At 40.3% G+C, this 72,089-nt stretch overlaps 2 protein-coding genes across 2 annotated transcripts; one reads left to right on the plus strand and one right to left on the minus strand.

Annotated features, from left to right (window-relative positions):
- Positions 1-15,253: 15,253 nt before the first annotated feature.
- LOC140021239 (uncharacterized) lies at positions 15,254-16,281 on the plus strand. The gene is made up of 3 exons (XM_072072005.1): positions 15,254-15,453; positions 15,738-15,906; positions 16,072-16,281. The coding sequence occupies exons 1-3, from the start codon at positions 15,254-15,256 to the stop codon at positions 16,279-16,281; spliced, it is 579 nt and encodes a 192-aa protein (XP_071928106.1).
- A 25,249-nt stretch (positions 16,282-41,530) lies between these two features.
- LOC140021240 (uncharacterized) lies at positions 41,531-43,138 on the minus strand. Its single transcript, XM_072072006.1, has 2 exons — positions 42,690-43,138; positions 41,531-42,152 (listed from the first exon to the last, which is right to left on the minus strand). The coding sequence occupies exons 1-2, from the start codon at positions 43,136-43,138 to the stop codon at positions 41,531-41,533; spliced, it is 1,071 nt and encodes a 356-aa protein (XP_071928107.1).
- Between the last annotated feature and the right edge of the window lie 28,951 nt (positions 43,139-72,089).

Consider the following 72,089-nt stretch of genomic DNA (forward strand, 5'->3'; position numbering starts at 1 on the left):
GAAATATCTGAACACTTGATTTACAACAGTTTGAGCCAAACCTTGTTTTGATAAAAATTGAGGCGAACGTGTACTTTATCGCACTCGACCTCCCTTATTTCCACTGAGGCTCTGTATACTGCTATTATGAGATGTGATTTCTATACCTGTGACTATGTTTAAGTTGTTTGGGCGATACCCCATCAACTACTGCTACTGTTTGGCTACCCAACCTTATAGGTGAGTCGGTTGTATCGAGCCAACAAGGGCTTGGTCGAGAAGGTCGATAAACCTTGGGGACTGTTTACTGAACACTGAAAACTGGTATACTTGAGTATTATCTAACTAATGTTTATGGAGTGCGGGCCCGGTAGGGGGTTGACTGGTGGACGGAGATTGGAGGAAGTGGTGTTCAACGAACTTTACATTCTTTAAATGCAAACGTTGACGGAGAGTCAACGGACCCCGGTATGATCAAGCTCAAGGGGATTTGGCTTTTAAAAGCTACCCGTATCCTTGAATTGAACTATGATTAAATTGTTATTGTACTATACAGTGTTTACTTGGTTGTATTGTGCACTTATTTGGCTATGTGCTTACTTGTTTTACTTGGAACCTCACTGAGTTTTAGCTCACCATTTTCCCTTTATTTTCCTTAACAGATCGGGGATGGACTTGTGGTCAGGAGCTTTCTTAGCTTTATTTTGCTTGAACTTGTAACCTTTTGCTTAGTTGACTTTATTTTTGACTCTTGTAAGTTTGAATTCATAAGTTCGACTTCTGTTATGTAATGGTAGTATGGAGTGGTAAGTGTGATTTTTAGCTTGACATTTTAAGTTTGGAAAGTTGGCTTGACGATTATATGCCATTAGGGTTTGTACATTTTAATTTGAAGTTATTCCACCGGTTATCTTGAGTTGCTGGTTCTTTGATCGACCGAGCCCCGGCGAGAGCTGGGCAGGCAGTCCGCTGATACCCTAGGGTTCGCTCTAGGGAGAGGTGGGGCTGTCACAGGTGGTATCAGAGCCTAGGTTTGAATTGCCCTGGGCGTGTTAGAAATTTTTTACTTGAGGATTATATTTGATTATTTCCCCTTAAGAGTACTTAAGTTTCTCTACACTTTGTGTAGGAAGGATGGACATAGTGGCCCTAGTCATAGTTTAGTTGGTGAGCCACCCCGTGAAGTACTCCCGATGATTAAGTATCAGATCCGGCCAAGAGGAGCCACTATACGTTAGAGTCCAACCAATCGTTTTCGGCGTTGCGAGTGCCGCCATACTTATGCCTACCCCAATACAGTAGTTTTGGCCGTGGTAGAGGAAAGGAAGGAGTTAGCGAAGGACAATGCTAGGCTTGAAGCCGAGATGAATCAACTAAAGAAAACTAATAAAATGCAAGCCGAGCGGATTAAGGAGCTCGACTATGATATGGTCGAAGGCCAAGAGAGGATTGATGATCTTTGCGCGCAGCTGGAGGAAGCTCAGGAGCGCATGGTTACTAGAGTTATGAAGGTGAGGACTAGAGTCGAGTCGATCTTGAATGTTTGCGATGACCTACTGGGAGACGTGAGCGATGAGGCTTCCCACGTCAAAGGCGAGGCAGGAGCTGAACCTGCCCAGGATGGGGGATCAGCTAGTCCCGCAGCGGATTAGGTCTTCGCTTCAAGGTTAGGATTGTGGATGATTTTGATCTTTGTACATAGAAAGGTTAGGGGATGTGGTGACTCGGTGGTTGTACAGCTTTCTTTTGACTATTTACAGTAGGTTTTTGCTTGATATGACTGTGCGACTGTATCTGTACTTTTGAGGCTCGTACTTGCTACTTCTAGCCTTGTTAGCTTGTAAATGACTGCTATGAGCCTTTGAATGCATAATACTTTGACTTTGACTATTTTGACCTTTGACCTTGACTTTGACTTGACTTTATTTCGAATTGGCGTTTAACTGCTTTGTGTTTTCCCTTGCTTATCGTGATTTCTACTTCCTTTCTTTGACTTTTGGCTTGAATAAGTGTGACAGCCCCACCTTCCCCTAAGGCGAACCAGAGGGGTTAGCGGACTGCCTGCCCAGCTCTCGCCAGGACTACGGGCAGTTACACGCGATCTAGAACGTTTCGGAAAAGTAAAAGCGCGCTAGGACAAGCCACAAGTAACAAAAGAACAAAATATAAAAAAAAACGAAACGTCGAATAGAAGCCTGGACAGCAGAATCCGGCCGGAATCTGGCCGGATTAGCGGCCGGATTCTTGGCCGGATACTGTCCAGTGAGCAAGTTCACGGATTCAAAAATTTCCCAAGCAATCCGGCCGACAATCCGGCCAGTTTCTGGCCGGATTCCTGGCCGGATTCGGTCCAGTGCCTTTCCGTCAAAATTTTTTCTTTTGCCGTTTGCAAGCCGAATCGTTCCGAAGTTCATCCAAACATCAATTTAACATATACACATTGAAATCCAACATTGTCAAGCCAAAATGGCATACCAAAATAGCTATTTAGTTCATACATTTCATCAGAAGACACCAACTTCAAAATCCAAACCAAATCCAGTCAAAACAGGCAATTACTATCGCAGTTCGGACATTCTGTTCACCAAAAACAGCAACAGTAAAAACGGTATAACTCTCTCTATACTACTCCAAATTCCCTGAAAGTTTGCAGGCATATCAATCTCATCAATACCTACAACTTTCATGTTTTAAGAAAAGTCCAATTCGGCCTTTATCTATGACCTAAAATTTCGGACAGATTAGGGGTTCATGAACCCTAACTTCTCACATTTCATTCCAAATCCAAAATTGATTGCATTTCACAACAATTCACACCTACTAGAGCCAAAGCCCCTTATTACCAACCATCATACTAGTCCACAACATAAAAATCATATGAAACCAGAAAATTCCTCATAAAATGGAAAACTTCACCAAATCAAGCCAAACCAAGAAATAAATCATATATTCCAACACTCAAGCCACTTCTAAGCATCATATAACCATCATTAGGTGTAGTAGAGGTTCAAGCATCACTTACCAAGTATCAAGAGATGTAGAGAGGTGTTGGCCACCTTAGAGCTTCAAACAAACTTCACTAATACACTTACTATCACTAGAAGGAAAGATTGTATGGAGTAAAAACTAAGTTAAACACTTGATTTGGTGGATTGGACAAGTTGGAAGCTTGAAATGTTGAAGAACTTTCTTCCTCCTTGCAAGAGAGAGGTTCGGCCACAATGAGAAGAAAAATGGTGAATTTTGTGAAATTTTTGGAGATATTAACTAATTTGGGTCAAAAGTCAAAAATGTGAATAGTGTTTCTTAAAGTCCAACCAATGAGAAGATGACACTTGTCACCTCATTAAATGCATTCTTATCATTCTTTTCTCTCTCACATCAATCACTTCACACACACTACTTATCTCTTAACACCCGATAAATTTTTCACAGTATCCGAAACTTAACCTTATTGGCGAATTTTCCCGAACTTATCGCACTCGTGGGTCCCACGTCCAATATATATTCTTAATTTTCTAAAAATTCCCCAATACTCGAAAAATCATCTAAAAACTATAATTGCTCATAAAATCCACTAAGAAAATATGTCTAAGCCAGAAAATGCAGAAAACATGCATTTAAGGGAAAATAAACCCTAGGAAAATAATTAGGGTTTTACGGGTTCTCACACTCTCTCCCCCTTAAAAGAATTTCGTCCTCGAAATTTCTCACCTTAACTCCCGAAAAGGTTTGGGTATTTCATTTGCATTTCATCTTCCACTTCCCAGGTACCTTCCTCAACTCCGTGGTTTCTCCATAGCACTTTCACTAGCGGAATCCTCTTGCTTCGGAGCTCTTTGACTTTTCGATCGAGTACTTGGACCGGTTTCTCTTCATAGGCCAGTGATTCGTCCACTTCTATCTCCTCCGGTTGCAATATACGGGATGGGTCTGGATGATACTTCTTTAGCATCGAGACGTGAAATACATCATGGATTCGAGATAGACTGGATGGCAGTTCCAATCGATACGCGACCGCTCCAACCCTCTGAAGGATCTTGTAGGGTCCGACGTACCGCGGTTGAAGTTTCTTTCCTTTACCCGTTGTAAGACTTCGTAAGGGTGTGATTTTGAGAAATACATGATCTCCAACTTCAAATTCCAAATCATTTCTTCGGTTATCTGCGTAGCTCTTTTGTCGACTCTGAGCTGTTTGAAGTTGTTGCCTTATCAACTTGACCTTCTCTTGAGCCTCTTCCATCCATGGAATAGTTGCCGGGTCCAGTGCTTTCTTTTCACCTACTTCATCCCAGTAAATCGGTGAGCGGCACTTGCGTCCGTATAGGGCTTCATACGGAGCCATTTGGATCGACGAATGGAAGCTATTGTTGTACGCAAACTCTACCAAGGTCATGTGTTGACCCCAGTTGCCTCCGAAATCCAGAATGCAAGTTCGTAGCATGTCCTCAAGAGTTTGAATCGTCCGCTCTGACTGTCCATCCGTCTGAGGATGATAGGTCGTGCTCAAATTCAGTTTAGTCCCCAAGGTTTCTTGAAACTTCTGCCAAAACCGAGATACAAATCATGGATCCCGGTCGGAGACGATGCTTACCGGCACACCATGTAGCCTTACTATCTCGTCCATGTACAGTCGGGCCAACTTGTCCATTGAATACTTCATGTTCACCGGCAAGAAATGAGCCGACTTGGTTAACCGATCAACGATCACCCAAACGGCATCGTGTCCTCTTTGCGTCCTCGGTAAACCTGAAACGAAGTCCATCGTGATGTTTTCCCACTTCCACTCGGGTATCTCCAAGGGTTGTAATAAACCCGATGGTTTCTGATGTTCCGCTTTCACTTGTTGACAAATGAGACACTTTTGTACGTATTGAGCAATTTCCCTCTTCATGTTGTCCCACCAATAAGTCCCTTTCAGGTCCTGATACATCTTGCTGCTACCCGGATGAATTGTATACTTGGACCGATGAGCTTCCTCCAGAATCTCTGCTTTCAACGACTCATTCTTTGGTACCACTAGTCGGTTTCGATACTTCAAAATGTCTTCAGGACTCAAATTGAAGTCCGAAGTTTCTCCCTTTTCCACTTTCTCTCTCCACTTCTTTACCATCACATCTTCTTTTTGTGCCTCTTTAATACATTCCAGTAGAGTGGAGGTAACCCTAACATTGCCAAATATCACCTTATGGCACTCTAGACAGGGTTTCCACTCGCACACGGATTCAAGCAAATCCCACTCCTTAATCATTAGCCCTACTACTTGCACCTTACGACTCAAGGCATCTGCTACCACATTTGCCTTCCCCGGATGGTAATTGATTGTACAGTCGTAATCTTCCAGAAATTCCATCCACCTTCGTTGCCTCATGTTTAATTCCTTCTGGGAAAAGAGGTATCTAAGACTTTTGTGATCCGAATACACTTCGAAAGTCACCCCATATAGGTAATGCCTCCACTTTTTCAGTGCAAAGACAACTGCGGCTAATTCCAGATCGTGAGTCGGGTAGTTCTGCTCGTGAAGCTTCAATTTTCTAGAGGCGAAAGCAATCACATTCCGGTTCTGCATCAAAACACACCCCAGGCCTTCTCGCGACGCATCTGCGTACACCGCGAACCCATCCACGCCGTTTGGCAAGACCAGTACCGGAGCCATGGTCAATCTTTTCTTTAATTCCTGAAAACTTGTTTCGCATCGGCCGTTCCAGATAAACTGGCCATGCTTCTTTGTCAAGTCAGTTAAAGGTCCTGCCAGTTTGGAAAAATCCTTAATAAACCGTCGGTAGTACCCAGCTAGCCCTAAAAGCTACGAATTTCCGTGGGGGTTTCTGGCCTCTTCCAATTTGTCACGGCCTCAACCTTCGCCGAGTCCACCGAAATACCTTCGTGGGAGATCACGTGACCCAAAAATGCTACTTTCTCCAACCAGAACTCGCATTTACTAAACTTGGCGTACAGTTGATGTTCCCTCAATGTCTGCAATACCATTCTCAAATGCTCCTCATGCTCCTCACGTGTCTTAGAGTAGACCAAAATGTCGTCAATGAACACCACGACAAATCGGTCTAGATAGGGTTTGAAAACCCTATGCATTAGGTCCATGAAGGCGGCGGGAGCATTGGTCAGTCCAAAGGGCATAACGGCGAACTCGTAATGCCCGTATCTCGAATTGAAGGCAGTTTTCGGAATATCCTCCTTCTTAATCAACAATTGATAGTATCCCTGCCGGAGGTCCAACTTGGAGAAGACCACTGCTCCTTGCAGCTGGTCGAACAACTCATCAATGTGGGGCAGTGGATATTTATTCTTAATCGTAACGTTGTTCAGCCCCCTATAGTCAATACACATCCTCAACGTTCCATCTTTTTTCTTCACAAACAGAACAGGAGCTCCCCAAGGAGACTCACTCTCGTGAATGAATCCCCGCTCCAAAAGGTCTTGCAATTGCAACTTAAGCTCCTTAAGTTCCGCAGGCGCCATCCGGTAAGGGGTTTTTGAGATAGGTGCGGTTCCAGGTAAAACATCTATTCGGAATTCTATCTCCCTTTCCGGAGGTAAGGCTACTAACTCATCAGGAAATACATCCGGAAATTCCCTCACTACAACCACGTCCTCCACTTTCAACTTATCCATAGGGGTGTTAATCAAAAAGGCCAAAAATCCTTGCGCCCCACGACTTATCAATTTCCTAGCTCGAATGCCCGAAATTAGAGCAGATGAGGCTAACCTACCCTTTATATCCAACCTTAGGGTTGCCTCGCCAGGAATGCGAAATTCTACTATTTTCGATTTACAATCCAGTTGGGCGTTATATTTGGCTAACCAGTCCATGCCCAGAATCACATCGTACCCCTTAATAGACAAACTAATCAGGTCTCCTAAAAATCTCCTCTCTCCTACCCATACCTCGCAATCCTTATACACCATACTAGTCACCAACCGTTGATTCCCCGTAGGTGTATTAACTTCTAAGTCATATGGTAAGCTAGCAGGTTTTATATCGATGCCACACATGAAATCAGGGTTAACAAACGAATGAGTGGCACCAGGATCAATTAAAACTTTGGCAAAGCGGTGGAAAATAGGGATCGTACCTTCCACCACCTCAGAAGACTCTGGGACCTGATGAGGCTCTAAGGAGTAAACCCTAGCTGAAACTTTCGGTTTGGACCCATCTCCCTTGGCGGGTCCTGTATTGGTCCTCGGCAGTGGTTGGCTTCCTTTTCCATCTTGTTTCAGGACCGGGCAAGTAGCCAGTTGGTGGTCCGCGCTTCCACACCGCAGACACTTACCCTGCTTCCTCCAGCAGTTATCCTCGGTGTGGTTTGCTTTCCCACAGTGCCCACAGGGACCACGAGGTGCCGAAACCGAGCCACTCTGAACATTGCCCCTTTGTCCACGCCCAGCTTGACTACCCCTAAATGGAGTCCCTCTGCCTGAACTAGAGTGTCGGCCGCCACCCGATCCTAGTCCAAACTTAGAAGGAGTGCTCTTCTCACCTTGTCCAGACGTACTCCCAGGAAAACCACGCTTCTTAGCCTGGAAGTTTCGGACCTGCAGCCGTGCACTCTCAACTCGCTGGGCTTTTTCCATTGCCTCGCTAAACGTGGTAATTTGAGCCGCTGCGAGGTCTTTCTGGATCTCAACGTTCAAACCCTGAATGAAGCGCCTAACCCATCGTTGCTCAGTTATGATTAGCTCTGGCGCGAATTTAGACAGGCGGGTGAACTGACTCTCGTACTCTGCCACAGTCTGAGCCCCTTGCCGGAGCCGGATAAACTCGTCCTCCTTCCTCTCCTGGACTAGAGGAGGGAAAAACTTTGCATTAAATTCGCGGATGAAGTTCACCCAAGTCCTAGGTGTCTGCTCCCGTTCCCATTTCTGTCTAATTACGTTCCACCAGGAACGGGCAGCCCCTTCAAGTTGAAACACGGCAAAAGTCACCTGTCGTTCATCTGGGTAATGTAAAGCTGCAAAAATGTCTACCATTTTCTCAAGCCATTTCTCAGCAACGTCTGGATCGGGTCCCCCAACAAATTTCGGCGGAGCGAACTTTTGGAAACGTTCGAGAGCTCTATCCTCGCTCTTGACATGATGGCCAGGGTTTCCGGGGTTTCCAGGGTTAGGGTTTGGGTTCTGGCCCTGCTGTTGTACTACTTGTGCTAGTAAATTGGTCATTTACTGCATAGCAGCAGCTATCTGGGCATTAGGGTCAGCTTGGGGTTCAGGATCAGGTCCAGTCGAGGTTTCCCCCGCACCCCTAACCGGTGTAGGTTGTCTAGCACCGCGCCCACGTCCCCGACCACTCCGAGTACCTTCCATAAGTTTCACTCGGTCTAGGCAAAAGTACTAAACCAAAGTCATAAGACGGCATCGTAAGTAACATGTAAATTTTGCACAATAACACATTTAGACAGTCCAAACATAAGCACAAACACACATATATACAAGCCAAACACATATATATACAATCAGTCAGTCAAGTACGGCCAAGGCACGTACGTACACAAACGATCCACCGGAGGATAGGCCTATCAAAAGAAATTTACACGTAGCTAATCTAACGACCCAAAATGATTAGCTAAGGCGCTATCCCTATCCCTATGAACATACAAAAACCACCACTAACCAAAAGATGCCTAAAGATCAAGGCCTAGTCAGTCGCCGGGGTCTGGGATCCGGGCGATGGGGTAGACTCCTCCCCAGGGTCGGCCTCCGCACACGACGCCTCGTCGCTACACTCTTCTAGGCCATCGTCACACAAGTTAAGGATCGCCTCAGCGCGACCGCTGACCTTGCGAGCTCGCTTAAGCTCTCGCTCTCGGGCTTCCCTTAATTGTGCGCAAAGATCATCTACTCGATCCTCGGCCTCAAGCACATCATATTCTAGCTCCTTAATACGCGCAGCTTGCTTATCGCTGGTCGCCCTATCCTGGATCGCATCGACCTCAAGTCGAGCATTCTCCCTAGCCAACACTTTGCGCTCTTTATCCAGCGCGAACACGAGGGTGTTCGGGTAGGCATACCTCTCCTTACACGCGCACCGTCGAAGACGGTTCGACGGGCTCCAGCGAATGACGGCCCCTCCCGGCCGTATCTGATATGGGATCACGGGGAGTACTTTGCGAGGTCTAGCCCCCGAAGGACTAGCACTAGGGTCACCCTGTCCGGCCATCCTATATCACAAGAACATGTAATCGTAAATATAAGCTTAAAGGCCAAAAACAACACTCCTCACGTCAAACAGTCCTATAACACCCAGGCTAATTCAAACCTAGGCTCTGATACCACCTGTGACAGCCCCACCTTCCCCTAAGGCGAACCAGAGGGGTTAGCGGACTGCCTGCCCAGCTCTCGCCAGGACTACGGGCAGTTACACGCGATCTAGAACGTTTCGGGAAAGTAAAAGCGCGCTCGGACAAGCCACAAGTAACAAAAGAACAAAATATAAAAAAAAAAACGAAACGTCGAATAGAAGCCTGGACAGCAGAATCCGGCCGGAATCTGGCCGGATTAGCGGCCGGATTCTTGGCCGGATACTGTCCAGTGAGCAAGTTCACGGATTCAAAAATTTCCCAAGCAATCCGGCCGACAATCCGGCCAGTTTCTGGCCGGATTCCTGGCCGGATTCGGTCCAGTGCCTTTCCGTCAAAATTTTTTCTTTTGCCGTTTGCAAGCCGAATCGTTCCGAAGTTCATCCAAACATCAATTTAACATATACACATTGAAATCCAACATTGTCAAGCCAAAATGGCATACCAAAATAGCTATTTAGTTCATACATAAACAAGTAGCCATTTACACACCAAACATTGGTGAATCAAAACACTTAGGGTTTTCACCCTCAAGGAGCTAAGCAAAATACATATACATGAGCTCAACTTGTCATAACCGTTTCCAATTCCTGTAAGGAAAACAAATAACACGGAATGAGCTAAAGCCCAGTGGTACACTACTACATAAGCAACCAAAGTCACATAAGGATGAACTTTTATTTAAAGTGCACAAATAAGCAGTAAAGCAAAACGGTAAAAGGATACGGTCGGCTCTCAAGAGCCCAATTCCACGCTTGCCATCTTGATCCAATCTCATTGACCCTCCGTCAATGTTAAGAGTACCAAACCGTAGACCTCACTATACTTCCATTCCTTCCACCCAACATACCCCAACCGGGCCCGCACTCCAATTCAGTAGTTTTTGGTAATACTCGAGTTTACCGGAACCAAGGGTCTCATTACCACAAGGTTCCCCAGTACAGTCCCCGTGGCAATTCAATCGTCACGACCAAGCTCTCGCCGGCTCGATTCAATTGACTACTGAACGGGATTGAGCTCAGTAATACAGTAAAGCAGTCGGACAATCGTCCAAACTACACCAATTCAGTTTCCATAAAATGGAATTCACCAACCAATATATCAAGTTCAGTAATGCAGTAAAACGGTAGCCAATCAGTGACAATATCAAAAGAGGTGAGGGCGGTCAAGTACACCCTCACCTTAATCAATTTCAATATCCAAGTAAGCCTTCAAGGCATCACTACACATAGCACAAAGCCACATTATAACAAGTAAGTGAGTAGTATACTCACCAAGCAAGAAAGTGGTGTTTCATACACCGTGGTCACCAAGACGTCGTGAGCTACCGTCACGTCCTAACACAGGTAACACATTCAATGAGACTCGATACCGAGCCATATAGCAATGCCAATCATAACCCTAACAGGGTTTTACAACCATATACAAGCATGATAGCAAACCAGAAATTAAGAAAGGCTTTAATGTAAGCCTTGATAAGAAAACCGGTTTTGACGTCATAATGCGGTAATGGCACAACTCTCACTACAATTATCGGTTGGCGGTAAAACCCGTTTCGAAGCTATGAAACAGGGCTACAACAATGTAGAAGGCCACTCAGTCCAGATCCTAGCACAACTAGGTCAAATACGCCAAATACTAAACCAGCATTACCAAAACAGGTTTGCAAAACACACAAAACTGTAATGAACACAACTCAGGCTATACATGTCCAAATGCCGAAATTCCAAAGGCATAAGTTAGCTAAGATATCCAGCTACATTTCATCAGAAGACACCAACTTCAAAATCCAAACCAAATCCAGTCAAAACAGGCAATTACTATCGCAGTTCGGACATTCTGTTCACCAAAAACAGCAAAAGTAAAAACGGTATAACTCTCTCTATACTACTCCAAATTCCCTGAAAGTTTGCAGGCATATCAATCTCATCAATACCTACAACTTTCATGTTTTAAGCAAAGTCCAATTCGGCCTCTATCTGTGACCTAAAATTTCGGACAGATTAGGGGTTCATGAACCCTAACTTCTCACATTTCATTCCAAATCCAAAATTGATTGCATTTCACAACAATTCACACCTACTAGAGCCAAAGCCCCTTATTACCAACCATCATACTAGTCCACAACATAAAAATCATATGAAACCAGAAAATTCCTCATAAAATGGAAAACTTCACCAAATCAAGCCAAACCAAGAAATAAATCATATATTCCAACACTCAAGCCACTTCTAAGCATCATATAACCATCATTAGGTGTAGTAGAGGTTCAAGCATCACTTACCAAGTATCAAGAGATGTAGAGAGGTGTTGGCCACCTTAGAGCTTCAAACAAACTTCACTAATACACTTACTATCACTAGAAGGAAAGATTGTATGGAGTAAAAACTAAGTTAAACACTTGATTTGGTGGATTGGACAAGTTGGAAGCTTGAAATGTTGAAGAACTTTCTTCCTCCTTGCAAGAGAGAGGTTCGGCCACAATGAGAAGAAAAATGGTGAATTTTGTGAAATTTTTGGAGATATTAACTAATTTGGGTCAAAAGTCAAAAATGTGAATAGTGTTTCTTAAAGTCCAACCAATGAGAAGATGATACTTTTCACCTCATTAAATGCATTCTTATCATTCTTTTCTCTCTCACATCAATCACTTCACACACACTACTTATCTCTTAACACCCGATAAATTTTTTGGGGGACCCGATCCGGAAGTTGCCGAGAACTAGTTTGAGCGAATGGAGGATATATTCGCTGCGTTACATTACACTGAAGAGAGGCATGTAACTTTTGCCGTTTTCCAGTTAGAATGTGCGGCCCGTTCCTGGTGGAACGTAGTAAGGGCAAAGTGGAACAGGGAGCAAACCCCACGTGCTTGGTTTAACTTTACTAGGGAGTTTAATGAGAAGTTCCTCCTATCTTTAATCCAGGAGAAAAGAGAGGACGAGTTTATCAAATTGCGCCAAGGCACTTCAAATGTGGTGGAATATGAGACCCAGTTCACCCGACTCTCCAAGTTTGCTCCGAAATTGGTAGTTAATGAGCAAAAGCGCATAAGGCGGTTTATACAAGGTTTGGATGTGAAAATTCAAAAAGACTTAGCCGCTGCTCAAATCGATAATCGATACATTAAAAGATGCTCTTGATAAAGCTCAACGAGTAGAGCAGGCCCGACTTGAACTTCAGACGTTTCAAGCCAAGAAACGTGGTGCATCTAGTAGTGCTCCTGGATGAGGTGATCAGAATGTACCACCTCCTATGTTTGGAAGATGTGCGGGTGGAGTCCGAATTGCTGGGACACCGAGAGGAGGAGCTCCATCCAGAGGGTCTCAAAGTGGAAAAGGACAAGGACAACATAGGACTATATCCCAAGGAGTTCCTACACCCACTCCTTGAGCAAGCTGTGGATATTGTGGTAGGGCAAACCACACCGAGGATGCTTGCTGGCAAAAATTGAAGAAATGTCTCCGTTGCGGAAGTTTCGAACATCAGATCGCCACTTATCCTGTTAAGAACCGTGAAGGAAATAAGGGTGCACTGCCGGAGAAGTCAAACCCTAAGCAACCAATTCCCTGTGGGAGTTGACCAAAGTCCTTTGCTAGGGTTTTTGCATTAGACTATCAGTGAGCCCCTGAGTTCTCTGAGGTAGTAGAAGGTACGATTCCAGTATTCCACCGCTTAGCTAAGCTTTTAATTGACCCTGGGGCAACCCATTCATTTGTGAATCCTGTCTTTATGTGTGATATTGATATTAGTCTTGTTAAGTTGCCCTATGACTTGGAAGTTAAAACACCTACTGGGGATCAAAGCCTAATTACCAATATGGTTTATAAAAATTGCGAGATTTGGGTAGGAGAATGGAATTTGGTAGGAGACTTGATAAGTTTAGACCTTAAGGGGTACGACGTGATTATAAGCATGGATTTGTTGGCCCCTTATAATGCTCAATTGAACTGCAAAACTAAGGTGGTAGAATTCTTGATACCTGAAGAGGCCACTCTAAGGTTGGATGTGTGAGGTAGGTTAGTCTCGTCTGCACTTGTTTAGAAAATTCGAGCTAGGAAGTTATTTAGTAAAGGGACGCAGGGTTACTTAACTTTCTTAATTAATACCCCTGGAGATAAGGTGAAACTAGAGGATGTGTTAGTAGTGAATGAGTTTTCCGACGTCTTCCCCGATGAGTTGAAGTTGATGCCACCAGAGAGGAAAATAGAATTTAAGATCGATTTTGTGCCTGGAACCACTCCTATTGCGAAAACACCATACCGAATGGCCGCTGCCGAACTTAAGGAACTAAAGCTGCAATTACAAGACTTGTTAGAGCGAGGGTTTATTCAAAAAAGTGAGTCACCGTGGGGAGCACCTGTTTTATTTGTTAAAAAGAAGGATGGTAGTTTGAGGCTCTATATAGACTATCACGACTTAAATGATGTCACGGTGAAAAATAAATACCTTTTGCTGTACATTGACGAGTTGTTTGACTAGTTGCAAGGGGCGGTGGTTTTCTCTAAGTTGGACTTGAGGCAAGGCTATTATCAGCTACGAATTAGGCAGGAGGATATACCTAAGACTGCTTTTAATTTCATATATGGACATTTTGAGTTCGTCGTGATGCCTTTTGGTTTAACAAATGCTCCTGCCGCATTTATGGATTTGATGCATCGAGTCTTTAAACCCTACTTGGATCAATTTGTCGTAGTTTTTATCGATGATATCTTGGTGTATTCTAAGACTCGAGAGGATCACGAACGGCATTTGAGGATAGTTTTGCAGACTTTAAGAGAACGCCAAGTGCGAGTTTTGGTTGGAACAAATCTCCTTTCTAGGGTATATAATATCTAAAGATGACATTTCTGTGGATCCTGTAAAAGTAGAGGCCGTATCTGAGTGGAAACGACCGAAAACCCCAACTGAGGTCCGTAGTTTCCTAGGTTTAGCTGGGTATTACCGTCAGTTCATCAAAGATTTCTCCAAGTTAGCCGGTCCTTTAACCGACCTGACCAAAAAGCATGGTCAATTTGTCTGGGATTCTAAGTGTGAAGCTAGTTTTCGGGAATTAAAGAAACGGTTAACGTTGGCACCCATTTTAGCTTTACCAAATGGGGAAGATAGCTTCACTGTATATACGAATGTCTCAAGGGAAGGTTTGGGATGTGTTCTACTGTAGAAAGGGAGTGTAATTGCCTATGCTTCTAGGAAATTAAAACCCCATGAGCGAAATTACCCCACTCATGACTTAGAATTGGCCGCGGTAGTTTTGCCCTAAAGAAGTGGAGGCATTACTTATATGGGGTGACTTTTGAAGTGTATACCGACCATAAGAGTTTGAAATACCTATTCTCTCAGAGCAGTTAAACTTGAGACAACGTCGGTGGGTGGAGTTTCTTGAGGATTATGACTGTACAATTAACGACCACCCGGGCAAGGCCAATGTTTTAACGGATGCTTTAAGTCAAAAATTGCAAGTAGCTGGATTAATGGTTAAGGAGTGGAATTTGTTGGAAGAGGTGAGTGAATGGAACCCGCGATTGGACCGACAGAGAGTGATTTTATGCAATATTACGGTGAGATCTGATTTGTTGGACTGAATTAAAGAAGCTCAAAAGAATGACCAGATAGTGCAAAAGTGGATAGAAAAAGTGCAAAAAGGGGAGATACAAGACTTTAAAGTGAGTCCCAAGAGTATCTTGAAATTTCGCGATCGGATAGTGGTACCGCAAGATAAAGTGATAAAAAGGGATATTTTGGAAGAGGCACATCGATCCAAGTATACAGCATATCCTGGAAGCAGTAAGATGTACCAAGATTTGAGGAGATTGTATTGGTGGGATAAGATGAAAAAGGAAATTGCTTAGTTTGTCCAAAAATGTTTAGTGTGCCAACAAGTGAAAGCTGAACATCAAAAGCCCTCAGGTCTTCTACAACCTCTTGAAATCCCTGAGTGGAAATGGGAACATATTACCATGGATTTCGTGTCAGGGTTACCTCGTACCCAGAAAGGGCATGACGCCATTCGGGTAATAGTAGACAGGTTAACTAAGTCTGCTCATTTCTTGCCTATAAATATGAAATACTCTTTGGAGAAATTGGCCCAACTGTACATAGATGAGATCGTGAGGTTGCATGGGATCCCCGTAAGTATTGTTTCTGACAGAGACCGGCGGTTCGTGTCTCGCTTCTGGCAACAATTACAAGGAGTCTTGGGGACCAAGTTGAACTTTAGTACCACTTACCATTCCCAAACTGATGGACAATCGGAGAGGACCATTCAAACACTTGAAGACATGTTGAGAACCTGTATTTTGGATTTTGGTGGAAGCTGGGGACAATACATGGCATTAGTTGAATTTGTATACAATAATAGTTACCATTCTTCCATACAAATGGCACCATATGAAGCTCTCTGTGGAAGGAAATGCCGATCACCAATATTCTGGGATGAAGTAGGGGAAAGAAGGGTTTAGACCCAACTGCCATACCATGGATCGAGGACGCTTATGAAAAGGTAAAGGTGATACATCAGAAGCTTCAGACAGCTCAAAGTCGACAGAAGAGTTATGCTGATAATCGACGAAAGGACTTGGAGTTTGAAGTTGGGGACAAGATACTCTTGAAGGTTACACCACTTCGAAGTCTCATGGCGGAAAAAGGAAAGAAGCTTCAACCGAGATACATGGGACCATTTAAAATTCTTCAACGAGTTGGAAATGTAGCATATCGATTGGAGTTACTAGCGAGTCTATCCTGAATCCATGACGTATTTCACGTTTCTATGTTGAAGAAGTATCATCCAGACTCCACTCATGTACTGAAACCAGAAGAAATTGACATTGATGAATCTCTAACTTATGAAGAAAGGCTGGTACGGATTTTAGATCGAAAAGCGAAGGAATTGAGAACTAAACAGATACCCTTAGTTAAAGTTTTGTGGAGGAAGCACGAGGTGGAGGAAGCTACTTGGGAAGCGGAAGAGGACATTCGCGCCAAGTAGCCTGAACTATTCAGTGATCAAGGTGAGAATTTCGAGGACGAAATTCTTTAAGGGGGAGAGAGTGTGAGAACCCTCACTTTAAAACACATTTTTTCCTAAATTACTTGCCTTGCCCTAGGATTTAAATCACTTATTATATGCCCTTGCATTATATTCTACATGTATTACAACAATTCCTTTGTGTTGCATTTCATTTCCTCTTACTTGAATTAAAACATTTCTTTGAGTTGGTTTTATTTTATTTCACCACACACACTTTGGCGAAGTGTTCTTTTATTAGTGGTAAGGACTTTATATTATAGTTTAGAGGTGTTAAATAGGTATTGGTACATTTGGAAGGGTTGAAACATCATTAGTCAAAGATTAAGAGAAGATTGGACAAGAATTGGGCCATATGGCAAAACCCTAGCCATGGATCTTGTTTGGCCAAAGGATTAGAAGGAATTTAAACCAAACTTGGCTCCATTTTTTTCTTAAGGTAGTCGGCCATCTTGAAGCTTCTCAAGGAAGAGAGAGAGCTCCATTTTCCTTGCTTTCTAAACCTAGTTTGATCTTGAAAGAAAAATCAAAAGTGAAGGACTTAAGTTAGTGAGCAAACTACTTCCAACCTAGTGTGTGATTTTCAAGCTTGAAACTCTTGGTTTGGTGGTTGTTTTGGGTGACTCAAGCTTATTATAAGAGAGGTATATAATCTTTAAATATTGGTTTTATGGTGCTATATCATGTACTTTAAGTTTTCATGATAAACTACAAGTTGGTTGGATGAGATTTGTGATTTATCTCCTTGAACTAAACAAGTGGTAGTAGGGTTAGTTAGTATGCCTACCATGTGTTTGATAAAATGTTTGAACTTTGTTCATGGTGGTTTTTGAATTATTAACATGTTTTAGACCCCTTTTGAGTTAGATTTAACACTTGACATGTTGTTTAAGTAAAAACTATGAAAGGATGAAGGTTGGTTAAATAATTGAACTTGTGGACTGTTTTCTTTCTTCTTGGCTGACTGGTTTTGGAAGGAGAGGTTTCTCCTTGATTTTGTGGTTCTTTTGCACCTTAAATTAAGCCTAACACACTTGGCTAGACATTGGTTGAGCTTATGTGTGAGTTGAAGTAGAAATGAAGCAAGTAAAGTGGTTGTTTGGACCACTAGTGGACTGTTTTGGTTTCTCTTGTTGGCTAAACTGTTATGGCCTTTTAAATCATGTTTATGTGTTGCATTTTGAGCTCTAATGGTACTAAGTGACTTGACCCCCTGTATATGAACACTAGAGGATCGAATTGGGTAAATTTGAACCAAAACAAATGAAGATAGCATCAAGATCTAGTGTATCTTTGCTAGGGTTTAGGGCTGATCCAGAACTGAAAAATTGGCCGACTTGTCTGAGAGACTGGTACTGATAAGAGGCGAAATAGAGTGTATGTTTGGTACCTTTGGAAATCCCTTTGAGTCTAGTTTCCAACGCCGCTGACGGCACCTGATTCTGACCTTCCTACAGTGAGATATAGCCGTTTTCCCGAGACTGCACGGGCGTGACTATTTTACCCGCGAAGAACATTTTGAGTTTGAATGAAAATTTTCTTTTGCCCAACTTTCTTGTACTTGTCAAACTTGTTTTCTCATGAACTTTTACTGCATTTTGGGCCTAACTTTCATGGTGAATTGAATGGCTTTAACCACTCGCTTGGTCACTTAATGAGCCTACATTTGAGTGGGAAATGAACCTAGAATGTTAACGATTTCACTCTCTGCCCTAGGATTAGGAAACAGAGGTGATCGTAACCGAGATACTTGACATTTGATCACTGCATTGCTTGACAGGTGAGTGTTCCACTACCTGCTACCTGCTTACGCGAAATATTTGAATACTTGATTTACGACTGTTTGAGCCAAACCTTGTTTTGATAAAAATTGAAGCGAGCGTATACTTTATCGCACTCGACCTCCCTTGTTCCACTGAGGCTCTGTATACTACTATTATGAGATGTGATTTCTCTACCTGTGACTATGTCTGAGTTGTTTGGGCGATACCCCATCAACTACTACTACTGTTTCGATACCCAACCTCATAGGTGAGTCGGTTGTATCAAGCCAGCAAGCGCTTGGTCGAGAAGGCCGATAAACCTTGGGGACTGTTTACTGAACACTGAAAATCGGTATACTCGAGTATTACCTAACTACTGTTTATGGAGTGCGGGCCCGGTAGGGGGTTGACTGATGGACGTAGATTGGAAGAAGTGGTATTCTACAGACTTTACATTCTTTAAATGCAAACGTTGACGGAGAGTCAACGGACCCCGGTTTGATCAAACTCAAGGGGATTTGGCTTTTAAAAGCACCCATATCCTTGAATTGAACTGTGATTAAATTGTTATTGTACTATACGGTGTTTACTTGGTTGTATTATGTCCTTATTTGGCTATGTGCTTACTTGTTTTACTTGGAACCTCACTGAATTTTAGCTCACCCCATTCCCTTTGTTTTCCTTAACAGATCGGGGATGGACTTGTGGTCAAGAGCTTTCTTAGCTTTATTTTGCTTGAACTTGTAACCTTTTGCTTAGTTGACTTTACTTTTGACTCTTGTAAGTTTGAATTCATAAGTTCGACTGATGTTATGTAATGGTAGTATGGAGTGGTAAGTGTGACTTTTAGCTTGACATTTTAAGTTTGGAAAGTTGGCTTGACGATTATATGCCGTTAGGGTTTGTACGTTTTAATTTGAAGTTATTCCACCGGTTATCTTGAGTTGCTAGTTCTTTGATCGACCGAACCCCGGCGAGAGTTGGGCAGGTAGTTCACTGATACCCTAGGGTTCGCCCTAGGGAGAGGTGGGGCTGTCACACAACTGAGGTTTAGTGTACCAGTGAAACAAATACGAGAGAAATCGGATATGAAATGCGCGCGCGACCCTAGTGAGAGTTGACTTTTGCACACCTTTAACCTAGCTTCCTTAACACTCTTCTTTTGCAAAAATTGGGGACCAATAAACCATCTCCTAGCTCTCCTTAGTGCCGGCCAACAACAAGAAAGAAAGAAGAAGACAAGCTCTCCATCATCTTGCATTATTCTTGCTCCAAATCACCTCCAACTTTGCAACCAACTTCCACTTCACTTGGAGAGCAACTTAAGCTATGGGAAAAGCATCATCTCACGGTTTTCTTGGACTTTAGAGGTGCAAATATTTCTGGTTTATCTCAAGAAGTAGGAGGTAATCATCCAACCATTTAAACTTGGCTTTAGTGGGTTTAATTGATGCTATGAAACTTGTAGCCTAATTATCGTTGTTTTTATTTGGATTTAAATGGTTGGAGTGCGCTCTATGAATTCTCACATTGGATATATGGGCTGAGATGATGATATAATGATTGTTTGATGTTGTTTACATGTTATTTGAAGAGATTATGGATAGAAAATGAAAGAAAGGTTGAAGGAAATTTCCTAGGAAAGCTGACCGAAATTCTGTTCTGTTTTGCCGTGGCTTTAACTCAAATTTTTGTTGCTCAAATGACTTTGAAACTGATGTAGATATGTTGTATATGATGTGTAAAAATTTTCTACCAAGAATCAATTGATTTGGTTGAGTAAAAGTTGAAATTTCGAAATGAAAGGCAAACTGGAAAACGTGTTCTGGGCTGATGAACAGTGTCTGTTTAATTGAACATATCTCTCTGTATGGAGGTCGGAATTGAGTGCCGTTAGCGGCATTTGAAACTAGACATCCGTAGTTTTCTAACGGTATAAAATGCATCTCCTAATTCAAACTGAGTGAACCGTAGTAGTTCGCCAAATTTTCCTGTTCTGTTCGAATGGCAGTGATAAGCTGTGTCTTGTCGCTTGAATTCGAACTACCTATGAACTGATTTTCAAAACAATGTCTTCTAATGAAATGTATTCTTTTGAATCTAGTTTCCAATGCTACTGACCATTCTCAATTCCAAGTTGTATTGAGTGAGATATGGTACAATTTGTAAACTGCAGCAGAGCTGGAAAACCCTTTCTTGTGTTGGCTGAATGGTTAGGCTAATTGAGGGATGCTTTGCTTTGAAAATTTTGATGTCAATTGACTACCAATTACTTGTTAAGTATTTCTTAGACATTGGTTTCACAAATAAACCGAAATGGGACTGATTTCATTGTGCAAAATGTTCGAAAACGAACTAAAAGCAAGAAGACAGATTTACTAGGAAATATTTTCCAAACTTTGGTGGTCTTGTTAACTATCTTTCCATACTAGTTTTTCCATGAAATTCGATATGAGAATAGTACTCATATGGAAGTTTAAGTGTACCGAATTTGGTATTATTCTAAGACCATTTAGATACCCAAATGATGTCCAAAAGCTTGCTTTTCAAATCTGGAAAACTTTTTTTTTTCTCTTGGCCAAATGGTCAAACTTATTTTGGAATGTTTTGTTTCGAAAACTTTGATGTCAATTACCCCTAAATTGCTCATCGGATGTTTATGGAACATTGGTTTCAACATTTGAGTGAATTGAGGTTGATTGTGTGGGACAAAACTTTTAAAAGGAAAGAGAAACTCAAATAGGCAGATTAGCCTTGAGAGTTTCACGAACTTTGGTTATTTCGTTAACCACCTTCCCGTACGAGTTTTTACCTAAATTTTGGTAGAGATATAGTTCACATATGGACGATTTAGTGTATCAAATTTGGTGTATTTTCAATGCCATCTCGATGGCCAAATGATACTTCAAAAATAGTTTTTCAAATCTGGAAACTCTTGGTTAGTGAGTAATTTTCAGCCGACTTTGAGCTACTATATCCTGATGCTCAAAACTCCGAATTTCATTCCGTTTGTTGTGTTTGAAACCTTGATTGGAATTCATATTGTGTTACAAATGTCATGGGCTAGTTCACGTTCTGTGAATTTTGCCGAATTTTCAAAGTTTGCCAAAAACTAAGACTGAATCTGCCTTGCTGACTTAGATCAGCTACTTTGAGCTGAAAATTGAATGCTTTCCATTTAGAATCTTGGAAAAGTTCCAAAGTTTCCAACGGTACCAAGTTTTCCAATTTTGGACCTACTGAGTGCAAGATCCGATTTTTCAAATATTGCTCCTTAAAACTGAAATTTTCGAACTTGATGGGAAATGAGTTTTTAGAAACTCTTCACTACCCTTCGATATTGAATGACTGTTTTAAACTTGATTTCATGAAGGAAATCAGTTTCCCTTGTGTTATTAAACCCCACTTTTGAGTCTCGATTTACGAGTAATTAAGACTCTCTTTCATGATATTTTTTTAGTACTGTACAAGTGTACAACCTTCCTTGTTAACGAGGGGTTTATAAGCAATAGTGTGTAATAGCCAATTATTATTTGTTCAGGCGCTCAAGGGGACCTTCAAGAGGATCTCGAAGCGGGCGTCTAAAAGTTTGTTTGAGCACTTACACTCTATTTTGAATTGGTGAGTGTTCCATATAGGAGTACATGATTTGAATAGTTTTACAACATGTTTACTCCATGGTCATTATGTGTTTAACTGTTAAGTGCTACCGATAATTGCTCCTATGAACTTTTCCACTGTTTTAAGGCGAGTGTGTACTTTATCTCACTCGACCTACTAAAATGACAAATTTCTACCGTTAACCATGAGCTACTTACTGTTTATCGATTTATTTGAACTACTCACCGTTTACTGATTTATTTGATTACTTACCGTTTACCGATCTATTTGATTACTTATCATTTACCGATTTACTTGATTACTTGCGCATGTTGTAAGCTCTAAACTGAACTGGATCCTGCCCTTGGTTACTAACCTGCTTGAGCCAGGACTGGGCTCAGTCGGGTAGGTTGAAACCCTAGGACACCGTTTCGGTATATACTCGAGTATTACCACTGGAGGGATAAGGTGATGGCCAGACAGACCAAGGGGATCTGAAGTTATAAGGTGAAGTTGACCGAACTGGTTCCACTGGAACACCGTATCCTTCAATATGTGTTTATTTCTGTAGAATGATAACTGTTTCATGTTAATGTGCCAATGTGCAACCTTAAACCATACATGTGTTATGCTCAAATTACTTGATTTATTAGAACTGCTAGAGTGTCTTGGAACCTTACTGAGCTGTTTAGCTCATTCCATATTTCTGTTTTCCTTAACAGGTTCAAGACCGAGAGTGCTCGTGAATAGTACTTAGTTGTTTTCTTTTGGAGACTTTAAGTTGTATTATAGTAGATGACTATAGTACATATGCCGTTGTGTTGTATTTAAGCTTGAAGGTTAACTAATTGTAAGTATGAAATGTTTTGGAGTACTTTATATATATTGAAATCATTTCAAGTATTTCTAGTTTTGAATTATCGATTGAAGTGAGTCCCGGCGAGAACTGAGCAGGCGTCCCGCGGATACCCTTGGGTTTACCCTTGGGAGAAGTGGGGCGTCACAAAACCATTAGTCTAGAATCACCAACTTCCGCTTCCAAACCTGTTAAGGAAAATAACTTGGGGTGAGCTAACGCTCAATGAGGCCAAGAAATCAAGCAAGCAAGCAAACAAGTAGCACGAACTAACTCAATTAACACACTGAAGAGAGACTTAACACAAATTTCATATAAACGAGCAAGTAGGAAGTAAAACACAAATGAAAAGGATACAGGAGCTCTCAAGAGTTATTTCCATGTCACGACCGGTTCAAGCCATCTATGGTTGACCCTCCGTCAACTCAAGTAGTAACATGTCCGTAGAGCTCCACTTACTTCCTCCATCCACCATATCACCCTCTCGGATCCGAAACCAAACATGCACGAGATGGCATGTGAGAACCCGTAATTTTCCAATTTCTAGGTTTCTCGTATTTTCCATGGCTTGTTTTCTGCATTTTCGTGATTAGAAAAATTGCTAGATGAATTTAAGGAGCAGATATCATTTTTAGATGATTTTTCTAGTATCGAATGGATTTTGAGAAATTAAGAGCGTATACCGGACGTGGGACCCACTAGTGCGAAAAGTTCAGAAAAATTCGGCCAACTAGGTTAAGTTTTGAATACTGGAATTAATTTACCGAGTGTTAAGAGATAAGTAGAGGGTGCTAAGTGGATTGATATAAGAGAGACAAGGTAGGTGAGCATTTAATAAAAGGTGACAAGTGTCACCATAGGAGTGGTTTGACCTTTTGGAAAACTATTCACCCTTTTACCAATTTGGTTAAAATAGCTTAAAAATGACCCAAAAATCATCAAAAAATCCTCAAAGGTGGCCGGCCCTCTCTTTCTCTCTTTCTCTCTCTCTTACTCCAAGCACAAGGAAGAAAACACTTCAATCTTGTTCCAAATCACCAAAACCAACCATCCAACCTTGATTTTGCTCCATAAAACCACTTAAGGAAGTGTTGGTGAGTTGTTGTGTGAAGTTTTTTTGGAAGGTTAAGGTGACCAATAGCTCTCTCTCTCTTGTTCTAAGGTAAGTTGTGAAGAATCACCCTCCTCCTTTAATTGATGCTTAAATCATGCTTAGTGGTAGTATAAGATGCAAGTTGATGGATTATTTCTTGATTTGTGGTTGAAATGATGAAGTTTTATTATTTTTGGGGATTTTTCTGTTTTAATATAAGCATGATTGTGTGGCTATCTATGATGATTAGAAATGGTATATAATGACTCTAGGAGGTGGAAAAAGTGATTAATTGCAACCAATTTCTGGTTTGGAAGAAATTTCAGAAAATTAGGGTTCTTGAGGGAGCATTCTGCCCGAATTTTTAGGTCCTAGTTAGAGGCCGAATTGGCCTTGGATTAAAACAAGAAAGTTGTAGGGAATGACATTTTAGAAGTGCCTACAAAATTTCAGATGAATCGGAGTAGTGTAGAATGAGATAAGTCGAAATTACTATTGCTATTCTGGTTTTACCCGAATGTAAGAACTGCGCCTGTAATTGGTTGTTTTGGTTGGAATTTCTTCCGAATTGGTTGTTGAGGCCTTCTGATGAAATTTAACCCTATTTCTTAGATTTCATCTGGTTTTGGAATTTCTGGATTTGGACTTGGAGAGCCTGAGTTATGATGTTTCCGCTAGAATGCATTTTGGTGAATCTGTTTTACGTTTTTTATGTAGTATCTTGCATTTTTGACCTGTTTTCACTCAAAACTGGGTTGAGTGACCTTCTGTGATGTTGTAGCCCTGTCTTTTAGCTTCAAAATGGTGGGTCTTGTACCCTCATCCGATAATCGTAGTGAAATTGGTGCCATTACCGCAAAATGAGGACAAAAACTGTTTTTTTCAGGGCCAAAGCTAGTTACATTTCCGAAATTTCTGGTTTCCTTTAATGTTTGTATATGCTTATGGAACCCTATTGGGGTCATGTTTGGCCTTGGTTTATGACTCGTTATCGAGTCTCATTGTATTTGTTTGCATGTTGTAGGACGTGACCGTGGTGCACAACGTTCTTTTGACGGAAGTGCATGAAACCACATTTGCTAGCTTGGTGAGTGTACTACTCACTTGTGTGCTATTATATGGCTTTGATATTTGAACTTGAGATGTTGAATATTAATTGATTGAAGTGAGAGTGTACTTTATCACTCTCACTTCTTGTTTCGCATGTTATTGAAAAGTTATTGGAATGTTATATGAAATGTTATATGAAATGAAATACATGACTTGGTGTCGTTTGGATGAGTCTCCAACGACTACAAATGTTATCAATGAGCTCAACCCCATTGGTAATTGATTGAATCGAGTCGGCGAGGGCTTGGTCGTGCCAATTAATGTGCCTTGGGGCAATGTTATATGGAATCTTGTAGTATGATAGACTCTCGATTCCGGTTTACTCGAGTAATACCACAATGCACGTGTTTGGATTTCGGGCCCGGTTGGGGAATGTTAGGTGGAAGGAATGGAAGTAAAGTGGAGTCTACGGTTGGTTATTGTTGAACATTGACGGAGAGTCAATGACGTTCGATCAAGAAATGCAAACGAGGAAAAGGGCTCTTGAGAGCCATCTGTATCCTTTTATCACCATATTTGACGTGTGCCTTTGCTTATGTTTATTATATTGATTGAAAGTGTGAGAACCCGTAAATTCCTCTTAATAATTTTCCTAGGGTTTATCCCCTTTAATGGCATGTTTTCTGCATTTTCTGGCTTAGGAAATTTTTTTTCCTGGTGAATTTTATGAGTAAATATAATTTTTAGATGATTTTTCTAGTATTGAATAGGTTTTGAGAAATTAAGAGTGAATACCGGACGTGGGACCCACTAGTGCGAAAAGTTCGGTAATTTTCGGCCAACTAGGTTAAGTTTTGGATACTGGATTTAATTTACCAGGTGTTAAGGGATAAGTAGAGGATGTTATTTGGATTGGTGTGAGGGGGAACAAAGAGATAGAGATTCATTAATTAGGTGACAAGTGTCACCATTTGGTTGGATTGACTTGTATGACCACTATTCATGTCTTTACCAAATTAATACCAAAATTGACCAAAAATTTCCTTATTTTCTTCTCTCCTTGGCCGATTCTCTTCAAGCAACAAAAGGGAAAGAAAAACTCTCCAAACTCTTGCTTCAATCTTGCTCAAATTCAACCAATCAACCGTTTAATCTTGTTTTTGTTCCATAGAAACCCTTAAGGGAGTGATAGTGAGTTGTTTTGTGAAGTAATTTGGAAGATTTAAGTGCAAGGTTGCTCCATTCCTTTGGGTATCAAGGTGAGTAGTGAAGAAACTCCTTTTCTCTTTCCAATAATGCTTAATGAGCAACCTAAGTGAGTTAAAGTGGTGATCTTTGGTGTTATTTCATGATTTTGGTTGAGATTGATGACACTTTCTATTTAATTTGGATTTTTCTGTTTTCATATGATTATTATTATGTGGTTACGTATGATGTTTGTGAAATGATATTTGAGGAAGCTAGGAGGTGGAAAAAGTGATTAATTGCAAGAAATTTCTGTTTTGGAAGAAAATTGAAAAAAACTAGGGTTCCTTGTTCTTCATTCTGTCCGAAATTTTAGGTCCTATTTAGAGGCCGAACTGGCCTTGGCTTAAAACATGAAAGTTGTAGGGAATGACAGTTCAGAGGTGCCTACAAAATTTCAGGTCAATTGGAGTTTTGTAGAATGAGATAAGTCAGAAATACTGAGACTGGTCTAGGAAGGGGTGCTGCGAACAGGGTTGCCTTCTCACCCAATCTGACCGTGCCTTTTCACCATGATCCTTGCCTGGTATAAAATAGTAGCCTACAAAATTTCAGCTTGATCCGACCACTGTAACATGTGAAATGACTGAAATACCCTTGACTATTTTCGAAACCTGTTTCACGCCCAGATTTCTGTTTTCGTGTAGTCTTCCATTTTCGACCATGAAAATGCACGATTTGGCCTTTGAGGTCTTCTGATGAAATGTAGCTTGATGTCTTAGCTACTATATGCCTTTGAAATTTCTGGATTTGGACTTGTAGAGCCTGTGTTATGATGTTTCCGCTATAATGCGTTTTGGTGAATCTGTTTTACGTTTTTGATATAGTATCTTGCATTTTTGACCTGTTTGCACTCAAAACTGGGTTGAGTGACCTTCTGTAATGTTGTAGCCCTGTCTTTTAGCTTCGAAATGGTGGATCTTACGCCTTCATCCGATAATTCTAGGGCATTTGGTGCCATTACCGCAAAAAGAGGTCAAAAACTGTTTTTTCAAGGCCAAAGCTAATTGCATTTCCGAATTTTCTGGTTTTCTCTAATGTTTGTATATGTTTATGGAACCCTATTGGGGTCATATTTGGCATTGATTTATGATTTGTTATCGAGTCTCATTGTGCTTGTTTACATGTTTTAAGGCTTACTCTTATTCCGGTCATTTCCTAGCTAACTTTTGTACTTGTACTACTTTGAGCCTAGTGAACGGCTTTTGGGAAATGAGATGACTTTTGTGTGAGATGTTGGGACTGATTTGAGGAAATAATGAAGCCATGATGGCTGGAGAGTTAACAAATTTAGGGGAAGTGCTGCCCGATTTTCTAGGCCGTTTGGTTCCTTTAAGTTGGATTTGCCTTTTGGTAGAAATGAAGGGCTTTTGGGTTGTTGAACCTAGGTCTTCATGTTACCTTTTTGTTCCCAAAAATCATGTTTTGCACCCTTGCATTAGTAATTATTTGGCGAGGCATACGACTAGTAGTCGAGCCTCACATGTGCATTCTGTTTACTCGATTCTGGAAGTGAAACCTTCAATTGGTTTATCTTGATTATTTTAGGGTTTCTTGGCGATTAAGGCCAATCTGAAGTGAAAACTTTTGAAGTTGAGCCGGTGAGTGTTCCACTACCTGCTACCCGTTATGTGAAATATCTGAATATCTGAATACTTGATTTATGACTATTGAATCCAAATACTGTTTTGATAAAATGGAGGCGAGGGTGTACTTTATCACACTCGTTTTCTGATCTGTTCATTTGCCAATTTTGAACGCGTATCTGAATCTGCTATCTGTATCTGTATCTGTATCTGTTATCTGTATCTGGATCTGTATCTGTTCTGACGTCATTTGGAAGCTTGAGTCCAACGACCTTTCTGTGACCTATGAGCTCAAATCCTGTGGCAAGGGCCTGGACGATTAGATAACGAACCATGGTAGTCTGTTTTGGGATCTCTGGGTATTGAGACCCTTGATTCCGGTATACTCGAGTATTACCATTTCTGTTCGGTTACGGTGAGCGGGCCCGGTAAAGGGGTGTTTGGTGGACGGAATTCGGTGTAAATAGGGGTCTACGGACGCGTTGGTTCTATATACGTTGACGGAGAGTCAACTGGTTTGGATCAAGTACTGCGCTGGAAATTTGGCTCCTGAGAGCCACCCGTATCCTTCTGATTTGAATCATTGGTTCATTTGCTTTACATCTGGCATGTGTACGTGATTTGCTAAACGTGAAATGCCATGATTTTATTGCTATCTGTTTGGTACCTCATTGAGCGCAAGCTCACCCCTTTCTGTTCCCTTTTGTTTTCCTTACAGGAAAATAAACCCTTTTGGTCTGGATTTGACAAATGGCTGCCAAATTGAGCTAGTTGAACATATCTTTTGTAGAACTCATGTAGTAAAACCCTAAGTGTACTTTTGGGGCGTTTTCTCTTTTGATTTGGCAAACCGTGTATATGTATTAACTTTTGAAAACTTTTGTATGTCATTTTGGATTGTAATCGCTAAAGTTCAGATGTAAATGTTTGTGTGCTCTTTCGGTTGGGTTCTGACGGGTCGGTTACTATTATGGCCGACTCCGGATTTCTTTTTCTTATTTTGGGTTATGTTGCCATTGTGACTTGGTTGCGCGCATTGGTAAGTTCCGGAACGTATTAGATTGACGTAAACGGATCCGCAGTCCTGGCGAGAGCTGGGCAGGCAGTCCGCTAACCCCTTTGGTTCGCCTTAGGGGAAAGTGGGGCTGTTACAGAAAGCTTGATGCTTATATGCACTTGGTTGCGTAAGTGATAGTATCTCACTGGGCAATTAGCTCACACCGTTCCTTTTGTTTTCCTTACAGGAATATAAACTCTTTTGGAATGGCTTTTGATAAGGGGTTGCCGAGTGGTCCCCTAAGTGCATTGTGATCCAACCTTTTGTTTGAATTGTAATTTGCAAACCTTATATGGATAATCTTGTAGGATCACTTTTGTGATGCCATTTTGGCTTGTATATGCTAAATGACAAGTTGTAAATGTATTTTTGATGTTTGGTTGGATTACGGACAGGTTTGGCTTCCAAACGGAAAAGAAAAAAAATTTTGGCGAGGACTGCCTGGCCTGAATCCGGCCAGAAACTGGCCGGATTGTCGGCCGGATTGCCTGGGGAAAATTTGAATCCGGGCTGTTAGCTACTGGACAGTATCCGGCCAGATTCCGGCCGGATTCTGCTGTGCCAGGCCACTATTCATCGTTTCGTTTTTTTTAATTTTTTTTTTGTTTTGGTACTTGTGGTTTGTCCGAGTGCGTTTTTACTTTCCCGAAACATTTTAGATCGCGTGTAACTGCTCGTTAGTCCTGGCGAGAGCTGGGCAGGCAGTCCGTTAACCCCTTTGGTTCGCCTTAGGGGAAGGTGGGGCTGTCACATGACACTACTACTCGAGTATGCCAAGCAAGATCTCAAAAGACCAAGCTTTATAATTTTCCATGGTTCACCAAGCTTCTCGACCAAACCCTTGCCGGCTCGAGTTACGAGGCTAGCCAATGGGTTTTGGGCGTCCCCATGAGTATAAGTGGTTGATGAGACAATGCTCCAATCGACTTAAAATCGGTCATAGTATTGAGTCGGGATGAGAGGCACCTCCCACCCGAATAGAATGTGGTACATGCTGCCGTTCAGTACTCACGATTACAAGCATGTTCAAGTACAAATTCAAGTCACGCAATTCATATTTCAAGTAACAAGTATTCAAGAGGGAGAGGACAAGAGCAATAAAGTACATCCTCACCTCGGCAAGTTCACGAATCATAACAATTTCATGTAACACTTGTACAAATATCATTTCAATCATAGTACATGAAACATGCACTTGACACTCACCAATTTCCAAAAGCAAGCAAGCAATTAAATCCTTTAGTTGTCCGCACCGGGATTCCTTTCGAAATCCTCTAGAACACCTGAAGAAATATCAACCAACCATCACTCACAGATACCCTATGTCACTTAGCATACAAGGAGAAAATTCATTTTCTTAGAACTTAGGACAACGCCTCGATAGAATTTTAATCCATCAAAAATTGAGATTCAAAAATGAAGATTTAAAGTCACAAGCAAACTTGTATCATCTATGAAATCAAGTTTGAAATGGACTATCAATCTCAAAAGATAGTTGGGAATTCTTAAAAGGTTCATTTTGTTGTAACCCAGAAATTTCCAACTTTACGCGACAACACATGAAAAATCATATCTTGAGTTCGGCATGCCCAAAAACTAGAAACTTTATACCATTAGAAACTAGATTCAAAGTATTAAAACTTTCCAGAAGACACTTTTCCCAGATTCCAATCAGAAATCATTCAAATCTCAACTGAAACTTTTTGTTTTATTGAAATAAGGCAGGAACAGTTTTGATTTTCAGTAGAGTTTGAAAATTTGGTAAAATTCACGAAAATTGAATTAGCTTCTAAAATTCATAACACAAAAAAAACTTCAAATCAAGATTCAAATGCATTAAACAGAACTCAATTTGGATTTTTCTACACCAAGTTACAACAGTTTTAAGAAAACTGGTTTTTGGAACTTGTTCCACGGATTCTCAGCCTTGGAGCTTCGACACAGTTTTTGAAATCAGGTCATAACTCACGCTACACATGTCCAAATTGAAAATGATTTATGGTGTTGAAAACTAGATTCAAAAGTCTATAAATCATTAGAGAAATTGTGTTTAAATTCTTTTCACAAGAGGAGTGAAATTGAGCTACAAGATGCAGCTGTACAAGTTTCTCGGGTAAAACAGTAAGACTAAATTAGTCAACTTTGCCGGTTCACTACGGCTCACAGGAAACGAATTAGCAGGGGAATTTTATACCGTTAGAAAGCTCTTAGAGTCTAGTTTCAAATACCGCAAACGGCATTTGATTTTGACTCTTGTACAAAAACTTATAGGCTATTAAATATACCTTGGTCGGCTGTCCTGAGCAAGTTTTTCCTGGTTTGCTTCTTTTCTCAAACTCAACTTTTACCCAATCAAATGAAATGATTTTCGAGAGATAATTTTTACACACACAATCTAACATATAAAAAGCATTTTTGCAGCCATTTGAACAACAAAATTCGAAAATAATTCAAGGGAACAAAGCAGCAAAATTTCGGACAACACCTTCCTTCTTCCTCTTCAAGTTTTCTCTCCAACATTCAAGCCACAAATCAAGCAATAAACCACAAGAATAACAACCAAAAAAGCAAGAATCCTCAAGTCTACTACCTAATAGGCCACCTCAAGACATCTACCTAGATATAATGTGACGCCCCCACTTCTCCCAAGGGCGAACCCAAGGGTATCGGCAGGATGCCTGCCCAACTCTCGCCAAGACTCGATACAATTTCGATTCAAGCTTAAGGATAAATAACCAAATAATAAAAGTAGAAGGTATAAAGAAAAGTTGCTTCCTTAATAAGTACTCAATTCTTACATTTCAAGATACCTAGTCCATCACTTTCCCCAAAATATACAACTATCAAAAGTCATCTAATCAATTATATTCAAAACCCAAATCAAAAGTGCATCAAGTCGGCCTCTCCATAATTCCTTCCATTCCGGCTCCTGTTAAGGAAAACAAATCTAATGGGGTGAGCGAATGCTCGTGAGGCCAAGAAAACATGCAAAACACATAATTCAAATAACAATAACACTTATACGAGAATGAAAGCTATAATATTCAAATAGTTCATAATTAACAATAAAACACACTTGATAAGGATACGGGAGCTCTCAGGAGCTATATTCCACTTGCTTCGCCAGGGCTCAATCAAATACTTCCCCGCGATGACACTCCATCAACCGGATGGATATTAAGTCCATAAAACTTCACTTACTCTTCCCCGTTCACCGTTACACCCCCTGCTCCGGGCCCGCACTTCTTTTATATAAGACGATACTACTTGAGTATGCCAAGTGAGATCTCTCCAATAGATGAAGTTTATAAAATTTTCTCATGGCTCACTAAGTTTCACGACCAAGCCCATGCCGACTCGAGTAGCAAGGTCGGCCGATGAGTTTGGGCGTCCCCCACTATTATAAATATAAGTCGAGGAGATTTACTCCAATCGACATATGCAACCATAGCATAATTCACTATTGCAACACTTCACTTAATTCACTTAGCAATTCATTTCATACAATTCAATATAATTCACTTAAGAGAGAACGAGTGCGATAAAGTACACACTCAACTCGACACTTTCAAAATACTCAATTAATGAGAACAATTAAGCACGTAGCAACACTTCATACACTTGACACTCACCAAGTCAAAATGTGAGTAGTTAAGCAAGTAAATCTTCAGGCCTCCGCTTCGAGATTCTCTTGAAGATCCCCTTGAGCGCCTAAGCAAATAATAATTGACTAGCACTCACTATTACTTACAAACCCCTTGCGAACAAGGAAGAATGTACACTTGCAATACTAAACAATGTCATGAAAGAGAATCTTAATCACTCGAAAATTGAAGTTCAAAAGTGGGGATTTAAATTCCCAAGAGAGACTTGCATTTCCCGTGAAATCAGATTTAAGACGGTTTATCAATATCAAGATAAGGTGACGAGTCCTCAAAAGCTCATTTCATAAGAAATCGGAAATTTCAGCTTTAAGTGACAAATTTGGAAAAATCAAATCTTGAGTTTGGCATGTCCAAAAATGGAAAACTCTACACCGTTGGAAACTAGGTTCGGAGTACTAAAGGTTTCTAGAAGACACTTTTCCAAGATTCTAAACGGAAAGCACTCATTTTTCAACTCAAAGTTTCAGTTCGAATAGGACAGGTTTGAACCAGTCTTGGTTTTGCTGTCATCTTTGGAAATTCAGCGTAATTCACAGAAAGTGAATCCGCCCTTGAAATTCGTAACACAACAAGAGTTCCAAACAAGGTTTTAAACATGACAAACGGAACTAACTTCGGAGGTTTGAGCGTCAAGATATAGTAGCTTAAAGTCGGCTGACTTTTGTACACTGTTCAGGAATTTTCCAGATTTGAAGAGCAAATTTTGGAGCATTATTTGGATATCGAACCGGTCTTGAATTTACACCAAATTTGGTACACTTAGACTTCCATATGTGGACTACCTCTCTATCAAATTTCACGTAAAACTCACATGGGAAAGTAGTTAACAAAACTACCAAAGTTTAGGAAATTCTCAAGGCTAATCTGTCACTCATGCTTTTCTTTTTTTCCAAACATTTTGCACAATGAAATCAGCCCCAATTCGATCCATTTTTGAAACCAAGTTCTATAAACATTTAATGAGCAATTGAAAAGCAATTGACATCGAAATTTTTGAGACATAACATCCCAAAACCACTTTGACCATTCGGCCAGCAAGAAAGGAAAGACTTTCCAGTTTTCCAGCTTTGTTGCACTTTCAAAATCAGATCACATCTCACTCAATAAAAGTTCAAATTGGGAATGGTTGGTGGCTTTGGAAACTAAGTTCAACATGCTACATTTCATCAGAAGAAAATATTTTCAAAATCAGTTCACAAGTGAGAGAAATTTGAGCCACAAGATGCAGCTTCTCCATTCCTCTCGGACAGATAGACATAACAGAACAGCAAACGTTTCCGAAACACTATGGACGACTCAAAATGAACTAGCAGGTGATTTTTATACCGTTGGAAAGCTATGAGTGTCTAGTTTCGAATGCCACTAACGGCACTCAATTTTGACTTGTATACAGAGAGATACTTTCAAATAAAGAGGTACTGTTTGGCTGCCCAGATTACCATTTCCAGATTTCTGTCTTTTCAAAAACTCTAGTTTTGAGCAACCAATTGAAATGATTTTTGGTAGACACTTTGTACACACAATATACCACATATATCACTCAATTTCATAGCCATACAAGCACCAAAAATTAAAAAAAAAACAGAGCACAATGGACAGAATTTCGGCCAGCTCTCATGCATAGCTTGTCCTCGATTTTTCCTTCACTTTCTAACCGTATTCATCTCAAATAACACATAAACAACCACAATCAACTAATTACACCTCAAGTCAGCTACAAATAATCCACCTCAAGACTGCTAGCCTAGTGATTAAAATAAGAAATGAGACATCTCAAGTCCGCTAGCCTATTTCATACTTAGGGTTTCAAACCCATGTCGTCTAAGCTTCATACTTGAAGAATTTAGAAAGATTTGGGGAAGGTGAAGGGTTACCTCTTAACCCTTGATGAAACCAGAAATTTCTCACCACAAAACCTCCAAGAAATCCCACAAGATGATGTCTTCCTTCAAGTTAAGATGGATCTCCAAGAAGTATGGAAGTTGGATGGTGATTTGTGTGACGCCCCGAAAAAAAAAATGAGTTTGAGAACCCGGAAATTTTCTAATTTTCTAGGGTTTATTTTATTTAATCGCCCGCCTTTTCTACATTTTCTTGATTAGAAAAATTCCTCAGATAAAGTTTATGAGCAAAAATAGTTTTAAAATGATTTTTCTAGTATCGGTTAGTTTTTGAGAAATTAAAAGCGTATTTTGGATGTGGGACCCACTAGGGCGAAAAGTTCGGAAAATTTCGGCCAATTAGGTTAAATTCCGGATACTGGTGGAAATTTATCGGATGGTAAGAGATAAGTAGAGGGTGAGATTTGATTGATGTGAGAGGAAAAAAAAAAGATAGGATTGCATTAATGAAGGTGACAAGTGTCACCATTATATTGGATATGACTTATGACAACTATTCACCTTTTGGACTTATTTGACCCATTGATTAAATATCTCAAAATTACCACAAAAATCACCATTTCTTACCTCCTTGGTGGCCGGCCCTCTCTAGCCAAGAAGAAAGAAAAACTCTCCAAGATTCTTGCTTCCATTTTGCTTGAGTGTAACCATCCAACCATTTGATCTTGTTTCTACTCCATAAAACCTTTCCATTTGGTGCTAGTAAGTGGTTTGGTGAAGTGTTTTGGGAAGCTAAGGTGTCCAACAACTCTCCCTCTCTTGTTTACTAGGTGAGTGGTGATTGAACTTCCTCCTACACTTAATGAAGCTTAAGTTGTGCTTAGTGGTAGCTAAAGTGCTGAAATTTGTGGTTTATTTCTTGGTTTGGGATGAATTGGTGAAGTTTTCAATTTATTGATGAATTTTCTGGTTTAATAGGAATGTGATGTTGTGGCTATCCTTGATGATGGGAATTGATGTTTAATGATACTAGAAGGTGGAAAAAGTGGAAGATTGCAAGTAAATTCTGTTTTGGAAGAAATCTGGAAAATTAGGGTTCTTGGTTCTTCATTCTGTCCGAAATTTTAGGTCCTAGATAGAGGCCGAATTGGCCTTGGATCAAAACATGAAAGTTGTAGGTATTGATGTTTTAAAGGTTCCTGTAAAATTTCAGGGCAATTGGAGTAGTGTAGAATGAGATAAGCCGAATTTACTGTTGCTGTTCTGGGTTCATCAGGATGTAAGAACTGCGCCTGTAAGGGGTTCTTTTGACTGGAATTGTTTTGGATTTGGGTGTTGAGGTCTTCTGATGAAATGTAGCTTGATTTCCTAGCTACCATATCCCTTTGGAATTTCTGCATTTGGACCTGTTTAGACTGAGTTGTACTGATTACATCATAGTGTAATTTGTAAACCTGCAATTACGGTTCTGGTTTGTTATTTGGCATATTTGACTTAGTTGTGCTGGGATTTGGACTGAGTGACCTTCTACATTGTTGTAGCCCTGGTTCTTAGCTTCGATATGGTGGGTCTTAGACCCTAATCCGATAATCGTAGTGCAATTTGTGCCATTACCGTAAAATGACGTCAAAACTGTTTTTCTGGTTTTGAGCTTAACTTTCATATCCGGACTTTTCCCTAGCTTGACTTGTACTAGTACTACTTGGAGCTTGCTGGATGGTTATTGGATGAACTTGTTGTTGTGTACCTTTGGGTTGGAATGAGGAAATAATGAAGCCTTGATGGCTGGAAAAGTAAAGAAAGATAAGAGGAAGTGCTGTCCGAATTTTGAAAGGACTTGTTTGCATTGAGTTTGTGATCTAAGACTTGGATTTGAGCAAGGCAATGTTATATGCTGGATGATTTCTGAGCCATTGAGGTGAGTGACCTCAAACTGTTTCCAAATTTATTTTTGAACCGCTTTCTTGCATTATCTACTTTTGATGTGTGCACGGACCTTAGCCCAAGTAATGACCCAGTCCGAGTTCCATTGGGCCCAGTCACACGTGCACGAGCCAAGCTCTTCAAAGAATCCCTCCAAGCCCTTGTCCAAAACCAACATGGAGTCCATAGAGATATTGAAGGCTTGAAGGATTTTAATCGAGTTATCTACACCATGACCCAAGCCCATGAAGAGTCAAGTGGGCCTCCAAATGAGTTGGCCGAATAGGGCCTTAGGCCTTAGTAGTTATTTAGCAATTGATTAGTGTTTAAGTAAGAGCATGGGCCGGCCCATCTTGTCCCAAGACCACGGGCCGACTTTTCCCTTTCCTAGTCCCTTTAGGGTTTCAGTCACTTTAGCCTATAAATAGGCTTGCTTTGTAAGGTTTTAGGTAGACGTTTTATCAATAAAGTTTTGCATATTTTCGATTCTTCTTGAGAGAGAGATTCGACCCCTTTACTTGCTTTGGCAAGGGTTTTGAGCAGTCTTGCGTCCTGTCCTAGATTGTTCTACCGACCTATTCCCCTGGAGTATTCACCTTCATCGGAGTGTCGTCTACCGTCTTGAATCAAATCGTGTTGTCCGTTTGGTTCTAGATCCCGCAATTCCAAGCGTTGGACATCCTCGCTAGATCCTTGGGCAAACGTGCTACGTGTCTCGAAACGTGTTGATCGAGGAACGTATCAGTTGGCTTCAGAGCTTTGGTGAAGGTATCTTCCGTTATATCCGTAGTTTTGTCTTAGTTTTCCTTGTTTCCGCTGCCTTGTTTAAAAAAAAAAAAAAAAAAACGTCACTGTTCATCCGACACTGTTCATCCGCTACTGTTCATACGACACTGTTCACGTTACTGTTTATCCGAACACAAAAATCTGTTGGTGTGTTATCTCCTTTGTGTTGTGTCTAGTTTGTTGATAATTTCTGTCCACAACTTGTTTCTTGCGTTTGAGTCGTTTGTTGCATCAAAAATTCTGGTTGTTGGTGTTTCAACGTTGCTCCCAAATCTGTCTCGTTAGTTGGTTGTCGCTTGGGCAGCAAGAACAATAATGTGACGGCTGCTAGGGTTTCCTTATCTTGCTAGGGTTATCCTTGCGGCTAGAGTTTCTTTGTACTCACTTGGACACTCTCTCTCCTACCTTTTTAGGAAACTTTCCCAAACTCTCTCATCCGTTTTTTTTTTTTGGAAACTTTCCTAAATTCTCTCATCCATTTTTTAGGAAACTTTCCTAAACTCTCTCATCCATTTTTTTTGGAAACTTTCTTAAAGTCTCTCATCTATTTTTAGGAAACTTTCCTAAATTCTCTCATCCATTTTTTTGGAAACTTTCCTAAATTCTCTCATCCATTTTTAGGAAATTTTCCAAAACTCTCTCATCCATTTTTTTGGAAACTTTCCTAAATTCTCTCATCCATTTTTAGGAAACTCACCTAAAATTCTCTCATCCATTTTTAGGACCTTTCCTATATTCTCTCATCCACTTTAGGAAACTCTCCTATATTCTCTTCCTAGATTTTAGGAACACTCTCCTACACTTTCTCCTATATTTTCTCCTAGTTTTTAGGAACACTTCCCTACACTTTCTCCTACATCTCTGTGATTACTCTTGAGGAAGAAGTTGGTGACATTTATTGGACTTGAGCGGCCTTTCTCAACTACCTAACCCAACAGGTAAAGGTATTTGGTAAGTCCATTAGAGTGAGTAATTGTGAGTGATACACGAGTGTCGAGAGAAAACACGTAAGGGAGCGTGAAAAACAATATCTTCGGTTTTGTTACTAACTTTTGCAGGTTCCCTCATACATTCATGGCGAGTACAAGACGCATAAAAGTTAGCTCACCACATTGGCTTCCTGATCCTAAGGGAGTCAAAGAAGTGGCATTACGTGGTGTAGATGAGCAATTGGACATCGTCAAATCTCAGTTGCTTGGTTGGTTTTATACTCGTTGTGGTGTCAAAGATAAAATCTGTAGCTTGGCCATTGATGGGAGTTGTGAAGTCAACCTTGCAAGTGCTATCATGGTTGAGAAATTAAATCTTCCAACCATTGATCATCTTCAACCATACAAGTTGACGAGCACTCATGGTAATGTTTGGGTTACTAAGTACACACTTGTACCTATTCAAATCGGCAAATATGTGGATGAGGTGTTGTGTGATGTAGTCCCAATTCAAATGACACATGTGTTGTTGGGCAAAGCATGGATGTCGAGGCGAGAAATTAAATATGACGGACATACTAATAAGTATTCCTTCTTATTTAATAGCCGTCGTCTTGCACTTGTATCACTTACTTATGACCAACTTTGTATTGATCTAGCATGCATGAAAAGTGAGATTGAGCGTTATAGAATGGAGAAAAAGCTAGATGAGGGAATTGTGCCTGAAGAGGTAAAACCCGAGGGAGTTGAAAATAATGAGATGAAAGGGTCAGCTGTTGAACTAGAAAAAGAGATGGAAAAATCTAATGAGATGGGTGGTAAAAAGGAAGAAAGGAGAGAAAGTGGGCTGATCTTGAGCAACCCGGTGAAGGCCTATTATTTTCCTAACGAACTTACCTCGCTTTGTTTAGTGTTTCTACTTTTATACAGATCAAGCAAAGGCAAGTTGATTTGATCTTGGTGTGTTCCATTCCAAAATCAATTGTAGACTTTGCAAGCCTCCATGAAGTTGGCACTCCAAGAGTTAAACCCCGTTGGTATCCATTCATGGAACAATATCAACTCAAATCAGTCCACACCAAAAGGGAGTTGATTCGAGCTCGTCTTGAAGGGAACACTCCACATTTTGGGGATCGTTGTGTACCAAGGGTTCGTTTAAAGAACAAGTACCACAATGACCATTATGATTTTCGTCTTGCTCTTAGTCCACATGAAGCTCCAACATCACCAAATCCGCCTTGGTGCCTTGCAAGTGTGTTCGAGCCGGAGTTCGATTTCATGGGATACACTTCATACCACTTTGAGGACCCTTACCTCATGACCACAAACGATCAAGTTGAGCATACATTGAAGATGGTTTGTGCGATTCAAGGTTCGACAAGGGTTATGTTCCAACTTAGCCCATGGGCTTTACATTGGATGCCATCTGTAGCCATCATAACAAGATTGAGTCGAAGGCATGTAACTCGTCTTGTCACCATTCGTGCTTCAATTTGTGGGCAAATTGCTTTCAAGAGGGGGGGGAATGATACGAACAAGAGGAGCCACTGGAGCCATGATACCAACCCTTGTTCGTGTCATTCATTTCCATCCAGATTTGAGGACAAATCCTGCTCAAGTGGAGGGGACTGATGTGTGCACGGACCTTAGCTCAAGTAATGACCCAGTCCGAGTTCCATTGGGCCCAGTCACACGTGCACGAGCCAAGCTCTTCAAAGAATCCCTCCAAGCCCTTGTCCAAAACCAACATGGAGTCCATAGAGATATTGAAGGCTTGAAGGATTTTAATCGAGTTATCTACACCATGACCCAAGCCCATGAAGAGTCAAGTGGGCCTCCAAATGAGTTGGCCGAATAGGGCCTTAGGCCTTAGTAGTTATTTAGCAATTGATTAGTGTTTAAGTAAGAGCATGGGCCGGCCCATCTTGTCCCAAGACCACGGGCCGACTTTTCCCTTTCCTAGTCCCTTTAGGGTTTCAGTCACTTTAGCCTATAAATAGGCTTGCTTTGTAAGGTTTTAGGTAGACGTTTTATCAATAAAGTTTTGCATATTTTCGATTCTTCTTGAGAGAGAGATTCGACCCCTTTACTTGCTTTGGCAAGGGTTTTGAGCAGTCTTGCGTCCTGTCCTAGATTGTTCTACCGACCTATTCCCCTGGAGTATTCACCTTCATCGGAGTGTCGTCTACCGTCTTGAATCAAATCGTGTTGTCCGTTTGGTTCTAGATCCCGCAATTCCAAGCGTTGGACATCCTCGCTAGATCCTTGGGCAAACGTGCTACGTGTCTCGAAACGTGTTGATCGAGGAACGTATCAACTTTTGAACTGTTTTCAAAGTTACTTTTGGAACTGTTTTCTTACATATCATGCGTGCTTGCATATTAGTGTCTTGTTATTATCGATTTTGCTTTCAATGATTGTTAAAACGAGTTTTCTAGGCGAGTGTGTACTTTATCGCACTCGACCTTAATAAATATGAAATTTTCAATGATTAGTGATTAAATGCTACTTGCGCATGAATATAAGCCTCTTGGGCTGAACTGGCCATTGCCCCTTGTTACCGGTCGTCTCGAACCAGAAGCGGACTTGGTCGGGCGAGGAACTTGGGTGAACGTTTCGGTATACTCGAGTATTACCTTGTAGGTTGGTGGAGCCTGGCCAAAAGCCAGGGACGGGGTGAATGAATGCACGAATGAAACCAAATGCAATGAAATGACAGGAGAACGAACGTATCCTTTTCATGAATGTACTATCGCTTTCCATTGTAAATGTTTCTTGAATTATTGATACTCCATATTGAAATGACATCATTGAACTGAACTATTGTTAAACATATTTCATTACTGATTTTACTGGTTACTCGCTGAGCTTCTAGCTCACCCCAAAATGTTTTATTCCCCTCCACAGGGCTCAAGGCGAAGGAGTGGCTTGTAGTGTTTATTCATGGATTATCTCATGTATGGATTGAATTTGGATTCCTTTTGTGTAATCATTCAGATCGGGATTGTATTGAACGTTTAGAATTGATTGGATGTGTAATAGTCAAGATTTGGACTTCCTCCTGTATAATAATTGTGATCAAGGATCAGAGTGGCAGTGGAAGCGTGGACACTTCGCTTTTGATATGTAAATGTTGGAATATTTGATTTTTATTTGAGACTTTATCTTGTATTTGTTTGAGAACTGTAGTGATCGACTGAGTCCCGGCGAGAGCTGGACAGGCGGCCCGCCGAACCCTCTGGTTCGCCTTAGGGGGAAGTGGGGTCGTGACAATTTGTGAGGGAAATGGAAGCAAAAATGGTGCAAGATGAAGAAGCTTTCTTCTCTTCTTTTTCCTTTACTGTTCGGCCAATAGAGAGAGAGGTGAGGGAGAGAAGGGTTTGTGTTGTGTGAAGCTTCCCTTGGAAGCTTGAAGAATTTGTGGCCAAAAGCTATTCAAAAGTCAACTACGAATAGTACGCGAATAGTGTTCCGTACAACCACTTTTCTCTCTTGTTTGTTTCATTTGTACACTAATCCTCAAATGTAATTCGTTTAGCACTATAATTATTCACTCTTAGTAGTCTAGTATAAGTTTCTTAAATCTCCACTTAGTCATTTCGACGTGAAATACGCGAAATTCCAATTCGCGCGCGATAAAGCAAAATTTAAAAGCGATTCATGTAACGATAATATAATTAACCAATACTAGGGTAAATAATTATAAAAATAACTATTTTAAGAATGAAAACATGAATCCTCACATCCTCTCCCCCTTAAGAGAATTTCGTTCTCGAAATTCATACCTTGATTTGGAAATAAATTTGGATATTTTCCTCAAATTTCTTCTTCTATTTCCCAAGCTGTTTCCTTTAGTCCGTGGTTCTTCCAAAGAACTTTCACCAAAGGGATTCGCTTATTTCTCTGTTCTTTTACCTTACGATCAAGAAGCTTTATCGGTTTCTCCTCATAGGTCAGTGCCTCGTCGATCTCATTATTTTTCGGTTGCAAGACATGAGATGGATCTGGATGGTATTTCTTGAGCATGGACATATGAAAAATGTTATGGATCCGAGATAGACTGGGTGGCAATTCCAACTTATAAGCCATAATGCCTACACGTTGAAGAATTTTATAAGGTCCTACAAATCTCAGTTGCAGCTTCTTTCCTTTTCCTGCCATCAAACTCGCTTTCAGAGAAGTAATTTTAAGGAAAACTTGGTCTCCAACCGCAAATTCTAAATCCTTCCTTCGGTTATCTGCATAACTCTTCTGACAACTCTGTGCGGTTTGAATCCTCTGACATATCAACTTCACTTTTTTTCGTGCCTCCTCAATCCATGGTACTGTAGTTGGGTCTAAGACCTTTCGCTCACCTACTTCATCCCAACAAATCCGAGATCTACACTTTTGACCATAAAGCTCTTCGTACGGAGCTATTTGAATGGATGAATGGAAACTATTATTATAAGCAAACTCCACCAATGTCAGATACTTACTCCAACTCTCTCCAAAGTCCAAAGTACAGGTTCTCAACATGTCCTCAAGAGTTTGAATTGTCCTCTCAGACTGTCCATCGGTCTGGGGATGGTTAGTGCTAAAATTCAATTTAGTCCCCAACACTTCTTGCATCTTTTGCCAAAATCGCGAGACAAACCTAGGGTCTCGATCGGACACAATACTTACAGGTATCCCATGTAGCCTTATAATCTCATCCAAGTATAACTTAACTAACTTCTCCAATGAGTACTTCATACTAATTGGAAGAAAGTGAGCCGATTTGGTCAATCTATCCACTATTACCCAAATGGCGTTGTGACCTCTTTGTGTCCTAGGTAATCCAGATACAAAATCCATGGTGATATTTTTTCATTTCCACTCAGGTATCTCTAAAGGCTGTAATAGGCCAGATATTTTCTGATGCTCGGCTTTAACCTGCTGGCAAATCAAACAAATCTGGATGAACCGAGCAATCTCCTTTTTCATGTTTTCCTACCAGTACAAACTCTTCAAGTCCTGATACAATTTATTCCCTCCAGGATATACCGTATACTTAGACCGGTGTGCTTCTTCCAAAATTTTCTTTTTAAGCCCTTCGTCCTTTAGCACCACGACACGATTCCGAAATTTTAGTACACCGTTCACTCCTAAAGTAAAATCCAACTTTTCTCCCTTATTCACTTTCTCCAACCACTTTTGTACTTCAAAATCCATCTCCTGAGCTTCCTTGATGTGTTCCAACAAAATGGATTTCACGACAATGTTCCCCAGAATCACTTTTCTCGGTTCGAATCGGGGATTCAAACAACTAACCTCTTCCAACAAGTGCAATTCTTTAATCATCAATCCTGCCACCTGCACTTGACGACTTAAAGCATATGCCACCACATTAGCTTTCCCAGGGTGATAATTGATCGTACAATCATAGTCTTTCAAAAATTCCATCCACTTACGTTGTCTCAAATTCAACTCTTTTTGGGAAAATAAATACTTAAGGCTCTTGTGGTCGGTGAAAATCTCAAACTTCACCCCATAAAGGTAATGCCTCCACTTTTTCAGTGCAAATACTATAGCCGCTAATTCCAAATCATAAGTTGGGTAATTTCTCCCGTGCGGCTTTAATTTCCTAGAGACATATGCAATCTGTGATAGCCCCACCTCCCCCCAAGGCGAACCAAAGGGTTCTGCGGACCGCCTGCCCAACTCTCGCCGGAACTACGGATCCGAAACATAAGTTAACCCTACCAAACGCTCAAAAGAACTTCGAGAAAAAAAATATTCAGAACCCAATTGAGCTAAACTAAATGATACAATAAATCTTTGGTACAACGTTCCCAAGAAAAAATAAAACAAAAGAAGGTATCACTGCCACATCACAATCCAGCCAGGTTCTGGCCGGATTTCCGGCCGAATTCCTAGCCGGATTGGAGGCATGGCTAAACTCCCACGGATTCAAATTCCCCTGTCAATACGGCCGACTATCCGGCCAATAATTGGCCGGATTCTCGGTCGGATTTGATGAATAGTGTTCCCGGCAAAATTGTTTTCTTCCTCGTTCAAGTTCCGCACTTGCCTGGGCATTCCAACGAATACAAGAAAAGTTCCATCCAGCCATAAAACATAACCATTCAAACAAATACACTTAACTTACATGGTTACACACTAATATAACTATACATCGGATTGTTCAACAGTTCAACAGGCAACACGACCAGAAAGCCACATGTTATCATGGTACAATTAGGGTTTTACCAGCACGGATGAACTTAATCCAAATTATAACTACAAGTAGCTCTAGTCTTCTTCAAAATCATGGTTTCCAAAAGGTAGTCCCTGTAAGGAAAATAAAATGTAACGGGAAAGGGGTGAGCTAGAAACTCAATGAGGTACCAGAAATACACATAGTTAGATAGACACACCAGATAAGTAATGAACAAATAATTCACTTAGAAAGGATACAGGTGGCTCTGAAGAGCCAAATTGCTTCTTTTCTTTACCCGAGCTTGATCAAATAGTAGTTGTGTGACGACCCCACTTCTCCCAAGGGCGAACCCAAGGGTATCGGCGGGCCGCCTGCCTAGCTCGCGCCAGGACTCAAAACTTAAAACAATAAAACTAGATAAATCGAAAGAGCACTATATACAATATATATACAATCCCAAAAGTTACATTTACATCCTCAAAAGTCTCGAGTCAAACCACTCTAATACACTATAACCACAACCAGCAGAAGATAGACCCTAAGAAGGGTCCTTATACAAACCACCAAAACTAAACCAAACATCCTAACTGTTTAACTAATACAAGCCAATCTAACTATACTAGTGTACGAGCCAAAAGTCCCCGCGTCGGCCCCTGCTAAGGAAAACAAATGGAACGGGGTAAGCTATATGCTTAGTAAGTAAACAGGGGCGGAAGCATAAATTTCACGTAACAACAGTTACACAGTAAGAGTAAAGCAAAAGCAGAAAAGTAACATCACATAATAAGGATACAGGTGGCTCCAAAGCCAATTCATATGCCATGCGTGATCTCCTGCCGACACTCCGTCGACCGCACTCAATGGTCCGTAGAACTTCACTTGTACACCCACCGACACCTTATCACCCTCACTGGTCAGTCACCTCACAAACTTGCCCGGGCGAACGAAATCACAAACTTGAGCTTGAGTCACAAGCTCGGGTCACAAACTTGGTCACCTTCTCGGTGAACCGGATTCACAAAATTGGTTCATAACATGAACCTACAAACTTGGTGATCTCAGACTAAGTTGGACTGACTTCGACCAAGCCCTAACCGGCTCGAATAGTCCAAACAGGTCTTAGATCGGGCCCACGAACTCACAAACTTTGCAAACTTCACAAACTTTACTCGAAAGTCGCCCCGAGCCACAAGCTCAAGGGTTTTGGTTCCAAAAGGTTCATATACATATGCCAAGTACAATTATACATTCAAATTAGGGTTTAGGTCGAGTGCGATAAAGTACACCCTCGCCTAAGTACCCTTTTCACACATCTCAAACACATAGCAAAGAAAACACACCAAACTGGCCTGAATACTTACTCAAAACGGAAATAGCAAAAGTACGAAGTCGGATCGAAACGATCAGCTAGTAGTGGACCCTACCAGATCCGCCCAGCTCACCACCGCCTGAAATAGGAGATTGAGTCACATAATATCGTAAACGGCTACTATCGCGCCTCAAACAAACAAAACGGCAAAAATGGCACGCGCGCACGTACATATGACGGACGGAAACGGAAACGGCCGTTAGCGGAAACGGCAGATTTGACACTCGTTTCTATTTTAATCATAAGTTGAGCTACGAATATCGGATTAAGGCGTATGAGATGCCATATCGAAGCTTAAAGGATGAAAAACAACTGTTATGAAGACATCCAGAACTAAAACTGGAGGCTTCAGCCCCAAATGAACCAAACACAATCACATACGAAATCTGGCCAATGTACAAATGGTCAGTTTTGAGTGCAAACTGTTTTCTATGCTACACATGGGCAAAAGAGCTGAAAATTGGCAGTTAGATAGTTCATTCGAAATGGAACAACTTTCATGAAGGTCAGCAATCCAAATTCGGAACGGAAGTTGGTCATCAGGACCAAAACAGATCTGACCAGAAAATGGTCATTTTCACGGGCAGGCCTTATTTGCTCGGCTATATCTCAGGTTCTATGAATCCGATTCATGAAATTCCAAGGGCATTAGAAAGCTCTGATATAGAGCTATAAGTTTGGTGTTTTGGTCGCAAGCCCAAACAGCTTGTAACCTAGTCAAACGTGAAACCAAAGTTCCAGTCGTAAACTGTCCGGATATAAGAACAGAACAGAATTTGACGGTCAAAACAGGTCTGAGTATTTCGTTTATAACTCAGGTTATACCACTCCGTTAATCCTGAAAATTTACAGGGATATCCAGGACTTAAGGGGCTACAACAATGTAGAAGGCCTCTCAATCCAAATCCTAGCAAAACTAAGTCAAAAAATGCAGAAAACCAACCCAGAACCGTAATTGCAGGTTCCCAAATCACACAAAACTGTAATCAGTCCAAGTCAGTCTATACAGGTCCAAAAGCATTTATTCCAAAGGCATATGAAAGATAAGACATCAAGCTACATTTCAGCAGAAGACATCAACAACAAAATCCAAACCAATTCCAGTCAAAACAGACAATTACTATCGCAGTTCGGACATTCTGTTCACCAAAAACAGCAACAGTAAAAACGGCATAACTCACTCTATACTACGCTAAATGCCCTGAACTTTTGCAGGAACTTCAACCTCATCAATACCTACAACTTTCATGTTTTGAGAAAAGTCCAATTCAGCCTCTATCTATGACCTAAAATTTCGGACAGAATGTTCAACCAAGAACCCTAATTTTCCAGAAATTCTTCCAAATCCAAAATTGATTGCAATTATCAACTAGTCACACCTACTAGTGTCATTATAGGCCATTGCCAATCATCAAAGATGGCTACAACATCCACTTCATATTAAACCAGAAAATTCATCATAAAATTAAAAACTTCACCAAATCAAGCCAAACCAAGAAATAAATCATATAATCCATCACTTTAGCCACTTCTAAGCCAAACATAAGCATCATTAGATGTAGTAGGGTGTTCAAGCATCACTTACCAAGAAATCAAGAGAGATAGGGCTTGTGGACACCTTAGCTCTTCAAATCAACTTCACTAATACACTTATTAGCACTAGAAGAAAGGTTTTTATGGAGTGAAATCTAGTCTAAGCTCTTGTTTGTGGAAGATTGAGTGAGATGGAAGCTTGAAATTTGATGAACTTTCTTCCTTCTTGCAAGAGAGAGGGCCGGCCAACACAAGGTAAGAAAATGGTGAATTTTGTGAATTTTTGGAGATATTAACTAATTTTGGTCAAAAGTCAAAAATGTGAATAATAAACCATAAAGTCCAACCAATCATATTGTGACACTTGTCACACTCATTAATGCATTCTTATCTTTCTTTCCCTCTCACATCAATCACTTCACACATTCTACTTATCTCTTAACACCCGATAAATTTTTCACAGTATCCGAAATTTAATCTTATTGACCGAATTTTTCCGAACTTTTCGCACTAGTGGGTCCCACGTCCGAAATCCGTTCTTATTTTCTCAAAATCTAACCGATACTAGAAAAATCATCTAAAAACTATATTTACTCATAAAAATTATCCTGGAAATTTTTCTAATAAAGAAAATGTAGAAAAGGCGGACGATAAATAATCTTCCACTTAAACTTTCTCATATTGTAACACTAGCGGTTTGCTAATCATTCAAACTTACTAAACCTTTGTAATTACGATCGGACTGGGGCCTCACAATCTCCCCCACTTAGGACAATTTCGTCCTCGAAATTAATTCGTTGATTTCCTTCAGAGCCTTGTCCTAGCCCTCTAGCTCCACTTGGACCACCGGAGTCCATCTAGTGTACAAGTCTATAATTCGGAACAATCCGTATACTTATTATCCAGACTATGAGCAAAAGAAGAGACACAAAACTTACGCACAAAAGGCACACAAAAGATAAATTCAACATTCTATTCACATATATACACGTATTTACACAGTCACACCAAAAGATTTACACATTACCCGACCTCCAGTCGGTACAAAACCCAATATACACGAGCACTCCGGCTCCAAAAATCTAGTTAGTCGGCCACGTAACAAAAGGAATTAGCCGAATTAGTTCTAACAAAAGTCATACACTAGCTAAACAAAAGTACAAAAGCGACCCTAATCGCCTCCCCTAGGGCCCAGGTTCCCAACAGAACCTAACGTGTCCACCTCGTCCATCCTCTCTGGACCGGTGGCCCGTGGCGGTGCCTCTGCAGCTAGATCTAGTATGAGCTCGCAGTCGACCGACATTTCAGCTTAAAATATATCATTCAACTTAAAGAGAATCACATAATCCTAATGAACCTATCACGTATGTCCCACAATTGCCCAAGTCCTCTAACCTAGGCGCTCTGATACCAACTGTGACGACCCCACTTCTCCCAAGGGCGAACCCAAGGGTATCGGCGGGCCGCCTGCCTAGCTCGCGCCAGGACTTAAAACTTAAAACAATAAAACTAGATAAATCGAAAGAGCACTATATACAATATATATACAATCCCAAAAGTTACATTTACATCCTCAAAAGTCTCGAGTCAAACCACTCTAATACACTACAACCACAACCAGCAGAAGATAGACCCTAAGAAGGGTCCTTATACAAACCACCAAAACTAAACCAAACATCCTAACTGTTTAACTAATACAAGCCAATCTAACTATACTAGTGTACGAGCCAAAAGTCCCCGCGTCGGCCCCTGCTAAGGAAAACAAATGGAACGGGGTAAGCTATATGCTTAGTAAGTAAACAGGGGCGGAAGCATAAATTTCACGTAACAACAGTTACACAGTAAGAGTAAAGCAAAAGCAGAAAAGTAACATCACATAATAAGGAAACAGGTGGCTCCAAAGCCAATTCATATGCCATGCGTGATCTCCTGCCGACACTCCGTCGACCGCACTCAATGGTCCGTAGAACTTCACTTGTACACCCACCGACACCTTATCACCCTCACTGGCCAGTCACCTCACAAACTTGCCCGGGCGAACGAAATCACAAACTTGAGCTTGAGTCACAAGCTCGGGTCACAAACTTGGTCACCTTCTCGGTGAACCGGATTCACAAAATTGGTTCATAACATGAACCTACAAACTTGGTGATCTCAGACTAAGTTGGACTGACTTCGACCAAGCCCTAACCGGCTCGAATAGTCCAAACAGGTCTTAGATCGGGCCCACGAACTCACAAACTTTGCAAACTTCACAAACTTTACTCGAAAGTCGCCCCGAGCCACAAGCTCAAGGGTTTTGGTTCCAAAAGGTTCATATACATATGCCAAGTACAATTATACATTCAAATTAGGGTTTAGGTCGAGTGCGATAAAGTACACCCTCGCCTAAGTACCCTTTTCACACATCTCAAACACATAGCAAAGAAAACACACCAAACTGGCCTGAATACTTACTCAAAACGGAAATAGTAAAAGTACGAAGTCGGATCGAAACGATCAGCTAGTAGTGGACCCCACCAGATCCGCCCAGCTCACCACCGTCTGAAATAGGAGATTGAGTCAAATAATATCGTAAACGGCTACTATCGTGCCTCAAACAAACAAAACGGCAAAAACGGCACGCGCGCACGTACATATGACGGACGGAAACGGAAACGGCCGTTAGCGGAAACGGCAGATTTGACACTCGTTTCTATTTTAATCATAAGTTGAGCTACGAATATCGGATTAAGGCGTATGAGATGCCATATCGAAGCTTAAAGGATGAAAAACAACTGTTATGAAGACATCCAGAACTAAAACTGGAGGCTTCAGCCCCAAATGAACCAAACACAATCACATACGAAATCTGGCCAATGTACAAATGGTCAGTTTTGAGTGCAAACTGTTTTCTATGCTACACATGGGCAAAAGAGCTGAAAATTGGCAGTTAGATAGTTCATTCCAAATGGAACAACTTTCATGAAGGTCGGCAATCCAAATTCGGAACGGAAGTTGGTCATCAGGACCAAAACAGATCTGACCAGAAAATGGTCATTTTCACGGGCAGGCCTTATTTGCTCGGCTATATCTCAGGTTCTATAAATCCGATTCATGAAATTCCAAGGGCATTAGAAAGCTCTGATATAGAGCTATAAGTTTGGTGTTTTGGTTGCAAGCCCAAACAGCTTGTAACCTAGTCAAACGTGAAACCAAAGTTCCAGTCGTAAACTGTCCGGATATAAGAACAGAACAGAATTTGACGGTCAAAACAGGTCTGAGTATTTCGTTTATAACTCAGGTTATACCACTCCGTTAATCCTGAAAATTTACAGGGATATCCAGGAATTAAGGGGATACAACAATGTAGAAGGCCTCTCAATCCAAATCCTAGCACAACTAAGTCAAAAAATGCAGAAAACCAACCCAGAACCGTAATTGCAGGTTCCCAAATCACACAAAACTGTAATCAGTCCAAGTCAGTCTATACAGGTCCAAAAGCATTGATTCCAAAGGCATATGAAAACTAAGACATCAAGCTACATTTCATCAGAAGACACCAACAACAAAATCCAAACCAATTCCAGTCAAAACAGACAATTACTATCGCAGTTCGGACATTCTGTTCACCAAAAACAGCAACAGTAAAAACGGTATAACTCACTCTATACTATACCAAATGCCCTGAACTTTTGCAGGCACTTCAACCTCATCAATACCTACAACTTTCATGTTTTGAGAAAAGTCCAATTCGGCCTCTATCTATGACCTAAAATTTCGGACAGAATGTTCAACCAAGAACCCTAATTTTCCAGAAATTCTTCCAAATCCAAAATTGATTGCAATTATCAACTAGTCACACCTACTAGTGTCATTATAGGCCATTGCCAATCATCAAAGATGGCTACAACATCCACTTCATATTAAACCAGAAAATTCATCATAAAATTAAAAACTTCACCAAATCAAGGCAAACCAAGAAATAAATCATATAATCCATCACTTTAGCCACTTCTAAGCCAAACATAAGCATCATTAGATGTAGTAGGGTGTTCAAGCATCACTTACCAAGAAATCAAGAGAGATAGGGCTTGTGGACACCTTAGCTCTTCAAATCAACTTCACTAATACACTTATTAGCACTAGAAGAAAGGTTTTTATGGAGTGAAATCTAGTCTAAGCTCTTGTTTGTGGAAGATTGAGTGAGATGGAAGCTTGAAATTTGATGAACTTTCTTCCTTCTTGCAAGAGAGAGGGCCGGCCAACACAAGGTAAGAAAATGGTGAATTTTGTGAATTTTTGGAGATATTAACTAATTTTGGTCAAAAGTCAAAAATGTGAATAGTAAACCATAAAGTCCAACCAATCATATTGTGACACTTGTCACACTCATTAATGCATTCTTATCTTTCTTTCCCTCTCACATCAATCACTTCACACATTCTACTTATCTCTTAACACCCGATAAATTTTTCACAGTATCCGAAATTTAATCTTATTGGCCGAATTTTTCCGAACTTTTCGCACTAGTGGGTCCCACGTCCGAAATCCGTTCTTATTTTCTCAAAATCTAACCGATACTAGAAAAATCATCTAAAAACTATATTTACTCATAAAAATTATCCTGGAAATTTTTCTAATAAAGAAAATGTAGAAAAGGCGGACGATAAATAATCTTCCACTTAAACTTTCTCATATTGTAACACTAGCGGTTTGCTAATCATTCAAACTTACTAAACCTTTGTAATTACGATCGGACTGGGGCCTCACAAGTTGACACTCCATCAACTTTCAAATAAAGAAACCAGTCCAGTAGAGCACCACTTTAACACCAACTCCGTCCACCAATCTTACCCCTCATAGGGCCCGAACACCTCAACAGAAACATAGATGGTAATACTCGAGTATACCGAAAATTCTGAGTCTCCAATATCCAAAGATTTCCTAAAAATGGACTACTGTGGTTCGTTATCTAATCGACCAGGCCCTTGTCGGCTCGACTCGAATAACTAGTCACCGGCTTTGAGCTCATAGGTCATAGAATGGTTATTGGATTCAACCCTTGAAACAACATCAACACATACAGAGAACAGATATAGATAACAAATATAGAGAACAAATACAGATTTATACAATATACAGGAACCAAAATGAATAGATGAGAGAAATGAGTGTGATGAAGTACGCCTTCATTCCATATAAAGTATAGAGAAGTCACAGATAAGCAACAATTTAAGGGAGTGTTACACTCACCAGTTTAAACGAATAACTTCAAATGTTTCCTCCCGAAGTACTTGGATCACTGGCACGTCCTAAACCAACAAGGTAGAACAATTGAGACTCGATTATGAGTCATATGTCTAACCAAGTAAATTACCAATGCACACAAAGGTATAATTTTGGAGTGAAAAGATAGTAGTTGGTCCTACAGATATGAACGATCCAAAAACCCTTTGCTTCTACCGAAAACCATACCCTCAATGATTTATTAACTCCAAACTTAAGGTGTAAAATAAGAGTAAGAATAATTCTAAAAAAAAAAAGGATTTTCCAGTTTTGTGCACCTACATTTGAAAAATCATATCTCAAGATTCTTAAATCCAAAATTGGTAAAATTTATACCGTTAGAAAATAGACTCAAAGGAGTAAAATTTCTCAGAAGACACATTTTTAAAATTCGGATTACAAGTCAGTCAAATTCGAGCCTCAAGTCGCTGCTTTGTCCAGTAAAAGACAGAACAGGTACGCAATTTCAGTCAATTTTGAAAAATCACCATAAATTGTACAGACAGAAGCAGGGTCTGAAATTTATACGGTTTATATCCCCATGAATCTAGTTTAAAACGCAACAAATGGAACTCAATTCCGATTATCCTACATCAAGATATAGCAGATTCCCCAAGACTGCTCAAGGGTCCTGCGAAAATTTCAGTAGCACTCCCTTTGTTTTTCTTTACTTTTCCAACCTAACATTAGCACCCAATATCATCTCATTTCAGCCACAACTTCACATACAAATCATAAACCATTAAATATCCTTCATATCTCACCAAGTGAGAGCTCCAAAACCAACCACAAACAAGGCCAAATTAAAAACCCTAAATCTGAAATTTCAAACACAAGCTGGAAATTCCTTTAGGCAACTAGAACTAGCATATAAAAGCTCAATAATACACATCACAAAGCTATCAATCCATGGTCAAACATTAAGCTTCATAATAGGGCAGAAAATCCTCTAATAAAACTGAAATTTTCCATAACACCACCTCAACCCATCATTTTTCCCATAAAACTACATATTTAACAACCTTAAACCATTATGATGCAATTATTAGAAGTAAAGAGAGGTTTTCTTGGAAAGTTACCTTCTACCCATAAGAAATATGGTAGCTTAATTTTCTTCCTCCCAAAATCACTCCACCACAAGCTTTAATCTTCCCTAAAGAGCAACTTCTTTGGTGTGGTTTGTAAGATTTATGGTTGAAATCCAAGATTGGAGCAAGAAATTGAAGAACAAATGAAGTTTCTCCCTTGGTTTCTTTCCTTCAAGTGGCCGGCCAAGGAAGCTTAAAATGGGATAAAAATTGGGTCAAAATTGAAGTTTAGGAAAGTTAAATAAGCTTGGTCAAAGTCCACCCTCCAATAGTGTAGTGACACTTGGCACTTTGAATGTTTTAAGCTTATCTTCTTTCTCCCAATGGTTAATCTATCTAGCTAACTTCTAATTGTCTCCTAGCACCTTGGTAAATAATATTCCTTTACAAAATTCCAACTAATCGTCAAAATTTTGATCACACTAACCGCACTAGCGAGTCCCACGTCCATAATACACTTCAAATTCTTCATGACCTAACCCATACTGGGTAAAATGATTTAAAACTATATTCACTAATTAAAATCTTTGAAAAATTAATATAGTAAAGTAAAGTAAGGAAAATGCATGCGAAAAAATAAAATAAAAGAATATAAACTAGGGAAATTTTACGGGTCCTCACACAATCACCTTATCATTCTGTATTAATACACACCCCAAACCTTCTTTGGAAGCATCTGTATATACTACAAAACTATTCTTTCCATTAGGTAAAGGTAATACAGGTGCTCTCGTCAACCGTCTCATTAACTCCTGAAAACTTTCTTCACACTTCGGACTCCGTATAAATTTCCCACTTTTCTTAGTCAACTCGATCATGGGTCCAGCAATCTTAGAAAAATCCTTGATGTATCTCAGGTAATACCCTGCTAATCCTATAAAATTTCGAACTTCAGTAGGGTTTTCTAGTTGCTTCCACTTAGAAACCGCTTCAACTTTGGCTGGGTCCACCTTAATTCCTTCCTTGGAAATTATGTGACCTAAGAATGTCACTTCTTTCAACCAAAACTCACATTTGCTAAACTTAGCATACAACTGATGTTCCCTTAATGTTTGTAAAACAATTCCCAAATGTTTCTCATGATCCTCCAGAGTCTTAGAGTACACTAGTATATCATCGGTGAACACCACCACAAACTGATCTAGATAAGGCTTAAAAATTCTGTGCATTAAATCCATAAAAACCGCAGGTGCATTCGTTAACCCGAACGGCATTACTGCAAATTCGAAATATCCGTACCTCGTGTTAAAGGCAGTTTTAGGTATATTTTTTTCCAAAATCCTCAACTGATAATAACCCTGCCTGAGGTCCAACTTTGAGAATACTACCGCCCCTTGCAATTGGTCAAACATCTCATCAATGTGGGGCAAAGGGTACTTATTCTTAAAGGTTACATCGTTCAAGCCTCGGTAGTCTATACAAAGTTTTAAACTCCTATCTTTCTTTTTAACAAACAAGACTGGGGCTTCCCACGGTGAATCACTCTCCTTTATAAAACCTCGCTCTAGTAAATCCTGCAACTGCAATTTTAACTCTTTCAATTCAACTGGAGCCATTTTGTGTGGCGTCTTAGAGATAGGTGCCACTCCCTGAGTCACATCAATCTTAAAAGTTATTTCCCTTTCTAGAGGTACAGATTCTAAATCTTCCGGGAAAACATTCGGATACTCTTTTTCTTAGTATGGAAGTCCCTCACTTGCAACCTTGCGCTCTCAACTCTCTGCGCTTTTTCTAAAGTTTCGGTGAACGTAGAGATTTGGGCTGCTGCCAACCCCTCCTGAATCTCCACATTAAACCCTTGCATAAAACGTCTTATCCTTTTTCGCTCATTAACCACCAATTCTGGAGCATACTTAGAAAGTTTAGTGAACTTCCCTTCATACTCAGCCACGCTAAGAGTTCCTTGCCTCAACTTTATAAATTCGTTCTCCCGCTTCTCTTGGATTAGAGGCGGAAGAAATTTCTCATTAAACTCCCTCGTGAAGTTTTCTCAAATCCAAGGGGTCTGTGCTCTTTCCCACTTTCCCCTTAGCACATCCCACCCGTAAGAACCCTCATTATTAAAATACAATTACCCCAAACTACATGCCTTGCACCAAGATTTAAACCACCTCTTATATGCTCTAGCATTATATTTTACAATGTGTTACAACAAATCCCTTGTATTGACCCTCAATTTTCTTATTTACATGCCTTATTATAAGATCTAGACCATTTAATATATGCCCTTACAATATATTTCCTATGTATTATAATAATTTCCATGCATTACATTTCATTTCATTTTACTTGAGGTAAAATATTATCTTGAGTTGGATTCTAATAGCTCACCACTTGCATTTTACCAAGTGTTCTTTTATTAGTGGAAGAGACTTTATGTGAGTGATTAGAGGTGTTAAATTAGGATTGGTACATTTGGAAAGGTATAAATACCATTAGTCAAAGGATTAAGAGAAGTTGTGGTCAAGAAGAGAGAGATGTGGCAAAACCCTAGCCATGGACTTGTTTGACCAATGATTAAGAAGACAATTTAAACTAAACTTGGCTCTTTTTTTTTTAGTATGTTGGCCGAAATTCCTAGCTTCAAAAGGGAGTGAGTGAGAGCTCCATAAACTTGTCTTTTACCCTTAGTAAATCAAGAGCAACAAAATCAAAAGAGAAAGATCTAGAGTTTGTGAGAAAACTTTCTTCAATCCTAGTGGTTGATTCAAGCTTTGAGGTTTCATTTTGGTGGATTGACTTGGTGGTCCAAGCTACTCACAAGAAAGGTAAGTACACCTTAAATGGTATTTTTATGGTGATAAATCATGTGTTTCAAGTGTTAATGGCAAACCATAAGTTGTTTGGGTTGTGAGTTGAAGTAATCTCTTGAATTAGACAAAAGAGTAATTAGTTAGAAAGCATGCCTACCAAGTGTTTGATGAAATGCATGTACTTTATTCATGGTTGTTTACGAAGTATTAATATGTTTTAAAGACCTTTTGAGTGAGATATAACACTTGGTATGTGATTTAAGTGGAAATCATGAAAGGATGAAAGTTAGAAAATTTGGAGAAGGTCCTGTCCGAAATTTCAAGAACTTGCTGCCCTGTTTTGCTTGGATATTTTCATGCTTAATATGGCTACAAATGTGAGGGATATATGTTGAGTTATATGTGTGGAGGTTGTCTACAAAAAATTAGCCAATTTGGTTGGATAAATTTTGAGTTCTGAGCAAAGAGGCAAAATTGGACTAGGTCCAGGAATTTTTTGACCAGTGATCTTGTGAAGGTCATAACGTTTTACTCAATGATTGGAATTGAGTGCTGTTTATGGCATTTGAAAGTAGACTCTTGTAGCTTTAAAATGGTACCAAGTTCATTTTCTGGTTCGTCCCGAGCGATTCGTGGCAAGTCTTGAAAGTTGGCTGCCCGGTTGTTACTGTTCATCCGAGACTGTCCAGAAAATTCTTTTGGTTGCTTAATTTTGAACCACTTACGTTGGGATTTTGGAAATGGTTTCTTCTACACAAATATAGCCTTTTGAACCTAGTTTCTAACGGAACTGACGGAACCTAATTCTGACTCTGCTACAGTGAATTATAATCGTTTTCCCGAGACTGCCGGGAAAGACTGTTTAATCCAAATAAGGAACCTTCAAGTCTAAATGAAACATTTCTTTTGCCGAGCTTTCATGTACACACTAAATTTATTTCTCATGAACTTTTACCATGTTATGGACCTTATTGCATGCCGAATTAAGTAGCCTAGACTACTCACTCGGTTTCTTAATGAACCTATACTTTAGTAAGGAACGAATCCAATTGTTAATAATTTTACCCGTTGGCCTAGGTTTGGGAAATGAAGGTGATCGTAACTGAGACGTTTGATGTCGATTGCTACTTTTGCTTAACAGGTGAGTGTTCCACTACCTGCTACCTGTTATGTGAAATATCTGAAATACTTGATTGATAACTGTTGGAGCGAAACACTGTTTTGATAAAATGGAGGCGAGTGTGTACTTTACGGCACTCGATCTCTCTTGTTTTCACTAAAGTTATATATATTGTTATTATGAGATGTGATATCTCTATGAATGCCTGTGATTGAGTTGTTTGGGTGATATCCCATCAACTACTGTCACTGTTTGGGTACCCAACCTCATAGGTGAGTCGGTCATATCGAGCCAGCAAGGGCTTGGTCGAGAAGGCCGATAAACCTTGAGGACTGTTTGCTGTACACTGGAAATCGGTATACTCGAGTATTACCAAACTACTGTTATGGAGTGCGGGCCCGATAGGGGGTTGATTGGTGGACGGAGACTGGTGAAAGTGGTGTTCTACGGACCCTTTTATACTGTGCATACAAGTGTTGACGGAGTGTCAACAGGAGGCAATTATGATCCAGCTCAAGTGGATCTTTGGCTTTTGAAAACCACCTGTATCCTTGAATTGAACTGTGATTAATTGTTATTCTACTGTTCGATGCTTATTTGGTTATTTTGTGACCTTATGTGACTATGTGTTTACTTGTTTTTACTTGGAATCTCACTGGGTTTTAGCTCACCCCATTCCCTTTGTTTTCCTTAACAGATCGGGGATGGATTGATCAAGAGCTTTCTTAGCTTTATTTTGTTTTGAACTTGTATTTTGAGATTGTAACCTTTTGTTTAAGGAGACCTTACTTTTGACTTCCGTAAGCTTGAATCTATAAGTTCGACTTATGTTGTGTAAGTTATGTGTGGAGTGGTAAGTTGACTTTTAGCTATACGTATACTAAGCTTTTGGATTGTTGGTGTAGTGATTATGTTTAATTAGGGTTACACTCCCTTGCTTGGAAGATATCTCATCCGCTTCATTTGAGTTATTAGTAGTTTGATTGACTGAACCCCGGCGAGAGCTGGGCAGGCAGTCCGCGGATACCCTAGGGTTCGCCCTAGGGAGAGGTGGGGCTGTCACAGTTGGTATCAGAGCTTAGGTTTCAGATCCTTGTAGTATATCCTAGACTTAAACGTTTGGGATGCTGGACTGTTGGATTGGTTTAAAAAAAGTTAAGTGACCACTAAAAGGGATAAGAATTATAGCCTAGGGTTGAATTGGTCTGGACGAGTTAGGTATTTTCGACTTGGGGATTATATGTGATTATTTTCCCTTAAGAGTACTTACGTTTGATCTACACTTTGTGTAGGATGGACGGATCTTGTGGCCCTAGCGATAGACCGGTTGGCGGGACGCCCCGTGAGGACTTACTGATGATTAGATACCAGACCAGGCCCGGAGGAGCTAGAGCATATTGGAGCCTATCTGACCACTATAGGCATTGCGAGTGTCGGCATATTTACACTTATCCTAATGAAGTAGTTCTGGCCGTAGTGAGAGAGCGGAAGGTCCTGGCGAGGGACAATACTAGGCTTGGATTTGAAATGAATTACCTAAAGAAAACTATTGAAATACAAGCTGAGCAGATTAAGGAACTTGAGTATGATGTGGTCAAGGGCCGAGAAAGGGTTGATGACCTGAGCGCGCAGCTTGGCGAAGCTCAAGAGCGCATGGTTAAGAGGGCCAGGAAAGTGAGAAATAGAGTAGAGTCCATTCTGAATAGTTGTGATGATCTGCTGGGAGAAGTGAGTGACGAGGCTTCTCACATTGGAGATGACACAGTAGCTGAACCCGCCCATTCTGGGGGGTCAACTAGCCCTACGACGGATTAAGCCTCTACTTCTAGGCTATTACTTTGGATGATTTTGACTATTGTACATAGAAATGATAGGGGAAGTTGTGACTCGGTGGTTGTACAGCTTTCTTTTGACCACTTGTGCTAGATTTTTGTTTGATATTAATGTACGACTATATCTGTACTCTTGAGGCTCGTACTTGCTACTTTTGGTCTTGTTATTTTATAAATGACTGTTAAGAGCCTTTATGTACAGTGTTTTGACTGTTGACTTGGATTTTTTGACTTTTAACTTTTGACTTTGACTTTATTTCGGCATTGGCCTTTAACTGTTTTTCAATTTCACTCATTTATCGTGACTCCGATTACATTTCTTATATTACCTTTAAATATGAATAAGCATATATTGTATACCCCTATTTGCTTACCCTGTTAGTTATAATACCTGGGCCCTAGACTAGTGAGTAATAATAGAGACTAGACGACAATATGGTTGGGGCCATGGGTGTGGATCTAGGTAGGTCCAAGACTAAGAGGAGGAATAAAGGTCTGTAGTCAATTAGAACCAAGGACCCGAATGTGGAGAAGAGGACCAGGTAGCTACAGCTATCAATCGTATGACTGATTTATTGGCCCATTTGGTAGATCAGCAAAGTCAAGTACCTGGTAATCAGCAAAGGGACCCCGAAATAGGTGAAGATAGGGCCCTAGAATGGTTCCAAAAGTTCGCTCCTCCTAAATTTCTTGGAGGACTAGATCCCCGAAGCTGTCGAGAACTGGTTTGAAGGAATGGAAGATATTTTTGCTGCTTCGCGTGGTCCCTGCGCGGAGTGACCTTGGGGTCAAGTGGTGTTATTGTCCCAATTATATGAGTAAGTGGAAGGGACTAGGTGCTCTTCTTGGGCGTAATAATGACTGTTATAAGCATAAACCCTTTATCGGGATACTTGGGAGAAATAGATATGTACGTCGAGTAGGAATCTCTAATATGGGTGATTTACTCTTGGGACCGGTCGGCTCAAGTTGTGAATTACCTTATTGTAGATTCTTGTACTTGAGTACCAAAAAGTGGAGAGCACTGGAATAAGGGTCTGTATCTTGATTGCACTTGAGGTAAGTTTTAATGGCAAAAGTCAAGGCGCGGAAGATTCTAACACTTGACCTAGTTAATGGACTGATTGAGGGAATGGATCTCAGAAGTTATCATGGTGTCGCGCCCCACTTTTGAATGAATGTGAAATGTGTGCGAAGTGTGGTGTGAACGTGTGCAACATAAAAAGTAAAAGGCCATGGGACTTTGGAAAGCGACGATTTGGCCAAATGAAATTTAAAAAGGGTTTTTTAAATATGAAAACGGAGTCGCCACTTGGTATAGATTTGGGGTGTACCAAGTCACCCAAAAAGTGTTTTTTAAAGACAAAGTAGTAAAACCCTTTTTAAAACGACTCCTAGTCCACGTAAGCCAAAGAAAAAGGTTCGGGGGTCACGTTTGACAAAGGGGAAGGCAAGGATAAAAATCCAAGGCACCCCTTCGACCTAGCCAAGGCTAGTTGCGTGACTTAAACCAATTTTTCCTAATTTTTCTACCCATGGTATGTATCGCATATTGGATATGTCTATATGAATGCAAAACCCTAGACCTAGGGGGATTGGGGGAAATTTCTCTTCAAAGGTTGAGTGGTGCCAATCACATTAATTGTGAAGCCCAATAATGATCCTTTTGGAGAGGTCACACCTAAACCTAAATGACGTGAAAAATGAGTGGAATGCATGCCATGTGAAAGTGTGAGTTTATGTGAAGTGAAAAAATGATAAAAGTAATAAGATAAGAGTGAAGGTGTGCAAATGTAGATGAAAGTACTCGTGTGCGAGTGAAGATAAAAGTGTTCGTGTGCGAGTGAAAGTGATAAAAGGGTGCATGTGTGCAAATGAGACAAAAGTGAAAGTGTAATGATAGAGTGGATTGAGAATGCATGAGCCTAGGGAATTCATGCATATTGGGTACGGGGAGACCTAAATCGTGACTTGATTTTCCCTTTGATTAGAAGGCAAAACTAGCGTGCTAAGGCTATCGAGTAGCCACACTCGCTCGTTTTCCTTATCAGAAGGGGACACTCAAGCAAAATGAACCCTATAGCTAGCATGAAATGCAAAAATCCTAAAATGGAGGGAAAACGGGTTCGAGGATCATGCCAAATGATAAAACTAAGGGAAATGCTTGATATGTAGTGAACAGGCAAATAATGCATTAATGAAAAACAAAGGAAAAATCCTATTGGGTCTAGCGTTGGACTAGCCCTTTCTATGAATTCCTAATGAAATACTGAGCCACAACTAGCGTTGGACTAGTGTGGTGACGTACATTCATCCATTCCATTCATTCATGGTTATGAAAGCAAGTAGACATGCCAAAACACTTGTAAACACGTAGCACGTAGCACTTAGCATGCTCGACTAGATGCAAGAGCCTACTAAAGCAATTTAACATGTAACAACAAAAGCAAGCAACCAAGGGGAAGGGGAAATGGACCAGATGCTCTACGAGTCCTAGCTATTACAAGCCAAGAGGTGTACACATACCCCATAAAAGCATAAAAGGAAAGGGGAAATGGACCAGATGCTCTCCGAGCACTATCTATTACAAGCCAAGAGGTGTACACATACCCCATAAAAGCATAAAGGGGAAAGGGAAATGGACCAGATGCTCTCCGAGCCCTATCTATTACAAGCCAAGAGGTGTACACATACCCCATAAAACTTAAATGAAAGTAAAAGCAAGTAAATGCACGCAAGGAGGTAAGGAAAGCGGAGTAGGCATGCATATTCACATAACACGTAGAAGCACGTAGGGTCAAATGAAGTGCAAATAGAAGGGTAGAGTGTACCTCCCTTGAAATTGGGGCCCAATGAAGTGAAATCACTTATTTATCCTCCAAAATAAAAGAAATGGTCAAGGTACCAATTTATTTGGAAAAATTAAAGAAAATGTGCAAAACAAAGCTCACTTGATCATAAAGCCCCCTAACGTCATGACTTAAGAAAACTATTTAAATGAAGCAAAGTGGCTAATTGAATCAAATAAGCAATGAAGTTGCAAAAATTAAAACTTCCAAGGACCCAATTGATGAAATTATTCAATTGATTGGGCCATAGCAACATGAGTTAGAAACCAAGGGATTGATTTGCAATTTTTGCAATTATTTCTTCATGCAAAGCATGCATACGAAAGAAGATTTCTGCATTTCTGGTTTCATATCATCATAATGTGCGGCATTCACCAACCCAAAGCATCACTAACAAACATCAAATTCCACAAAGGTACCACTTCCAATCATTCAATCCATCAAATATCACGCCTTTATCATACAACTCAAACAGAAAGTCTGGATTGATGAGCCAGGGACGCAAGAAATAACGGCAAAAGAAAGAAACGAAGAGCTGCAATTTTCATCCGAGAACTTCAGCAATTTTTCTTGCTGCAGCTTTGCAGCTTAACTCACGCCAAAACTCACATCAAAAGATGCACCAGACGCGCGAGCTTATCGACCCAAAACCAGCAAAAGTTTCAACCCAACATCAAGTATTGATTTTCAAGCAATGAAGACACAGAAAATTGACCATCGAGCATGTAAAATTTCAGCAAGGACTTTTCTGCATTTTCTGGTGAATTTTGAATGCAATCCGAACCTAACCAATGGCTCAAACAACAAAAATCTGGACTAAAGTTACAAGATTACCAAGCGTTTTTCCACTTTTTGACCACAAAACCCTCATATTTAAGCACAAAAATTGGACGAAAAGGACCATGCAAGCATCGAAGAACAACATTCTGCAACATTTTTATGCTAAGCTTCTCTACCAAACACAGCTAGCAACTTTCTAGATTCATTCAACCAAGAATTCCGACCTCTTATCTTAATAATGATAGAACACTTCATAAGCTAGATTAAGGCAACAGAGACAAGGAAAAATACATAACACAGCAAGCAAATATCAGCAGCGGCAGCGACAAAACAGACGAAGGGAAAAAAAAAAGAAAACAAACTAATGCAAAAACATAGATCGGCAACAAAGGGAACGGAAAAAGCTGAAACATCAATTTAAGAGGGTACCTGAGGACGCTTTTGGATCGGAAACAGAACGGGAAAAGACGTGAACGAAGCACTGGGGTTGCTCCGTCTCAGCTTCGAATCCGCACCAGTGAAGCCAGGCAGCGATCTTTGGGGGCAGGTTTGAAGGCTTTATCGATGTTTTCTCTCAGAGATTTCTGAACAAGAATTGCCCCTCTGATTTTGGAGAGTGTGCAGAAACCAAAATCCAATTGAATTGAGCAAACAGAAAAGAGACAATCATGCCGCAAAGTGTGCCGAAAATCAGCCCGTCCTGCCGAAAACTTTTGCAGCAATTTCTTCTTCCTTTTCTGGTTTTCTGTCCGCCGCCCCAATTCTTTACCCAGCCGTAGCTCCTCCTCTCCATCTCTTTATCTCCTGTCCAGCAGTCACCCAATCTTTCCTCAGCCCGTAGGTTCTAGTTCCTTACTCTCAGCCGGCACAACCTCGCTCTTGCTTCTCAAAAACCCTCGGTTCCTTTCTTTTCCTGATGCCCGTAGCTCTTAGCTCCCTTCAATGAAGTCCCGTAGCCCTCTGCCTTTCTCTACGCTGTATCCTCTCTATCCCCTCCTATCTTTCTCGGCTTTCTCTAACTCTCCCCGGCTGTTCCTGCTTAGTTTTCTTGTTTTTTCCCTCGCAGCCGCAACTCTCCCTATCTCTCTCTTTGCTGTTTTCTTTCACCTCATCAGAGAGCCTCCCCTCAGAATTTCTCTCCTAGCTGTTTTTTTGTTTGCCTTCATCCGAGAACCCCCCCCTTGCTCACCGAAAACTCCCCAGCCGCCACCTTTCTCTTGCTGTTTTTGTTCTATCGCCCTTCACTCCTCCCTTTTGCGGCTGCCTTCCTTTGTCCTTTTATATCATCTCCCAATCCCCTAAAACCCTTCCTTGAATGGCGAGGATGAAGGCTAGCCTCTGCCTTCATCCTGCCCCTTCATGGCACGCATGAAAGTGCCCTTTGCAAGCTGCGAAAAACGCAGCTTGCTGCCGCGTATCTTATCTTTTTTTTTTTTTTTTTTTTTAACTTTCAACTTAATAAATATAATAATAATAACAAATTGACAAAAACCAGGTAATAATAATGAAAATAATTTAAAAACAACAAAAATGGCCATTTTTCCATCTTTTTCTACATTTTCTTTTTTCTCATTTTTTTATGATTTTTCATTTCCATTTTTCTTTCAAGAAAGCATTGAATAAAAACCAAAATGACTAAAACATATTTTTGATGTTTTCCTTTTCTTTTTCTAAAAACTCTATGCTAAGCTTAAAAACTAAAAAAAAACTAAAAACTAAAAACTAAAATCTAAAACTTAAAAGTGATTAAAAACCTAAAATGACAAAATAAAAATAAATAGACAAACTAAAAGGGCAAAATGAATAAAACTAAAATAAAATAACAACTAAAAAATGCAAAACACACAACAATGAACTAAATGCAAGCGATCTAAAATAAAAATCATGAAGTAGATGCCACATACAAATTATTCAAAATTTGGTGTCTACAGTTTGCCCCTCTTTGTCTGAGTTTTGAAAAAACTTGAGACAAAGAAGTGGACACCAAATACTTACCTGTGTTATTGGGCTGCAAAATGATTCCAACGAACAAGAATTCTAAAAAAACGGGACTGACCCGAACATGAATGTAAAAACGGGATAGACCCGAACAGAAATGTAAAATTGGGATAGACCCACGGGATAGACCCGAACAGAAATTTAAATTAGATGAATTGAAGTGAGATGGAGTGTTGGTGGGATGAAAACACGCACATTAGTGAGATAGGCTCGATGCTAACGGCGGTAGGATGAAAACGCGCACGTTAGTGAGATAGACTCGATGCTAACGGCAGTAGAAATAAAACACGCACGTTAGTGAGATAGACTCGATGCTAACGGCGGTAGGATGAAAACATGCACATTAGTGAGATAGACTCGATGCTAACGGCGGTTGAAGTAAAACACGCACGTTAGTGAGATAGACTCGATGCTAACGGCAGTAGGATGAAAACACGCACATTAGTGAGATAGACTCGATGCTAACGGCGGTTGAAGTAAAACACGCACGTTAGTGAGATAAACTCGATGCTAACTGCGGTTGAAGTAAAACACGCACATTAGTGAGATAGACTCGATGCTAACGGCGGTAGAATGAAAACACGCACGTTAGTGAGATAGACTCGATGCTAACGGCGGTTGAAGTAAACACGCACATTAGTGAGATAGACTCGATGCTAACGGCGGTTGAAATGAAAACACGCACGTTAGTGAGATAAACTCGATGCTAATGGCGGTTGAATGAAAACACGCACATTAGTGAGATAAACTCGATGCTAATGGCGGTAGAATGAAAACACGCACATTAGTGAGATAAACTCGATGCTAACGGCGGTTGAAGTAAAACACACACGCTAGTGAGATAGACTCGATGCTAACGGTGGTTGAATGAAACGCACACGCTAGTGAGATAGACTCGATGCTAACGGTGGTTGAATGAAACGCACACGCTAGTGAGATAGACTCGATGCTAACGGTGGTTGAATGAGACCAATCCCAACATGACTTTCGTGAAGTTGGCGGCACAAAATCCAGGCCCAACGTGATGATGTGGTGTTGGCGGCACCAAGTCCAGGCCCAACGTGATGATGAAATGTTGGCGGCACGAAATCCAGGCCCAACGTGATAAAGTGAATGGTCAGCGGGATAAGACCCAGTCCTACCATCCAATTGGTCAAGATCTTGAATTTGATTTGTCAAGAATCAAGAAATTTGATTTTCCAAGTAACAAGAATTTGATTTTGATTTTTGATTTTTGACTTTTGAACTTTTCCTGATTTTTCGAGAGAATTTTTCCAGAAAATAATTTGCCCTAGTGTAGGGCCCTTTTCCCTTCTTTCTTTCCTTTCTTCGGCATCGGCCTTCCACATCGCCAGATGCTTTTCGTCGACTTCAACTGTGAATACCTGCACAGGGGGCTTACATGCACTCAAATTTTCAAGAAAAAGGCAGCGTGATTGATTTGAAAGTCTTGCTTGAGTCTTTGACGAAATCCTCAAATGGACTATAAAAAATTTGCCCCAGTGTGGGCTTATTTTGTGAAATCTTGCGAATAAAAATTTTTTTGCCCCAGTATGGGCCCATTTGATTGCAAACAATTGGTTTGGATGACTTTCCATTTATGCGAACACTATAAGAAAGAAAATTTCATGATGAATTTCTCAAAATAATGCCAAATTACAAAGGATTTCTTCCTTACCTTAGCATCGAAGCTTTGGGTAATGGCGTTATTTCTGATTTGGAAATGGGAGGTCAAGATTTGTCTTATTCATGTGCTCAGATGGTAATGCATTCAACATCACATCTTAGTGAAAGCAAATAGTTTGTCCATTCTTATTTTCAAGAAAACTTAGTCAACATACAAGCTTTCTAGGCTTGTAACGTATGGACAGAAGTGATAGCTAAACATGTGGAAACGGGTTATACCCTTATGATCACAAATGATTTGATGAATTTCTTATGAGCATGATCCTCACTTTGGATTGTCATGAAGGAATAAGTCAACGATGGACTTTATTAGCTTGTAATGTGGCTTGAAAACGATAGTCTAAGACTTTCAAGGATATTGCACCATAGATCGCCTTTTTCCAAAATTGCCCCTATTTTGAACTCAAAAGATCGAATTTTTCTGCATTTTCTTTTTTCTTTTTCTTTTGCTTCTTTTCTTTTCCCTCGAGCTGATGGGTTTCCTCATACCCGAGTAATTCAGAAATACAGCTAAAATTTTCAGCATCAGAAATTTTCTTGACAGGGCCATTGCAAAGAACAGAAGTCAGGACTTTCGGCTTTTGTAATAGGGTCTGGTGGGGTGCTTAGAAAAGTTAAGGCTTGAAAGCGGATTTCAAAAGTGGTTTGAAGAATCTGAGATCGCATTGTTGCGCCAACCCTATTTTAGGGTTAAATCAGAACTTGCCCCAGTTTATGCTCAATTGAGGCTTTTTCTCTTTCATTTTCTTTCTTCTTTGATTTTTGGCCTTTTGCCATTCTTTTGAAATTTGACAAAATTTGCCCCAGTTTACTTTTGAACTGAGGTTCTCTTTTCTTCTTTTGCCTTTTGATTTTGTGGTTTTTCACTTTTTCACTTCTTGAAATTTTCTTTTTCAACCCAACTTGCCCCAGTGTGGGGTTTGCGATTCTCAGGGGGTGCCAAATGAAGTATTTTATTCTGAAGGCTCAAAAGGGATAACTAGGGATAGAATGTTTGATTGGAAAAGAAGATGGCCTGACTTGTATTCCGTTCCTTACAATAACTCTGAAAGGAAATTTTCATTAATGGGAAATTTTTGGCATGTATCTGAATTAACTGATTGGGGAAGACCCTTGTTCATCCATATTTGTGAAACATAGGTGATCCACGCGGACAAATCTCTTCCTTTTCTCTTTTTTCCAAAATTCGGAACCCAAGTGGAGTCAAATTTCCCCAATTTGCGGTTCCCTCCTTATTCGAGCATTTTTGCTTTTCCCCTTTTCTTTTCCTTTTTAAAATTTCCCAATCTCCTTCCCCAATGCGAGGTACGATCATAAGTGCATTCGAAAAGAACCACCAATTTTAGCTCAAATGAGGACGCAAGGGATAAATGGTGTTTAGATTGAAGAAATGATGGCCAAAGTATCATTCTTACACTTCATGACAACCAGAGTAACGAAATGCTCATTGACAATCCATTCCCTTTTGAAAGTTTTCCAATGTAGGGTAGAGATCATTAAGGCGTTTATTTGGAAGGAAATTATTCTTCTATAGGCTCAAATGGGAGAGCAAATGATAAAAATCTGTATAGGTAGTGAAACGAATGCTTGAAGTATCATTCCAAATTTTCAAACAAATAAGAATAATGCACATTTTTGCTTTCACTTAGATGTGATTGAATCGGATTAGTTACCGCGGACATTTTCAAGCAAAAGTTGCCCCAATTTACAATTTATCAATCAATGTGACTGATTTTATTTTGGGGTCAAATGAAGGAGAAAAGGAATCTCATAGGGCCTTTTGAGTGACCTCTTTTAATTCTGAACACTCTTATTATGAATTTTCAGGCCGGAGGTTGAAAAAATCCCAATTTAGTCTTATTTCTTAAAATTCATCATGAAATCTCCAATGAATAAGAATAAAGAATGAAATGTACTTAAATATACACAAAACAATGATTGTCCAAAAAGTTTATTGCTGAAAAAGTTTGAAACAAATTTTCTCATTCAATTACGATACAAGTGAGAAGAGAGAAACTTGTAAAGAGCTCCACATATACACTTTTTGTCTCCTTTTCAAATATACAAAATTTCCCTTTGGAAAACAATTACAACATCTCTCAGAGGGTTTTCATCGTAGGATCCGCCCAAGAATCAAATAACACTTGTAATCTTCAAACTTTATTGGATTAAAATTATCATCAGATATAGAAGAACATTTTCGTCTTATTGAAATATTTTTATGAATGCAGGGGAGGGGGGGAAACAAAAGAAAAATACCCCGAGTTAGTAGGCAAAACTGCAAAATCGGTATGCATGTCCTATGGGAGAACCCTTTTATGCCAAGGGTAGGCCTAGCATGAAGATGCAATCCTCTGAGGTAGGCACTATACAATACCTGATGGATCCAATCAGCTTATGGAGTGAAAAATAATTTGAAAAAAAATTTGGCCCATTAGAATGAGAAGAGACGTTTGTTAAAATGAGGACCTCGTCCGAAGGGATTGATCACTTTTGATCGATACAAGAACTTGCAAAAACGCACGGGTTTGACCTTGACCAACTTCCTATCGAAGAGATTGGAATTCGTTTTGACAACTTTTCTCAGTGAAGCACGGGTCAGAACTCCAACTGATCAAATGGCTGGATGCAATGGATGTTTTTCTCAAAATCGACTAGGTTTTCCATTTTGAAATTCGACATTGAAACCCTAATTGGTCAGATGAAATTGACAATTTATTAAAAATCGACCGGATTACCCTAAAAAGGGAAACAGGTCAAATGAATTGAATGAAATTTAATTCATCCAAAATTAATCAGATCACCCTAAAAAGGGTAAATTGATCAAATAGATTGAACGAAACATGATTTATTCAAAATCGGCTCGGTTGCCCTAAAAATGGGTAAATTGGCCAAATGAATGAAATTGATTTAGTGATTTATTCAAAAATTGGCCGAATGACCCTAAAAAGGGTAAATTGGTCAAATGAATTGACGATTTATTCAAAATCGACCAGGTGACCCTAAAAAGGGTAAGTTGATCAAATGAATTGATAATTTATTCAAAAATCGACCAAGTGACCCTAAAAAGGGTAAGTTGATCAAATGAATTGATGATTTATTGAATGAATTGGCAAAATGGATTGGTTGAATTGTCCGGCCATTGGTTATTTCAAAATTATTGAGATGCATTAGTCTATGAGCTTCTAAAAATCAAATTTGGCCTCAATTTATTTGTTGTCTCAAAAGGAGGAATCATTTGTGAATTTCTTCAAATTAATGTCCTTCACGCAAGGGATTTTTACCAATTTTTGATAAAATGGCCAAAAAGTGATTATTAGATATTCATATTCCAAAAATCACTCTATGAACATGATCGGATCTTACCTTACCTTGTGCACTACCCCTTTGGATGGTACATGAAATATAAACGTGCAAGTCTCATTGGATTAAGTATCCGAGACACAAGGTGGCTTATTCCTAAACACGGGATTCCCTATGTGGCATTCCCTTTCTATGGTTAATGCATGATGCCAGTTTATTAAAGCAATATAAATATGCAACAAATATGGCCTAAAGGATATAAATAATGCAACGGGGGGAAAAGGTCTAAAATGAAATGCACTTATTGAAAATTAAGACTGAAATTTAGACATGTGAGCTATCTAGTGGGTGAGCCACTAAAAGAGTGCCAAAAAGGCCTCTTATTGCTAAGGCATATGAATGCAATCCAAGAAAACAAAAGAATGGTTAGTGCAATTGATAGTACACATAACACATTGGAAGCAATTAAGAAAAGAAATACAATAAAGCAGGTAAAAGGGGTGGAACCCCTTCCCTCGTGCCTAATGTGCTTAAAATAGGGTGAGGCTGACTCTAACCTAGGAAAATTCTAATATGGATGCATGAGGCTGGGGTTCACTAATGCCTAGACTCGATAAAGCTTCGGCTCCCAAGCCTTCAGACCTAAAGGCGAAGGGTCATCACTCCCAGGGCCTTTGGTCGGTGGCTCGAGTGATCCCTTAGGTAGCGCTATGGGCGCAGAGCACACCAGCCGCCTACCCAAGGCAATCGATCCTAATCCTACAAGGCGGTGTGGGAAACGCCCACGAAAAATAAAATAAAATGGGATAAAAGCAAGTAAACGTGCACGTATGAAGTGTTCCCCTATTTTGAGGGAAAGGGTGAGAACCACGCGAGGCTCTAAAGGTGACCCATACCTCCCAAAATGCAATGCAAGCGCGAGATAATCAAGTAAATAACATCCAATCAACCAATCACACATACGTGAGTGAGGGAAAAGTTTGATACGCGCGCGAGGTGAAAAAAAAGTCCTAAAATAAAAATGCAACCCTAATATCCAAATGCAATGCATAAAAAGGGTAGAAAAAGGAAACAAATGGTTAAGTCAAATGCTTGGACCCACTTAGGAATTCCCCAGTGGAGTCGCCAACTGTCGCGCCCCACTTTTGAATGAATGTGAAATGTGTGCGAAGTGTGGTGTGAACGTGTGCAACATAAAAAGTAAAAGGCCATGGGACTTTGGAAAGCGACGATTTGGCCAAATGAAATTTAAAAAGGGTTTTTTAAATATGAAAACGGAGTCGCCACTTGGTATAGATTTGGGGTGTACCAAGTCACCCAAAAAGTGTTTTTTAAAGACAAAGTAGTAAAACCCTTTTTAAAACGACTCCTAGTCCACGTAAGCCAAAGAAAAAGGTTCGGGGGTCACGTTTGACAAAGGGGAAGGCAAGGATAAAAATCCAAGGCACCCCTTCGACCTAGCCAAGGCTAGTTGCGTGACTTAAACCAATTTTTCCAAATTTTTCTACCCATGGTATGTATCGCATATTGGATATGTCTATATGAATGCAAAACCCTAGACCTAGGGGGATTGGGGGAAATTTCTCTTCAAAGGTTGAGTGGTGCCAATCACATTAATTGTGAAGCCCAATAATGATCCTTTTGGAGAGGTCACACCTAAACCTAAATGACGTGAAAAATGAGTGGAATGCATGCCATGTGAAAGTGTGAGTTTATGTGAAGTGAAAAAATGATAAAAGTAATAAGATAAGAGTGAAGGTGTGCAAATGTAGATGAAAGTACTCGTGTGCGAGTGAAGATAAAAGTGTTCGTGTGCGAGTGAAAGTGATAAAAGGGTGCATGTGTGCAAATGAGACAAAAGTGAAAGTGTAATGATAGAGTGGATTGAGAATGCATGAGCCTAGGGAATTCATGCATATTGGGTACGGGGAGACCTAAATCGTGACTTGATTTTCCCTTTGATTAGAAGGCAAAACTAGCGTGCTAAGGCTATCGAGTAGCCACACTCGCTCGTTTTCCTTATCAGAAGGGGACACTCAAGCAAAATGAACCCTATAGCTAGCATGAAATGCAAAAATCCTAAAATGGAGGGAAAACGGGTTCGAGGATCATGCCAAATGATAAAACTAAGGGAAATGCTTGATATGTAGTGAACAGGCAAATAATGCATTAATGAAAAACAAAGGAAAAATCCTATTGGGTCTAGCGTTGGACTAGCCCTTTCTATGAATTCCTAATGAAATACTGAGCCACAACTAGCGTTGGACTAGTGTGGTGACGTACATTCATCCATTCCATTCATTCATGGTTATGAAAGCAAGTAGACATGCCAAAACACTTGTAAACACGTAGCACGTAGCACTTAGCATGCTCGACTAGATGCAAGAGCCTACTAAAGCAATTTAACATGTAACAACAAAAGCAAGCAACCAAGGGGAAGGGGAAATGGACCAGATGCTCTACGAGTCCTAGCTATTACAAGCCAAGAGGTGTACACATACCCCATAAAAGCATAAAAGGAAAGGGGAAATGGACCAGATGCTCTCCGAGCACTATCTATTACAAGCCAAGAGGTGTACACATACCCCATAAAAGCATAAAGGGGAAAGGGAAAT

Source organism: Coffea arabica, chromosome 11e (genome assembly GCF_036785885.1).
Source record: "Coffea arabica cultivar ET-39 chromosome 11e, Coffea Arabica ET-39 HiFi, whole genome shotgun sequence".
Taxonomy (NCBI): domain Eukaryota; kingdom Viridiplantae; phylum Streptophyta; class Magnoliopsida; order Gentianales; family Rubiaceae; genus Coffea; species Coffea arabica.

Coding starts and splice junctions, on each gene's coding strand:
- LOC140021240 (XM_072072006.1), bottom strand. CDS start 43,138: ATGGAATTTTTGAAAGACTATGATTGTACGATCAATTATCACCCTGGG. Junction 42,153..42,689: donor GACTTGAAGAGTTTGTACTG/GTAGGAAAACAT, acceptor TTATAATAATAG/TTTCCATTCATCCATTCAAA.
- LOC140021239 (XM_072072005.1), top strand. CDS start 15,254: ATGGATTTCGTGTCAGGGTTACCTCGTACCCAGAAAGGGCATGACGCC. Junction 15,454..15,737: donor GTTTCTGACAGAGACCGGCG/GTTCGTGTCTCG, acceptor GGGATGAAGTAG/GGGAAAGAAGGGTTTAGACC. Junction 15,907..16,071: donor GGGACAAGATACTCTTGAAG/GTTACACCACTT, acceptor TCTATGTTGAAG/AAGTATCATCCAGACTCCAC.